This window comes from Papio anubis, chromosome 19 (genome assembly GCF_008728515.1).
Source record: "Papio anubis isolate 15944 chromosome 19, Panubis1.0, whole genome shotgun sequence".
Taxonomy (NCBI): Eukaryota; Metazoa; Chordata; class Mammalia; order Primates; family Cercopithecidae; genus Papio; species Papio anubis.
The window spans coordinates 58,049,223-58,121,311 of record NC_044994.1 but is presented as its reverse complement, the minus strand read 5'-3'; the positions used below and the strand labels follow the sequence as shown (position 1 = coordinate 58,121,311).

At 33.3% G+C, this 72,089-nt stretch overlaps 1 long non-coding RNA gene across 1 annotated transcript; it reads left to right on the top strand.

Annotated features, from left to right (window-relative positions):
- Positions 1–15,995: 15,995 nt before the first annotated feature.
- LOC103879799 lies at positions 15,996–63,332 on the top strand. Its single transcript, XR_004180101.1, has 3 exons — positions 15,996–16,500; positions 25,619–25,693; positions 63,126–63,332. It is a non-coding gene; the product is annotated as an uncharacterized LOC103879799 (long non-coding RNA).
- The last annotated feature ends 8,757 nt before the right edge of the window (positions 63,333–72,089 follow it).

Here is a 72,089-nt window from a genome sequence, read left to right as displayed (position 1 = left end):
CACAAATGTAATTAGTTGACTTTACATGTTTTTTTTTTCTAATATTAGTATGCTGTGATTCCAAGAAAAAATGATTTAACCAAACAGAAAAGCAAATAGTTATTCTGTATATATTTTTCTACGCAAGATTTTAAGTGTCCTCTCAAAATTACCTGCAAATTTTGAAAATAAGTAAAAGTTTACAACTAGTGGCTTTATTGTGTACTCTTGCACAATAAGAATGTCATAACATTTCATTACAACATGGCTGTTCTCTGGAAGTTGTGATTAAAAGAATGTCCAACATTATTTTTAAAATATAGCAAAATTCTACTTTCAACCATGTATAAAAACAAATTGTATCATCTTAATAAAAAATTAATACACAGTTTCCCAAACAGGAAATTATGTCCCATAATTATAATTTTTTTAAAGAGCCAAAAATGACAGAAAATTAGACTTAGGAAGCAAGGATACATAAGCACCTATTATAAATATGTTCAATTTTCTTAATATGTTACAATAAATCATGAACAAAATTAGAAATATAAAGTAAGCAAAAAGTTTTTCAGTAGATTAAAGAAAGGAAATATTTGTGGATTGGATTTAATGCAATTTTAAAATGGCATTATTTGGAAAACAATCAAATGACTTGGTGTTTGTTTTGTTTTTTAATTTACAGTTTCAATTTTCAATATTGCAGGACATGCTAATGATTGGTTTTCAAAAATGTTTTGATTTGGTTTATTAAATCGTAACATCTTATCTGTGTATTTTCCTCTAGTTATTTTCCTACACGTTTTGAGAAAACTTCATAAACTTGACCTGCACATTTTGATTTGATTTATTTTATTCCCAAACCTGTTTTCTCTATTAAGTACTTCAATGTTTTTTTTTTCTTTATTATCATATATTCATCTCATTTGTGTCATTATACATTTTATCTGGCTACATTTTAGCTCAGTTGTTAATGCTTTAACTTTTTGTAAACTCTATTGAATTTGTACTTTCTTACTTTGAACTACTGAAGAGTTTTCAAATAATGTATTCTGACCCATAATTTAAAAATTAAATAATGTTATGAGGCGTCTTCTTACTCTCAGCCTTCAGAAAGATGTCTCTCTTTTTATTTTTTTGGTGGGTTTATATTTTCAATTTTCTGTTTAGTTTGATTTGTCTTTATATTGGTTGCTGTCTCACTTTTTTATAAGAAATCTTGCTTACATATGAATTTCATGTTTTCATCTTATTTATATAAATTTCTGAGATACGAATGTAACTTTGTTACATCAATATATTTTGTAGTGGTGAAGTCAGGGCTTTTAGGGTATCTATCATCAGAATGAAGTACAATTGTAACGATTACATAATTTCTCATCCTCCACTTAACTCCCACTCCTGACCTTTCTGAGTCTCCACTGTCTATCATTTCACACTTCATGTTCTTGTGTACGCATTATTTAGCTTCCACTTATAAGTGAAAACATGTGGTATTTGTTTTCTGTTTCTGAATTGTTTCATTTAAGATAATGGTCCCCAGTTTCATCCATCCTGACTCAAAAAGACATGATTTCATTCTCTTAGAAATGAATTATCAAACAAGAATTGTATTTCCTTTGGCTCTATTCTCTTTTTAATTGGGTTCTATGATGCACTTCAATAAAATAAAAACACAAGCTAACAGAAGGGCAAGTCTAAAACCTAATTGCAAGTGCTTTTCTCAAATTTGACTTTGTAGGACTAAATGGGATCTCTTCTTATCCATTAAACCTCACCCAGCCCCCGAATGTCTACTTGACAGTCTTCTCTGCTTATACAATGTTTAGATTCCAAAAGTATTTATCAATCTAAAATTATACACTATCAGTAATTGCAAGTCTTCCTTTAGGTGGTCTGTAGAATTCATGCATTTAAGTCACTTACATAAATTTGCTCTATATTTAATCTATACCATTATATAAACTGAAAGTTCTTAAGTGTAAGATATTTCATACCTTGAAAAGTAGGGTAAAAGTAGATTTTTAATATCCAAAATGCAAAGCTTCCAAATAATGCCTTGTTTTTGCCGTGCCTACGGGAATTAATTTGGAAGAGTTTCCTACCAGATTAACATATTCACCATCTTTCTTGCTATACACAAGAGTTAAATTTTCTAAAAAATAAAAGATGATGGTGATCATTCTGGCATCAGAATTTTTGACTGATTGTAAAGTCCATGGCCAAGAAACGGACAAAGAGTTGTCCAAAGTCCCAGTTGCTTCAACTGGTGTTACTGTGAATACCTGAGAAAAGTGAAGCAGGAAATTTGCAAGTGCAAAGTACTTCAGACTTAATTTTAGAAAATTCTGCCATTTATGTAGTCTTCAATTCTGTAAAAAATACTTTTTGTTTCTGGTGATATGAAAACTCTAAATCCTAGCTTTTGATACTTTCATAAGTTTTTTTTTCCTCTCTCTCTTTTTGTGTTAGGTGAGTGGGAAGAATGTGGAAAAGATGAGAGGAGCTTCGATTTTCTAGCCAGACATCATTTTAGGTTACATGTTGTATCATTTTTCTGTTAAAAACAAGATACTTACTGCAAATATTTGTGGGGCTTTGAATTTAGCATACCCTTATTATTGATTCCTTTAATTTATTTTTCAAATAAACCTTTGTTCTATTTGTTTAAAATGCATTATGTACTAATCTGGCCCATGGCCTTTCAACTCAAGAGGATAAAATATCAGAAGGACTCCTTATACAAAAAAGGAATGATCATATGGATCAACAATAATGAAGTTCCATTATGAAAAGTTTTATATATTTGTATTTCTTCTGTTAGATTACCTGTTTTTAAAATTGCTTAAAAAATTCAAATATGTTATCTTAAAGCAACCTCTTTTATTACAGTTTTGAGCTAAGTACATATAAATTTTCCTTGTGATGTATTTGCAAAATAACTCTACTTGGCATAGAATTTAGGATATTGGTCTTCATCACAAATTAGTGAATAATTATTATTGTGCTGAAATATTGGTAATAGTATTTAGCACTAATATGTCATGAAAAAACGACAGAAGATAAGAATGTGTAGTTTAGTTGGCACTAGTTTGTACTGATTTTCTACAAAAAGCTCACCATTGCTGTCTTTCCTTTTAATTGTTTTCATGATTTCACCCAAACTTATTACAATAAAAGCAACTGTATTAATAAAAAACAGAATAGTTTGTGCTTATACAAACTTTGTATCTTTGGGGACATAAAGGACATTAACAATTCTTACTGTATTTGTTTCACAAGACTGATTGTGTTTTGTATCATTGCTAACAAAGGTGAATTTTATTCAAAATAGACAGAGTCAATATTGTTGTCGTGATCTTTTCAGAATCATGAGATTGAAAAAAAATGACTATAAAACTTTGCAGTCTTTCATTTCCACAAAATTTTCCAAATTTAAAACTGCTTCTTCATTTTACAACGAATCTTGCAGGTTCACAAAATGATTGAGAGCAATGAAGAAATCATTGCCAATGAGGTTCATATTCATAGTTTCTCTTTTAAAAAATAAGGATCTTAGCTGAGATAGCCTATTGCTGCTTGCAAAACTGCATCTCTGTTGTTTTTAGAGAATAAATAGTTTTCATATAGGGAAAATTTTAGATCTTTGACTTTTATTAGGCTTGGATTCTGGCTGTTGCTTTCCACTTCCAGTTTGATTATTTCTAGCTATTTCAACACATAACATAATATATTATCATAAATACATGTTATATATTTATTATATAATGTTATGTATTACATAAATATATACTTATATTTATATATTATTATAATATGTAAACCATACATATTTATATGCATGTAATCTGAGAATAACTAGAATGCATATGATTCGCTAATAAAATTTGCTTAGGAAATGTTTCTGAAAACTTCCAGGTCTCACACATGCAGAGCAGACTGCAAATGACACTTCAGTTTACAAACCCTTGGTATTGAGTTTGATTCTTCATTTATACGACCACTACTCTGCCAGATGGTACAGTGGCTTTAATCCAGGGAACTGGCTGTGGTGAAAGTATACAGAGCAGTGTAGGTCTGACTCATGCAAAAACTGCATATAAAACACTCAGAAGCCAAATAGCACAGCAATAGTACAGTGTCAGGCCCTATTATTGTTATTCAGGTGTTTTCTTGCTCATTGCTTAATTTATTCTGCACAACAATTTATTCAGGAGTCATCATAGCTATCTGATTATCTTTATGTGACTAGATACCTTATGAACATCTTATCCTTCAGAAATGTTTCAGTATCTTTCAGTTAAAATTATTTGGTTAATATTTTATATTTTAGTCTTTTCAGTCAAGTAAGAAGAGAGACATAGCTCATCCCTCGGTTGCCGAAGACACACCCTAGTTCTGATGAGCAGCTGTATCTAAAATAGCGCTCCAAAGTCTTGGATGAGGTGACATCATTTATACAGACAGTTGCACTTTCCCTTCATGCTTCAGGTGCATATTTTCATAAAACTACCTCCTATTCATAACTTAAAACTGTAATCAAAATTTCCTACTGTCCTAAAGCTACCCAGGGCTGTTAAAATGGATGAGTGAAACAAAGTTTATTTGCAATTAATTTTTCTTACATTTTGACCTGACCTTCAGTCATCAGTTACAGCGATAGAATTTGCATTACATAATGATAAATCAAAGTATTTTAAGAAGTCTACTTATTCAGAACATTTTACATGTGAAATGTTTGCAAAAGGGAAGATAGTTAAATGTCTTCAACTCACTTATCCTGTGATATCGTGGAACGAAGTCACCACATCCCTCACAAATGAGTAGGCATTAGGCAGTTTGGCCTAGATCTATATCTGACGCAAAAACTGGACAATGTGTATATCCGTGTTTATGTAGAATAGAAAAATTATCACCTGAATGTCCAAGAAAATTTTAATAATTTAACTGAGAAAATTTAATAGTAATTACACTACCACACTTATTCTAAAATACTACATTTTCAATTTTCACTTTTAGAACTATTAATTATTAATAATTTATTGAATAAAATATTCTTAATATTTTGCTCGGAAAATTTACATAGTATTCATAATTAATTAGCATATTAGAGAGGAGAATGCATCTAATTTCAAAGCATACAATTAAAGTCTGCAGTACTTTAATTAACATCTTTTAATTAACATTCTTATTTTAGAAATGAGAGGAAAATACAGTAATGTTCTTCTTGTTAGCCTGATCTTTCTGTTTATGAAAGTTTAACACACTTATATTTCAATAAAACATTTTTCTCTGAAAACGTTTGCATACATTTATATCTCCTCCTTAAATAAACGATAGGTGAAAATGTCAGTTAAATGTCTTTATTACTGTAATTATAATTAATTTTCAGCAATGAAACAGATTGTAAGCACACTAGTGTAACTCTATATTTATTTTAACTATTAGCTATGTTCCTCCTAGTGTGAAAATTATTTTAAGAACTTGGGTGAATATACTTACTTGGGTGAATAATATATATTTATTTTGGGAGATAGTATTATTTTTTATCTCCCAAAATACTATCTCCCAAAATAAATATCAGCAGATAATAAAGCAAAGGTAACTATTTTAGATTGTGTTTATGTAATGTTTCTTCACATTATTTTTATATTAAATTTTATTCATGGGCATACATTCAAAATTTCTACCATAAACCCTTAAATATCAAATTAGCTTTAATATTAAAAGGCAGAGATTAAAGGAAAGAAATTGCCTAAAACAAATTATGGGACAGGAATAAAGTGCTATTTTTTATTTATCTATTTATTTTTGCCTTAAACCAGTCTTTCAACTAGTGCTGAAAAAAAAATCCTAAAGATAGTTTTCAGCTTGCAAGATACACATTTCCATTTCTAGTCACTCAGTCTGCTATCCTTGGAACTCAGTTATCCAATCATGCTGGCATCTGCCAATACTCTCCTACCGTATACTAAACTTTTGGTTCTATGTTTATACTAACATTTGGCATTGTTAAAAATCCCTTGTACCTTTATTACATGTGTGTCTCTTTTATTCCTCAATTATATTTTATGTTATGTGTAGACAACCCTTATATACTGGTTTTGTGGTCAAATTTCACACAAATTTAATTTTCTAAACACAAATATATAAGTCAATTAGATAATAATCCTACTTAGTATCTGAAATAATAATTAAAAGGATGATGGTACAGGTAATCTTAGTATGTCCATTACATCAACAAACATTATTCTAATTTTAAAATGTCCCATTGACTGATACATCTTTTTATTCTAATAGTTTTTTCTGGGAGGAGAGTCAATATTGTTTTGGGTAGATTTGTCTTTTTTTTTTTTTTTTTTTTTTTTTCAGTGTAAGCATTGCTTTTTACAGCAAGAGGCTGAGTTTGTAAGTGCTAGTTTTGTGGTATAAGATATTTTTCTTCTCCAAAATGGACTTGAGATTGGTACCAAGTCTACACAAGTGGCAATTTTATATTAAGAAACAACCATTATTTCATTGTGTAATTCTGCTAGCGTTTCTCGTTTCTCAAACTCTTAATTATATTCAATGGACTATCACATACTCATAAAGAATAAAATAACATAATGAATATAATGGACTTTTGCTTTAATCAGCAGAATGCTAGCGTAATAAAGTGATCATCTAATTCTATAAACAGATGCTTATAAGCAGACTCAAGCCACCAATATCTAATAATGTGTGTTGTTAAGCACAAATAAATATTTGGTGTTTTAGACTGGATGAAGTTAAACATATCTGATTGAAGATGCCATTTTGCATTTATGCTATATAGCATCAAAAATATATTTTTAGCTTAATATAATTAAGCTAAAAATTAAGTAAAATATGTTTAACTTAATTTTTACTATTTTACTGAGAAGTATATTTTACTTCTCATATTTTACTGAGAAGTATATTATTCTGTACTTTTTGAAAAATGTTATTTATAAGCAGAAGTTACAGATGAGTATGTCTCAATTATTTTGGTGAGATACAATAGTTGTGAGGCTGTTGGTTTTCAAGATTCCTACAGGGCCAAGGGAAAGCGCTGGGATGAAGGCAGGTCAGAACACCACCGAAGCTCATTGTTTGTGCAGAAATTCAGCCATTTTTCTAGAATATACATTTCTTATACTGTTAGTTTTCAGAATTTTGAATAAGTTGATTTTGACATTTTTTGCAGTTTGCATTGCTTTTTGGGGGGGCACATATTTTTGAAAGTTCTCACTCTACCATTCTTGCAGTGCTCCCTAATTCTCAGTAACTTTGAAATGTGTAAGGTGATCCTGAAACCAAAAAGTTTGAGAACAGAGGTCATAGGTAAATACAGAGAAGGTAAGCTTCACTGTACGCATTTATTTTCATGCTGTTAATAAAGACATACCTGAGACTGGGTAATTTATAAATAAAAGAGGTTTCATTGGCTCACAGTTTCACATACCTGGGGAGGCCTCAGGAAACTATGTTCGTGGCAGAAGGGGAAGCAAACATATCCTTCTTAACATGGTGGCAGGAGAGAGAAGAGAGTGTCCAGCGAAGGGGAAAGCCCCTTTTAAAACCATCAGATCTCATGAGACCTAAGTCACTATCACAAGAACAGGAATGGGGAACCCCCCATGATTCCAGTGTCTTTACCTGGTCCTTCCCATGACATATGGGGATTATGGGAACTACAATTCAAGATGAGATTTGTGTGGGAACACAGGCAAACTGTATCACAAATTTTGCCCTGGAATACTCTTGAAGGTTGTATATATTTAGCAAAAACTTGGTGGCAGCTGCATTCCCCTCCCAGGAAATTCTTAACAGTGTATTTAATAACCAATCCATCTAATGATTCAGTAATATTACTCATTTTAGGTTGTAAATAATTGATTTATTAATTGATCAAAATTGTATTACTTTCATAAAGCAAATTGAAAATATGAGTGTGTTTAAATTCAAAAATAATCTTCTGGACACATTTTTATTATATACATATGAATAAATATAAATCAAGGTGTAGATATAGAAGTCTGTATTTTTTCCACAAGCTACTATTAGTGAAGCACGGCAAAAGTAGTCAATCTTCTTAAAGTTCTGAAGGATATTTCCTAGTTTTCATACAGTTTTACAACTAATGGTGCCACTCACCTGGTCCACTGGAATTGTTTCATTAATAAATACACAAAATTATACAGGTATAATTTTTTGAAATTGTTATTGGTAGTAGAGTATTGTTTGTGGGATCAATTGAAATCACTTGCTTCTTTATATTCCCAATAAATAATAATTATACATTCTCAATATTATCTGCATTATGCTGAAGAAAATGCTTTTTATTTATTTCTAATTCACAAGGAAACAATTTTAAATGTTCAAATATAGGAAAACTTTTGTTTATTCAGTTCTGTTTAAAATATTTTATCTAAGTAACAGGTAAATGGTGAGTTCTTTGAAAATAATGACTCTGTTTTTCTTTTTTTTATTATTATTATACTTTAATTTCTAGGGTACATGTGCATAACGTGCAGGTTTGTTACATATGTATACTTGTGCCATGTTGGTGTGCTGCACCCATCAACTCGTCAGCACCCATCAACTCGTCATTTACATCAGGTATAACTCCCAATGCAATTCCTCCCCCCTCCCCCTCCCCATGATAGGCCCCGGTGTGTGATGTTCCCCTTCCCGAGTCCAAGTGATCTCATTGTTCAGTTCCCACCTATGAGTGAGAACATGCGGTGTTTGGTTTTCTGTTCTTGTGACTCTGTTTTTCTTTGTGTTCTGATTATATTGCTGAGTTGCCAAGTGTTGAAGTGGTCAATTAGTACAATGAGCCAAAATGAAAATGACAATCTCGCCTTTATTCTGAGACAAAAATAGGTGCCAGCTCTCTGGTCTTCTGTTTTTCCCCATAGAACAGCACTTGGAGAGGGTCAGGTGAAGCCGAGCGGATATGGGGAACTGTCTCACTCCTTGGGGAGTCCTGGGAAAAAGGCTCTTGCCATTTTATGGACTCAGGGGACTGTGGGGAGGGAGAGCTGGGAAGAGCTAGGAGCAGAAAAGTACTGAACTGCCGGATGTAGAGGCCTCCAGAAGGAACACATTTGCCTTGACATATAAATATGCCTAGAAGTGTGGCAGGCCTGAGAGGACGTGAATCCTGGACTGTCACTGCCCCTGATGACCGCTATGCACTGTCTATGAGCCAAGTCTGGCACACAGTGGGCAGCTCTATCCACCGGGCGCACCAAGTAGAGCTTTGTAATTGTGATCAGGCCTGAATGATCAAACTCAGGATTCCGGGGTAGAGTTGGACTCCTCATATGTAACAGAGTATTCATAACAGAGAATTCATAGATGTGTGATTAACTGAATAATCATAAATTGAAAAAAATAGTAACTATTACCCTCATGATATATGCATATAAAACAGTGTGGGGGAATGTGGCTAATCTTTAAAGCATTATGACTCTGAAATGCTAGAGATTCACAAGCATGTTTATTACACAATAAAGAATTATCCCATTAGAAACAATATTTTTAACTTAAGGATATACAAAGAATTCATGACCTTCCAACAAAAGAGAATCAATAATGAAGCTCATAAAATCAATGAAATATGAAAACACATCAAGATACAACTGTCTCAAAATATGTATATAAAATGGCCATTGCAACTTGGTCTATTTCTTTGAATAATTTCAAAGAGTACAGTATATTAATATTCATTCTGAATATCAAAAAGCTCTTAAGAATCAATATATTAATATGTTAAAATACACCCTATTTCTAATCTTGCTATAAATTACTATTTAAACAATGTTTATTTTCAAAAACAATTGGATGTATTTACTTCAAAGCAGACTCAGGTGAAACACTGAGGGCTTGGCACAGATACCAAATTTCAATTTGCTAGAATCTTGTTTGTGTAATCATTTAGCTCAGCATCAGTAGATGCTGATAACAGTATTTGTTAGGTAATTCAAAGTAACATTCTGTACTAAGTATTTCCTTTCAGACGCATGAATATTGTACATACATTTTTAAGCCAAAATGAAAATGATGATTAATAACAAATGATATGCACATTTAAATTATGTCAAATTGTGATACAAATTGTGCCTACTAGTTTTTTAATTAAACTTCTTTGGTATAATATGTCATATTAATATATAATATCTTATCAAGAAAAATAAGGCTCTGAAATGACTTGGCTATTATTTGTATCTTTACTCTTACAGCATATGCATCTGAATATTTTATGTGATTTACTCTGATGGCATTGAAACAAATTTTAAAACTATGATAGAATATGTTAATATTAGAAAAGAAACAGGTGTAGACTGATCACTGGAATAGAAACCAACAACTACTAAACACTTAGTTGAGGTGGGTAGTGTTGAGTCACAAGTTTCTGAAAACAAGGAGGCTTAACAAAATATGAATTGCAAGATTACATGACAGCACAGTCCCCATTGAGGGAATGCCTGGCACTAGAATAATCACATCTGTGTACTCTTTGTGTGCACCAAAGCCATGACACATTAACTGTCATTTGTTCCAAACGACAAATCCTGCTCAAACATAGTGGTATTTACAAAGAACTTCATTATATTCAAGGAATTATGTCCATTTTATGCCCCAATTTGCCTATCTTTCCTCAGCGGTTTCATTGGAAGGAACTCCAGAAACTGGAAATGTTGTGGAATAATATGGAGAACTTGTATTTACCCGTGCCCCACTCCACCCAGTGGCCCAGTTGCACTATTTTCCCACACTTTTTAAAAGAAATATTGTTTATCATATATAATCAGGTAAAATAAATGGCATAAAGAGAGGCCACAGTAAAATCATTAGCACAACAGCCAGAATATTGCATTATATTACACACTGGCTGAAAATCTTTAACAGTATAGAGGCCTATTGGCTTAGAGTGTTCAATAGAATTCCCCAAGCTACTTCACAGGAGCTAAGATACATGACAGTACTCAGAATATAGAGAAAATGTCAAGTTTATTAAAGTTGGCACTATATATACAATTTTAAGATAATATTATAGAGCCTATTAGATTTATAATGCATTATAACTATTTGTTGTTCAATAGGGTATGTATGTATATAAGGTAATATCAAGGTTTTATAAATGATTTTATAACTATAATGAAATTTCAAAATTCTATTTCTCTATCATCTATATATCTATGTATATATGTATCTATCCATCTAATTTATCATCAAAGTCCGACTTGACACTTTTCAGAACTTACATCAATGTATCTTGCTAAAAGATTTAAGTGCAAATAAATGAAAAGAAAAGATGGAAAAAGTCTTTGAAGGCCCAATCTCATACTTACATTTTTGTTTGAATAACCAAAGAGCAAAATCAACAAGTGACCAAATCATGAATATTCTCAAAAATAATAGTAACAACCACCAACATGAATGATCCTAAAGAAGTTACCAGGGAAATAGTATCTAGAACAATATATATGTAATTTATTAAGGAAGATTAAGTTATTTAATATAACTCAATAAAAATTGACAAAAGTATAATAAATGTTAATGGAGAAGAATGGTCTATTAAACTACAATTGTTCAATACCTCAAAAATGCATGGTAAAACAATAGCAAAACCATATAGTTTATTTACTTGATTCTTTAAAAATGTTAATAATTAGTGCTGTTTATGCTATCAGGAAAGAGAAACTCTTCTATATTAATTTGTAAGAGTGTAAATATGTTTCTTAAGAGAAAGTTGACAATATATATCAGAGGCCTCTAAAATAGTGTTACAACCTGACCTAGCTGTTCTATTTTTAGAAAGGTTCTTAGTGAAATGAACAGAAAATCTGCAAAGAGAAATGCTCAGAAATGTCTTTCTTCACAGTTTTGTTTAAAATAAAAAACAATTTAGAATAATATAATCAGAAATGTGGAATTTATTTAAGATAGCTTGATATAATTCAGGAAAAAATTTCCAGGATACTGACTTAGCTGTGTTATTTAACATGGAAATACATTATATTATATTAAATAATAGTATACCTAATATAGCTTATTGGGCAAAACAGATTAGAGTGAATGTGAATAGCATTTCTCTAATTTTATAAATATGTGTGTGTCAAAATGTGTGGTTCTTTGAGGAAAGAAGTAGAAAATAGAGTTGTAGGTAAGCATGTCATTGTTAACTTTCTAGGTGAAAATTAAAGTAATTATGAATTTTTATTTTATCAAAAATTGTGCCTGAATGTTTTTGAAAGGAAAATGAATTGTTTTATTACATAAACATCTTTTAAGAATAAGTGATAGCAGTTCAGAAATCAATTTGTTATAATACACTACTATGATCCTATTAACAAATAGTTTTTGGCATCAGTAAAAGATAAGTATAAAATACTAATAATAATCATCTCCAAATGTTATTATAATTTGGTTAGATTTTTTAACCTAAGTTATTTTATAGTTTAATTTGGAGAGAACTACTATAGAAAATGAATTTTCAATAGTAGTTATCAGACCCAGTCAAAGATAACCAGGTACAGAAATATTTAATACTGAAATCTAGTAGAACAAAACCACGTAAACAGTGAAACTATTGGACACAGATTCAAAAGCAAATATATTTACTGTATTTAAAGAAATAAGACAAACTTGAAAATAACTGAAGGGTATAGAATATATTTTAACAATTCGGAGAGGATTAAGTTTGTTAGATAATAGTCAGTCCAGATTTTCAAATATCTCTCATACCAGAAAGGCAGAGTAAGATGGCAGAATAGAAGGCTCCAGCCATTGACTGTTCCCCTCAAGGACACCAATTTAACAGTTGTCTGTACAGAAAAACACCTTTATAGGAACCAAAAATCAGGTGAGTCCTCATGGTATCTAGTTTTAATTTATATGGCTGAAAGAAGCACTGCAGAGATAGAAAGAATAAAACAATCTGGTGACTGACACCATTACACTCTCAACTCCTAGCAGCAGCGAGTGGTGCAGAGAGCACCTCTGGGTGCTGGATGAGGGAGAGCACAACAATTGTGAGGCATTGATGTCAGTGCTGTCCTGTTAGAGCAGAAAGGAAAACTGAACCAAACTCAGCTGATGCCCTCCCACGGAGGAAGCATTTAAACCAGCCCACAAACAACTGAGAAATTTTCTAGAATCTTAAGAAAAGGAAGAACAAACTATATATATTTTTTTATGCCCAACCAAGCTGTCTTGTATTCATTTGGTAGGGCTGGCATTAAAAAAATACCACAGGCTGTGTGGTTTAAACAGCAGTGATTTATTTTCTTGAAATTCTGGACGCTAGAAGTCTCAGATCAAGGTGTTGGCGAGATTGGGTTCCTGGGGCTTCTTTTCTTGGCTTGCAGATGGCCACCTTCTCCCTCTGTCTTCACATGCTCTTCTCTTTCTGCATGTGTCTTAATCTCCTCTACTGAAAAGAGCACCAATCAAAATGGATTAGGGTCTATACCTATGAACTCTTTTAATGTTAATTACATCTTTAAAGGCCCCAGCTTCAAATACAGACAAATTCTTAGGAACTGAGGGTTAAAACTTTTAACATATAAATTGTGGGTTGACACAATACAGCCCATAACCATGTCTTTGAAACATCAAGTCTTTAGAAAAATAACGTTGAAAAGGCAATAACTAAGAAAATCTGAACCATGGTGCATAGTGTAAACTTAGGCAAAAATAGTAGAAGAACCCTGCAAAACACGAATATATATCCTTTTTCTCACTGTGTCTTTCATATTAGTGCTTCATTGAACTCAGTGGGCTTTAGAACAGGCTATAAAAGGAAGTGATGTGCTTTCTTCATGTATCAAATTGTGAGATTGTTGGTTTGTTAACATTGTCAGAAATAGAAGAACATAATTGTTTGAATTTTTAGCACAATACAGATGAAATACTATCATGTGGCAATAATTTTCATAAGCAGCCTGAAATGGTCTTTTTCTCTATGTTGCATAGAAGTACCGTGCACAGTTTCATGGTTCTATTAAATATGTTTTTCATACCAACAAACAAATAATGTATCCACTTTGCAATAAAGTCTTTATTGAAGTGTAATTAAGCACCAATTTCAAATATAATTTATAATGTATTCATTCTGGAACATTCTTATTTTTGTCAAATATCAACTCTTATCTGAGAATGCTCTCTGTTAGTTTTCTTAAATTCAATAACATAAAAGTTTTGGCATCAATATCTTATTTTATAGTACATATGTAGGTTTATAGATATTTATTTTAAGAATATGTAAACATCGATGCTATGTTCCAAATGAAGTATCTACCTACCTAGCCATTTATAAAAAATTACATGTACTAATCATCAGAGAAATACAAGTTAAAGCCACAATGAAATACCATCTTATATCCAACAGAATGGCTATTATTAAAAAGTCAAAAAACAACAGATGTTGGGGAGGATGCTGAGAAAAGGGAATCTTTATATGCTGTTGGTGGGAATGGACATTTATTCGACCTCTATGGAAAACAGTATGGAGATTTCTGAAAGAACTAAAAATACAGTTACCTACAGATCCAGCACTCTCACTACTGGGTATATACTCAAAGCCAAAAAGATACCTGCATTCATATGTTTATTGCAGCACATTCACAATAGCAAAGTCATTGAATCAACCTAAGTGTTCATTAGCAGAGGATTTGGATAAAAAAAAATGTGGTGTACATACGTATACCATAAAATACAACTCAGCCAAAACAAACAAACAAAACAAAACAAAACAAAAAAACACGAAGTAATGAAATCTTGTATTTTTCAGCAGTATGCATGGAATTCGAGGCCATTATCCTCAGCGAAATAACTCAGAAACAGACAGTCAAGTAAATACTACATATTCCCATTCATAACTAGACACTAAGCATTGGGTATACATGGACATTCAGAGTGGAATAATAGACACTGGAGACTCCAAAAGATGGGAAGGTGGGATGATGGGAGTGGAGTGAGGTTTGAAAAATTACCTGTTGGGTACAACGTTCACTCTTCAGGTGATGGGTGCACTAAAGCCCAGACTTCACCAGTACACAATATGTGCATGTAAAAATCTGCATTTGAACCCCCTAAATATACAAAAATTAAGACAAATTACATGCAAAGTGTTTGGACAATTGCCTATTGATATTTTAAGTGCATATTTAGGTATTTCTTTTTTAATGTTAACATTTATTATTTTCATTTATTTTTGTTTTTTTCCTGTATCCATTTAAAAAAAAAAAAAAAAGTTACTTTCTCTAACCAGTTTCTACAATTTAAAGACTCTATTGTTATGTGCAAGGGACTTTTGTAAGCAACTAAAATGGATGTTAGCATTTTTTAATCTTCTGCCCATGGTTATGGCTTTCCTTAATTTCATGTCTCTCAAATAAGTGGTCAAATTCTTCAAAGAATTTATAATTTCAATGTTCACTTTCATGTCTTTAGCACAAAAATAAAAGTAGGTACCCTAATGAAAACAGTAAATTTAACTGATTTAGCTCCCTTCTCTCCCTGATTCAAAATAAAATCCACACAATATTTTAGGTTTTCCATTTTATGTTAATTCTCAGTCCCTTTCTTATTCCTTATTTTTATCCCAAATTATTCTCAATCAGAAATTAACACTTCTTTTACCAAAGCAACCAATAAAATAGTTATAAAAATAAAATAAATCCCACCCATTAATTTTTTTAAAAAGAACTTAGGTAATATATTTTCTTCACAGATTATACTAGGAAAGTCTCAGTGATTTTTTTCCATTCCACCTATAAGACCTTTCTAGCAGGTCATAATATTGTATGATGATCTTCATTATATTTAAAAAATATTGACTATTGTACACATCCTCATATATGGTAATTTGACAGTAGTATACCATAAAAATTCTTTCATATTTCATAATAACCTGTATGCCCACAAATTGTTCGATGAGGACTGCTGATTCTTCACCATAAACAGGTTCTTGTTTTATATATATTAATATTATAAATAAGGTTAGAGTCTACTTTTCCAAGCTTAGAAAATTAGAACATTTTTCACAACTTTGCTCTGATCTCTTATTAGTTGATTTCATAGTGGGTGTCTCAGAATACCAGGAAAAGATGCTTTTCCTATGTTCATTGCTTTACTGGAAGAAAGGAAATCTTGTGTCTCTTATGTACCATGTCTGGATGATTAGTTTTTTTGTTTGTTTTGTTTTGTTTTCCAAGATGATGGTAACAGTACATTTCATTCGACATGCTCTTTTTACAATGTGACATTTACAGCTCCTTTAAATGGAAGCCTTAAACCTGGGAAGAGCTTTGTGATGACTTTGATGAGGAAACTGATAGAACATGGCAGAAGTGATGCTCTGTGACTTCTGATACTGCCTCATAAAGATGCCATGCACATGTCTTGTTCTCTCTCGGAATGCTCCTTCCCAGAGCCCAGCCAGCTACGATGCTTTGATGAAGCCATGAAGTCACAGGGAGAGCTCACGTGTAGATGCCACAGCTTCAGGTGCAAGTCAATAGCCAAAATTGATCACCACATATCTGAGTGAATATGCCATTAAGCAATTTGAGGTTCAATCCTTCAAGCTACCTTTTTAATGCCACATGAAGCGGGGTCAAGGTTTTCTTTATCAGCCACTGTTCAAATTGCAGAGTCATGAACAAGATAAATAACTGATATTGTTTTAAGCTACTAACTTTGTTGTAGCAGCAATGGATAACTAGTAGACCACGTTATAGTAAATATAGAATGCCCTGTTTCTACATTTTTGTTCATGGCCTTTCTTTTCTATTATTTCATCTCCAAATTGTTTTCATGGTGCAAAGACTAGATCAAAAACCATCTGATTAAAAATATCATCTCTGATTTTTTTAGCTATTATTTTTTTTCACTCAACCCTTAGAGTACATGATCTATACATCTCTCATGGCAACTATAACAGTTTATCACCTCATATTCTATGGTTTATGTTCATATCTAATCTTTTTCTATTAGAATTTCAGGTCCTTGAAGATAAGAAATAAGTTGAGGTGCAAACTCTAATAACTAAATAACATTTAAAGTCTAGCAAAATACATGACATGATTCAAAAGTAAGAATAATGATTTTTGTGAACAATACTGAACTTGTTCTCAATATGCTACAGTAAGTACACATTCATATTAGTTTAACTTGTCTATATAGCATCAAGTTATCAAAATGTCTGTGTATTAAAATACTTCATTTGTTTTATACGTAAAACATTACTAAAGCTATTTCTCTCTAATTTCACAAAGGTTAGACGTTTTACATATGAACAAGGATCTTCTCTTGTCACTTGTCTATGATATTTAGTAGAAAAACACTTTTAAACGTTCTGTCTTTGCTGTAGCGTTTCTTTTCTCAGGAACATTAAAATGGTACTGAGATTTAATTCCAACATTAAAATGGTAGAATTCTGCTTTATAATTTTTACCTAAGATAGTGAATTCTTCTGTAAAGAAATAAAGTTTTTCTTTTTTAAAAAAAAAAATTTAAACCTCAAAGTAAGTAGCTGTCTAATTATAGAAGAAATACAAACTTATATACTCTGGCTTTTTCTTAGGATGAAGTACATCTTAAGTGACAGAAGAGCCATTTTGTCAATAAGTATGCTCTACTGAATACTACCAATTAAATCAGAAAGTATTATACACAAATTAGAAAAATTCAAATTATATGGGAGGATTCTTGTCCATTAATTACATCATGCAAGATTTCTTTAAAAGACCTATTTGGAATCATCAATAATTAAAACGTGTTATTTAGGAAAATTATCTTATGCTGCCAATTAATTTTTAAAGACGAATGTAATGTATCATCACAAAATAAAATTCAAAATTTGGAATGAAAGCGAATGAATTTTCACTGATTGAACTTGATATATGACAGATTTTTCAAAAGTGCAAGATCAGTGGAAACTCCATTTACCACAAGTGGTTGAAAATTCAAGATGTTACTGCTAGATAAATTAGATTTAAAAGGCAGGGTGTCTAACTTTCAAAGCTTAGCATCTATCAGTAAAGTTTAAGATCAAAGGAGGAAGGGAAGGCAGAAATAAGGAAGGAGGAAGACAGAGAGGAGAAGAGGCAGAATGAAAACTGAAACATAACAAGCAAGCATTTAAAAGTCAAAGACAAAAAGCTAAAAAATGTATTCAAATGGATCACAAAATAAAAGTCAAATCAATTGTCATTTTAGGCATATGAATAAATTGAAAAGAGATTATGGGAAAGTAATGATGAACTTAAAAGCCAAATATTAGAATCAGATCACCCCAAACTAAGTAGTCATGCGATAGTACAACTATTTATTCCAGTGATACCGAGGTAAAGAAAATAGTCCAAGTGAACAAGAAAAAGTAGACAAAGAATGTGGGATATTCCTGGAATTTTAAGACAGTGAAGAAATAAGATTTGCTTTTAAAATAATTCAGATCTAATCTTTCTGTTCTTCAAAACAATACTCCTCAAACACTTTGTCTCTTCTAAAATAAAATGCAACCTTCTAGATATAAAATAGTGGATTCGTCCCATGTGCTACCTACCATTAATGCTTCCTTTCTTTACACATGTTAACATATTTTTTGTTTCCAAAATATCATTTTGCTTTGGATTATTTTTCTCTTTGTGTCTAAGTATTTTTCCCTGCCTGTTTAACAGATGAATACCTAATCATCTTTCACCACTTGATCTCATATATATAACTACTATATTTCTGCTTCATTTATTAATTTATGCATCTTTTATTTTTTTTTACCAAACTATAAACCACTTTAAGGCTAGAGTTAGGTTTTATTCATCTCTACATATTCTATTTAGAAATTAGCACAAGCACCTGGCAATAAAATATTCACTCAACAAACTTTTGTTGGTGATCCATACGTGAAAAACACACAGATAAAAATAAGGAAGGGAGAAAGAATGAAGAAAAAAGAAAGATGTAGTTTAAAAGTATGGTCAATTCTATTGCCTAATTAATTACTTCTTAAAGAAGAATTTGCCTACACATTTAAAAGAAAAATAAAAATTAGTAACAACATAATAACTTTCGAATAATTATATTAAAAGCAACCACAAAAGATCTCAGAAATTAGAGACTCCTGAAATATTTTGAACACTATTCTATAAAATTCTAATAACAATCTTGCTGACAATTTAAAGCATGCCAGAAGGGAAGTCACAAAGTAACCATCAAATATTATTAGAAGAGAACAAAGAGCAGCTTGACAGAACAGAAGATGAATGGAGGTGCTTCTGTGGACACTGAGTAATTGGTAGAGCTGAGAGCTCAATTAGATATACCCACCACTGAAGCCCTCAATCATTTTCAAATTCCATCTGCCTCTCAAAACTTTTATATGTGAGATTGGCATATACCAATTATTTTTAACAATGTGTCATTCAATAAATGATTCAAGACAAATTAAAATGACCAGGCAAGTCTGCACTGTACTTATATGGTTCCTTAAGGTAGGAATTAGTACATAAATCCTTTTAAGAAAATACATATTAAAATTGATAAACATGTTGTCTGCCAGTTTAAGTTGAACATAACATCGTGGATCTGCTGATACTCTCAGTCCGTGGCATATTCAGAAATTATCATCTTTGTGATAATAAAGAATTAATAAAAAGCCATTTTAAAATTACGCTACACAGATAGCTAGATCTTAAAATTAACAGGCAGGTCAATAAAAGGAAGAAATAATGTTACTGAAGAGGTTAATGGGGAGATTGGCAAAGTGAAATTCTTGGCACACTCTGATGGGGAAAGAATGGCAAAATATAAACTTGAAGTACAAGTGATGAGTGTTAGGCATTGTTCATTAGAATAACATAGGATAAGGCTGAACAAGCAGTTTCTTTGGCGGGTTTTCTTTCCCATTATTTATGTATGGTTTTTACCACCAGCATACTGTTCCACTGATGGAAAGCATTTATGCTGTTAGTGAACAATATGTGAAGTGCTCGGGTGATGAATTACCCATCTGACAAGAAAAAGAGACACAAGTGATCAACGGTCAGTCATTGGGGGACAGTGTTAGAATTTCCACTTATAAACTATTGAAAAAGGCAAGGCACAGTGGCTCATGCCTGTGGTCCCAGCACTTTTTGGGAGGCAGAGTGGGGTGGATCACCCGAGGTCAGGAGTTCAAGACCAGCCTGGCCAATATGATGAAACCCCATCTCTTTTAAAAATCCAAAAATTAGCCAGGTGTGGTGGCACACCTGTAATCCCAGCTACTCAGGAGGCTGAGCCAGGAGAATCGCTTGAACCCAAGAGGCAGAGGTTGCATTGAGCCAAGATCGCGCCACTGCACTCCAGCCTGGGCAACAGCGGGAAACTCTGTCAAAAACAACAGCAACAAAAACAAAAAAGCATATTGGAAATAAAACCATAATTTCTAAAAAGTCATCTTTAGAAATAAAAATGAGAACTTTATGAAACTCTTGTATCAAATAAAACAGCATGATTTCATATAAAAGCTGTGGTCTCAAACAAGAATTTTACAGAGACACATGGAAACAGCATCTTTACTAATGAAACAGTAAATAATAAATAACCAATTACCTTGAAGAAGCTTTTTAAGACACTAAGACTTGAAGGAATCTGAGCATTCATAGGAAATACCTTACATAAGAAGCACAGTCTATTTTCTCCCAGACTTTCCTTCTTTATGGTACACAATCTGCATATTCATTCCCATTTTCCCCTCCTATCTAATGCAGTGTTATTTTCTGGGCCTTGGGCTGTATACTATTTAATGGAAGACTTATCTGAGCCTCCGGACTTGGTTAAATTGCCACCTTCTACTCATTAATTTCAAGCTATAGTTTTTCTGCCTACTACTTAATTACAATTTATAGAATTATATGTATTATTTACTTAGTGGAGGTCTCCACATTGACCTATAATAACCATGATACTAGAAATGGTGTCTGTGCCTGACCCTCAAGTGTATTATGCCAGATACACAATTAAATACTTAACAAGTAATCATTGAATAGGTGAGTGGATATACTATACTTTAAAAAAGTGTAATTATAGAATAAAATTATGAACTCTAAGCACATGAAATATCTTAAAATGGAATAAAGTGTGGGAAGACTAAAATAAATTGTTTTATAGAAAATTTTTAATTTTTATGGCTTTTTGTACAACTTTAATTAATAGTCAGATCTTTAATTAGCAAGACAGTAGGAATGGTAATGAAAATTAATTTAATGTGAGAAAACAATATGAAATAATCTAGAGCAGAAGGTCAGTAATTGCAAGGAGTTATTTAAACTTAGATTCAGAGCTTTCTTAAAAACACATTCAATTTTGTTTAAGCATGAAGCCTCTTTGATATCTATTCCTATAGTTTTTTTGTTACATATATAGGAAATAAAACATTGCTTCAAGATGCATATATTAAACTCTGCATTAATTGCCTTATAGTATATATTTTCTCTTTTTCAGATCCTAGGGATTTAACAGTACATTAATTGAATCATCTAGTATTTCCTAAATTGAAAATTACAGTACAAGGCACTAATCATTTAATGCCATTTTTAGGGAGAAAGAAGCTATAGAAGCTATTGCATCATATCTGCAATGTTGATTTATTCTTTGTATACCTGTTTATTTAATTTGATTTTATTAGTTCCTTGATCAATAAATATATTCATCCATTATTTATTGAGTACCTACTATGTGCCACACTCAGTGTTGACACTAGAGTGCATGACAGACACTGTTTGGTTGTAGGTGGATTGATGGTTTTAATGACCTTCTTAGAAAAATATTTATGTTGAATGAAAGTTGAAAAGGATAAATCATGCACGATCTTTTAAATCGTGGTTAGGCACTTTGACAGTTGTCTAAATTGAATATTGCAAGCATATATACTATATAATTTTCTTCTTGGTCTGTAAAGAATTTTCTTGTATGTCTTTAAGAAAAATAAATTTTAAGGGAATATTTGAGATAATTTTTTTAAAAAAAACAAACTGTTGGGAAGCCCTGGAAGTGGACAGTCAAGCTATAAATGGTTATTTGAAGGAAGACAACGTGAAAGCAAGGACATCAATTAAAAGGTTACTAAAATGATCTGTACGTAATGTCATAGGTAATGGCAATGCAAGTTTATTCATTTTATTTAGTGTTTTGTTGTAAGTCATCTACAAAAATGCGAGATACTCTTCTTGTCTTTACAATAACATGATTAGCAAGAACAAGTGAATGCTTGTCCTTAGGAAGATTACATTCTGTTAGGCACAGACAGATAGCAAACATATATATAAATAAACAACTAGATAGTAGAATTTTACTTATTTTAACTTCTATGAAGAAGATTAAACAGGGAATTGAAATAGAGTATGAGTGAGTGTTAGAGAATAAAGAATGACTGTATATTTTAGGTATTGTAATTAGAGAAGGCCTCTTGGGATGAAAATAATTAGATGAATTTGTGATATATTTGATGGTGAAATGATTAGTGTAGAAGATGGAAATTGGAGACTGGATGATAACCAGTGTTCTGAAATAGATGCATGGAAGTGACATTTACTAGGATTGGAGAAAAATTACAGAGAAACATATGTGGTGGAATGGTTTGTTTGTTTGGTGGATAAGTGAAGAAACAGAAGTTAAATTCTAAATGTACTAATTTGTACATTGTACATAAACATTCAAATATAGAAGTAAAATGGGAAAATATATGTCAGCAGCTTGGAAGAGAGATTACGGGTGAGGATAATATTTGTGAGTTACTATCTTGTAGATGTATTTAAAACTATGAAAAATATACTCTGTGGAGAGGTATAGCTACATGAAAGCTTGAAGCAGTATCAAAAGCTATTGCGGACACATATCTGGAGATACACAAAAATATTCACCAAATACTCTGCCCAAAGCTTGAATGACCTAATGCCTATTGCTCTATCTATCTATTGCTGGATAAGAGACTCTCCCAAAACTCAGTGGCTTAAGACAGTACTCATTTTGCTCTACCTCATTATTTTGTGGTCAGAAATTCCAGCAGAGGTAAGCTTGCTGATTCATTTCTTCTATATGAGCTTGACTGAGGATATTTGACGTTATTCAGATGGTGGAAGGGGCAGTCGGTTGGTTCCAAGATGTCTTCACTTACATATCATAGTCTAAAATAGGGGAGGGGAGGCTGGCCTCAGCTGGTTCTGACTGAGCATCTGGATAAGGTCTTATGGGCATAATAGCCTTGAGATAGTCAAACTTCTTTCAAGTGTGTCAGCATTCTGAAAGAAAGTGTTGAAATCGAGAAGGTAGAAGCTGCATGACTTCCTACGTTTCAGCTTTGAAAGTATTTGTACCATGCTGTGAAGATAGAAGCTATTAGAAGCCCATTCAGATTCTAGGGAAGTGGATACAGAATATATCTCTTGATGAGAGAAGTGTCAAAATTATGTGGACACATTAAAATACACACACCAAAATACACCACTGGCCATAACTTTCATAGATTCCCAAATCCAAAATGAAACTAACCCCTGCAAATCAAACAAACAAACAAACACAAACAAACACTCTAAAAAGTCCTATTGCACTATGATATAAGGCTAAGGCTTGAAGTTTAGAATCTCTTTATCCAAATCATATTCAGATGCAGATGAGAGTCCTTATATTCAGTTTCTCAGACCTGAAGAACTGTGAACTAAAGGGACAAGTTTTGTGACCTTCACAGATCCAACTTACACACAGCAGTCAGTGGTTCACAGCATTCCTTGAAAGGAGTTCAGACCTACTTCCTGGGAACAAATTTCCACGGCTCTTGACTTTGCCCTCTGTGTCTTGATATTATATTCTGAGTCATTCTTCCTGAAAAAAGGAAAGAAAACAGGAAAGAGAGAAAAATAAAGAAAGATCTGTGGGGCAGATCTCAAGATCCTTAAAAAGACCTTCATCTATCTGAAAACTTCATTAAGCATCAGATTAAATCAATTTTGCAAGATGAAAATGTTCTAGACATCTGTTTTACAACATTGTGCTTGTAACAATACTGCACCGTACACTCCAAAATTTCTTAAGAGGGTCAATCTCATGTTGTTGTTTCTGTACTATAATATTCATAAATAAATGAATAACGTCACAAGTTTGGCTTCATCTTTATACTAAGACAACAACCTAATAGCAAATTGGATTTTATCTTTTCCCTGAGAGTTCTACTCTTTTCTGGCTGGAAAAACTGTCCTGGTTCACTAACATTTCATCTAAATTCTATTCCAAAATGAAAGTTAGATTTTCCATTCATCCATTTCTTTCCTTATGATAAGCAAGTAGAAGAAGAAAAGTGACAACTTCAACATTTAATCCACCAATCCTGTCAACTAGATCACTGGCTTAATTTGGAACATGTGTCCTCAACATTATGGCAGAATTCCACTACTATTTAACAAGAGACATCTTTTCTCGACTTTCCAATACATTTTTTTCTCACTTCACTACAGACTCATACCAATAGAACCCCTTTAGATTCTGACTGCTACCTAATCTTATAATGATTGTAATATGTTTTAGGTATTTGTTAAAGCATCATCCCATTTTCAGATGCACCATTCTGTTTCAATTATTTTTTGTCATTACAATAATCTCAAAATACACTGGTTTTAAATAACGATTATATTGTTAATGTTGTCATTTGGGCATGAAGCATTTTAGCATAACCTGGCTAAATGATCTCTGCTCCATGCAGCACTAACAGAGGCCATTTGGTGTCATTCAGCTGCTGAAAGGGCTGGAAGTCACTCACATGTTTAGTCCTTTGAGGGGGTCACTGGAAGTCTGGGGTCACTTGGATCTGTTACCCAGTGTCTACATATTTACATTCCTCAATGGTAGCCTCAGGGTAAGAATTCTTAAATAACATCTAAGAGCACTAAGTGTTCCAGTAAATAAAATGAAAGTTCCATGGTCTTGTATTCCCTAACCTTGGAAGTATTGAAGCATCATTTCTGTCATACTCTTATTTGCCAAGGAAGACATAAACCCACCCTTGATAAAGGGGAGAGATCATGTGTGTTAGCTCTTAAAAGGCAGTATGTCAAAGAATTTGCAGTTTTTAACATTACCTTTTTCATTAACAGGCTAACTGGTACATAACCTGTCTTATGTTTGTATATAGATATATTCAGACAACAGTAAAAGTAAATAAACTACAGCTTAACACATTATCATGGATGAATCTTATAATGTAGCATAATGTGTGATAAATACAAAGCATAAATTAATATACATGGTATGATTTGATTTATATAAATTTCCACAGCTAAGAAAACTAAACAATATGCTATTTTTTTTCATGTAACAATTAAAATAAAGTTTAAGATACTGGCTACCTTTAGGAGCCAGATAATGAGTGCAATAGGAAGGCACATACAAGTGCTTCTAAAGTGAGAGTAACTAACCTTCAGCTAGCTCTTGGGACCACCAGCTTTAATTTCCTATTAACTGATCGTATGTTTTTAGACACTTCAGAATGTATGCTATGTTCAGCTAGCTCTTGGAGCACCAATTCTTGTTTTCTTTTAACTGATCATATATTTTTAGACACTTCAGAATATGCTATGTTTCAAATTTTGAACAGGAATGAAGAAGGGATGAAGAAATGAAGAACTCTGAAAAAAAACTCTCGAGAAATTTTGAAGAGCAGCATAAAAAGGTACAATTACTAGAAGAGACAGAGTAAATGAAAATTTTATGTTTCTTGTTTGGGAAATCGTAGAACAAGAGCATAATCAAGGAGAGAGGGAGAAGGAAATATTTAAGAAAAGATAGATTAACAAAAGAACTGTATTTGTAGTGATAGATAAGGAAAAGGATCAGAGCATAAGAGAAGGTCTGGTGTTTGACAGGAGGAAAGACACAGGCAATGAATGAGGGGAATCTGGGTTCAGATGCATATAGATGTCTAACGACAGGAAAAGCTATATGGATAATTATCCTGTAAAATAGTCATTTGAGGTTAAAAATTCACTTAAAATTTATCAAGATGCCACTTTTTGTTTTGCAAAGAGAAATAGAACTGCTAAGTCACCTGGACATAACATGCCCCCAGGATATCCTGCATTCTTCCTGAAGGAAAACTAAGATAAGAATCTAAGTTTTAATCAAAACAACACTGTTGCTCGTAGTATTAGAATATGAGAATTTGGTCTGATTGTTTAATTGTCAATGACGTTAAACTAAGAGAGCCATCCAGCTGTTTCTATCTTTAGTGATAATTCCGCCAAAGAGGCTAGATGGCTATGTCACCCTGGACATTGCTGTACTGGACATTTGATTGACATTGAATTGTACAGTCTAGTAAAGGCTTTTAAACGTGGTTAGGACTCGAGGTAGATAATATTGTTCTCATACACTTATATTGACAAATTCATAACTCATTCTAAAATATCCTGAGTGAAATATATGAATACAGGAAGATCTCACTAATGCAAACTTCCGCTGTCATCATGCCGCTGCTTTACTTCTCACTTGTTATATTCTATACTCTCCATTTTCATCTAATGGAAATGAACTAGATTCAACAGATTTATCAATCTAAGGGATACCTGGTGGTAGTCAATAGCACTGTTTTCATTTTCTAGCTTACATTTAAAACACAAATGGAGTAAATTACTGGATAAACGTGTAAGAAGTGCTCCATACTTTGTGTGATAGTTTTAAAAGCTTTTGAAAATAAATATGAATATCATGTAAGCATTTCCACACTGTTTTAAGTACAATTTATATTTATAAACTTTAGAGAATCAATTCACAGAGATGAGAGAACAGCATGTAAAGTGGGAAGCTAAATAAATTACACATCACTTGTGGAAAAGCCACAGAAGATGTGAAATAGCATTGCCATTCAGATTTAATGTTTTCTTTATTAGGGTGTGTAAATCCCAACTAATAGATTGACTGTACATAAGAGTCATTTTGGGTCATCCATGCTCTGAAGTTAGAAAAACTGTTTAAGACTTAAGGTGCATAAAGAACACTGTAAGTTCAAGTCAAGGAGATAGCCAATGATCAACTATGTAGTTTTCCCAGACTATTATTCTATCTACTGGCCACTAGATGGTTATAAGTGTAAATCAAAACAAGCTAGATGTTTTGATTACAAACAAACAAGCTAGATGTCCAACGCTGTATGTATGCACACAGCACTGCTATCAAGTCTCATTTCACTCTTCCTTTGAATGAAATGATTGATTGATTGTTCACAGCTTGCAGGACTCTGCACTGCCCAAGATCCATCTCTGCTGTGCACACTCCACACTGAGTTTGCATCATTGACTTTCTGCCAGCCATTTTGCTGCCAGGACACAGAGTGACATTTAATGATCTTTCAACATGACAATGTCACATGTGTCACTCTTTATCATTTGTGACAGACCTAAATTCAAATGCAAACGTGAAATGGAGACTGACTTCAATCCAAACTCTGATACACTTTTGAACTCACAACTATCAGCACAATTTGATGAGATACATAGGAAAGAAAATAACCTGTTGAGTATACCATAAATAAAAATACCAGGTCTAAGACAATCCTGCAAAATCAAGGTATTTTAATTTTATAAAGGAATTATTCTGATAATATTTCAAGTTGGAAACTATAGTGTCTCAACTGTCATATCAACTAACATCAAAAGCTATGTGAACTTGGGAAAGATAATTTACTTTTAATGTACTATTCTGATTTACAAACCAAATACCATAGTACCCGTAGGAGCTCTTTATAAAGCTCTTGAATGAGGAGAAGCCTCAAAAGTTATAACATTCATTTAGAAGAAAATAAAAATCACCATAATTATGCAAAAGTTTTCTAAACTCTTTCTTTTAATCATCTTAGTTTTCTGGAAGCACTATTTTCCACTATTGTGTTTTTTTCCTAAACAAAATAACTTCCTGATACCTGTAAGTCCCCCAATGCCACAAACACTAACCTATATGTGTGTAGCAGAATTTCACTGAAATTTAGGACTATATTAGAAAATTGGTAATGCATTTCAATACGACTTAACAAATCATTATTAAAATGATTAGAAAGATAAATGTATACAAGGAATTCAGGATTTTGGAGATGCCTCAGCCATCCTGGATAGCTTTAACTGCAAGTGATGCTTTACTTCTATTTTAGAAACTAAAATATCCTTTGTTTAAAAGTCTTTAATTAGGAAATGTTTGCTATTAAGCCACTTAGTTTTCACTTTTCAGTTACTGAAATAAGAAAAAAAGAAAGTCTTCAAAATATAATATTTATGTGAACATAAACTTCATGAAGTTAGACACTAACCTGTGCATGTAGGCTAGGCATGGCTATTCAAGCCTATAAGCCCAGCACTTTGGGAGACTGAGGCAGAAAGCTTGCTTGAGCCGAGGAGTTCAAGACCAGCCTGGGCAACATAGTGAGACCCCATCTCTAAAAAAAAAATGTTAAGAAACTAGCCAGGCATGGTGGTGCATGCTTATGGTCCCAAATACTTGGTAGACTGAGGCGGGAGGATTGCTTGTGACTAGGAGGTCAAGGGTGCAGTGAGCCATGATCATGCCCTCCAGCCTAGATGACAGAGCAAGACCCTGTCTCAGAAAATTAAATAAAAAAACGAAAAATAATTATAGAATTAAATATTATATATGTATTTATATATCACAAAACTTTATTAATTTCACAATAAAGAACAAGTTTTCTTATGTCTCACAATAAAAAGAAAACCTCTTTGCTGTTATACTATGAACTCACCAAAGTCTTTTTTTCAAATAAATGTGTCTTTGATCTGATCTCCCTTTACTTCAGATCTAAGGCAATTTTTACATTCTGTCCTACATTTTCATTACTGGAGTGCCTACCTAATCTTTTATTCTATCTGTTGAGTGATTGAGAAGGGAGAACTATGCAGTGTAAGCAAGATAGGGGCAACCATAGAATTTATCATGCATTTGAGTACATACATACATACACGTATAACATTTGAGTAAAACATTTTCATGCCATCAGTGCCATAAAGGCATTAGCCTCAAGAACCCCACAGAATCTGCAGTGTGTTATACTTCCTAGAGTGGATTCTGGCAGTGCCCCACCAAACTTCCCCTTCATATCAGGGCCCCTTTCCTTATTCGATTGACATTGACTGTTAACAATGCCCAGCTGCTTCCTTCTTCTGAGAATTGTCTTCAGCCAAGGGAGCCACATCACTCAAGGGTCAGCCCCACTCCTACCCCATCTGGGGCAGACAGGGTGCAAGGTAGGACTAACTCAGTTCCTTTTGCGATCACACTGAAGCCAACCGAAAGCACACTCTTGCTTATCTTCTCTCTCCTGCCGTAAATTGTGTCCCATGCTTTATTTCTCCTACGAGCACTCTCTCAATAAATCACTTAAACAGAAATCCACATTGTATAATCTGTTTCTAGGGAATCTGATCTAGGGAAGTTGGCACTGTGAGTGGGTCTAGAAAACAGACTTAAAGGATGAGGTCCTGGATTTGGGTCGCTTGCCAGATGAATGCCAGGAGTATCCCATCCCTGAGGGTAGGGAAAGTGATGGAAATCTATGAAACCACAGCAATGTAATTCCTGACTTTTACTTGCATGAATTGGAAAGGGATACAGTGCCTGTCTCAGGAATTTGAGAGGTATTGAACTGGGAGACTATTTCTCAACTTGATGGATTTATATAATAGTGGAAATAACAAGGTCATATCATCAAATTAGCAATTTAAAGTCAAATGTGAGGGTCAGAGGGCCTTCTAAGCTGTATTCAAATAGATTGTCCTCTCTTGCAGCTGGAAAAGAGACATGACTGAGTATAAGGCGCAACACTTAATTCTGAGAGGGGCCGACTTTCAGGAAAGCCTCAAACACTAAAGTTGGAACTCTGAGAGGGAAGGAGTGAGGCCCTAAGATTTTGAGTGAGACTATCTCAGTAATACACTTGAGAATGTTGAATCATCAGTTCCTCCTGCACTATCTGAATCTCCAAGAGTGGCCCACCTTCCCCTGTTAAAAGACTCTCAGAAGATAAGGTAGAGCACTCAAATGAGGCAGTTTTCTTCCCAACAGTGCTTTCTCTCTGCAGGGTTTCTCCGCACCCCTCCTGGCCGTGATATAATTAGGGTCAAATTTCAGCATGAATCTAGTGGGAACTTGCCCAGAGTACAGATGGATAAAAAGAATATATGTAACAGTTGCTGATACCTGACTAACATTACCAGTGAGTATGTGTAAGAATGGATCCTGCAGGTGCTAGAATAAGAAAGTTGGAATATACGGTTGATAAGAGAGTTTGTAAACATCCAGGATCTAACATGCTGGCAAGTGCGCTAAGTGACAGTTCTGTTATGCTTCCCTGATGGCTTTTGGAATCGTGGAAAAAGCAATAAAAAGGGATTGGAAAAAGTAATAAAAAGGGGTGGTCCACAATAAATAGGGCAGAGATTCCAGAACTACCATAATAAAGTGTGGTGGAATGGATCAATAATCTCAAGGGTATAAACCTTCAGCTGTAAGATTAATAAATATTGGAGACCAAATTTATAGCATGCAGACTATAGCTTATAATAATGCATTAAACACTTGAAATTTTCCAAGAGTATATCACAAATGTTTTTATCATATGCACACATACAGCCACACTCACAAATGGTAACTATATGAGATGATGGATATGTTAATTAGCTTGATTGTGTTAATCATTTCATGATGTATATAAACATCAAAGCATCACATTGTACTCCCTAAATATAGGCAATTTTTATCTGTCAATCTTATCTCAATAAAACTGAATAAAATGAAGGAAAATTAGCATCAACAAACAAACACAGTCTCACAGAAGCAGATGTGTTAGAAAAAGCTCTATTAACACAAGATTAAAAAAACTCACAGGACAAGCATGCTCTTTGGGAGTACCCTTAGAAAACTCCAGTTATCAAGAATACAGGGAATGATATGGATAGAGAGGTCCCAGAATCATAAAAAAAAAATCACAGGAGTGGTCATTTCTCTAGGTTGGGGCAGATGGTGAAAGATGTCGCTAGAGCTCTGCTCTCCCCAGTAGGAACAGGGATGCTAGGATAACAAAGGCCATTTGACAGAACTTAACTATCAGAAGCAAAGTATGTATAATGGTGTAAGTTAGTCACAAGGTTAGAATGTCTATAACCAGTGGGAATCTGTGGTGATTACTCATTGTAACTGGCTAAATGGATAGACAGCCAAAATGGTACCTCTTGATATATAACCAAAAGAGATTAAAATGAAGGTGCTGAAGCCAGCATTTTGCCCATTTTCCAGACCTAAACCAATTCCAGATTATGGAGAAATCCAGTCCCCATGAGGAAGGACCTTCTAACACCAGGACAGGAGTAAATAGTAATGATCCTCCCCATTTTATCACGAAGCCTATGGTTGTTTTGGGGAATAACCACAACCCCCAAGGGAAACCTACCAAGTTATTTGAGGGATGGTAGATACAGTGCACACATAAGGCTCAGATCACTGTGCTTTTAGCCCAGATCTGTTCAAAATGTGTCTATTGTGTTAATGGATCCACCTGGCAGTCATTTCTTTAGATTGAATTTATACAATTTAAATGAACATTCTTTGTTGTTTATAAAAATCTTCAGTGGGTTAAGAGCTATTAAAGTAGAAAAATTCGTGTGGAAGCTTCTGAAACTGTCCCTTTCCCCCTGGAAAGACAATAAATATAAAGTAATATAGTATCCCGAGATAATGACATACATTGATATCATATCCAAATATTTAAAGGATGCACTTAATTCATAAGTCTGTGCCGTGAAAAACTGGATAAATCATGCCAGATAATAGGGGACTACTGCAAATTAACAAAGCAGTAGCTACATAATGTGGATTTTGTGACTATGTCGCTAGGCCCATTGAAAATATCTTTCAACTGTGAAAGCAAAAGAAGCGTGTTTAGAAGGAGAATTCATCACCAGCAGACCCACAGTACAGGAAATATAAAAGAAAGTTATTCAAGAAGAGAAAAAAAGGTAATAGATGAAATATGTTATGAAGGGCATCAAAATGGTAACATGGATAAACATACGACAAAATTTTCTTGTTTATAAATATCTTTAAATGATAGTTTACTATTTAAAAAATGCTACACTGATTATCATGAAGAAGTAGAATGGCTGCTATGTATTGAGGGCAGGAAGGAATATGTTTGGCATTTCAGTGATCCCTTAGGTATCTCTTGGCAAACAATATCTACTTCTAACTCGAAATTCTCATGTACAGCAACAATGACCTGTGTCTGTGTTTAGTGTTTCATAGGAGTGATGACTAACTACATCTAAACCAGCTGTAGAGAGGCCTGTTCAAATAGTATTGAAAAATAATCCTCAAGCCAGAATAGTTAAATATCAGTCTAAATATAAGTGCCTACTATCAAAGAAATGATTAGAACTGTTCAAATGCCAAAGTCGTATTTTAACAGAAATACCTAACTGCCTTTTTGTTCTACAATTAAAAAAAACAAAACAAAACAAAACAAAACCCTGAGTTCACTGTTATGAGATACCTTCCAAAGTTTTAACCAATTTGTGAGCTTGTTATTATAATTCTCTACCAATATGTGGTGGCTGTAATGATTTGTGAATAAGGTAACATATCATTGGTGAATATTATGATACTAATAAATAGGCTCAGTAAATCAGCATACATATTTATATAACTCTTCTTAAGAGGCAGATCTTAATGTTTTCTGAAGCAATGCATTATATAACAGCAAGAACATCAAAGTTAACATAGACACCCAATAATATAGATTTGGCCAAGGACTCTTGCTGTGAAAAGTCATTTAAAATATTGTCAATTCTCTCACTTTCACAAGACATGTCATTTCAGACCAACCTCCAGCATTTTCACAGTTGCTGATTCTTTCTTTATCCCATTCATTTAATGTGAGGATTTGGAAAATACAGTGATTTTTTTTTTCTATACGCATTTACATTTTATTTGAACCAGTCACTTCCTTCAATTAGTATACAAGTAAAAGAAAAAGAATCATTTATATAATCATCACATGCCAAAATATCATAGAGAAGATTAGGATCAATATAAAGATATTTTGAATAATTATATTTAAAAATTTCATCAACTGAATTTGAACACAGGATCCCACACATACTCTTGGCAAAAGCACAAATTATTTGAATCAATTTTGTGCTTATAAAGACATGCTTGACTTTTCTGCAACGAGAACTATCATGATTTTATAAAAAGCTTGTAACTAGACCCCAAACAACCTAACAATTTTTATCTTCTCACTTTAAAAGGTGAGAATGGTAGATGTAAAATACCAGCTGATATGGTTTGGCTGTGCTCCCACCCAAATCTCATCTTGAATTGTAGTTCCCATAATGTAGTTTTGCCCAATGATATCTAAGCAAAAATGATTTGTCAATTTTCCAGTAATTTTTCCTAAAACACAGGAGAGTAAATATTCCCTATCTCTTTATAATGCTTATAGTCTAAAAGCAAAAATGTTGCCTATAATTTGAGTTTTAAAATGAATAGGAATTTAGAAAGGTCTCAGGTCTCTGAAACCGATGACCCTCCGTATAAATATGGGCTTTCCATCTCTAGGGATTTTTTTAAAAATTTACAAAGGAAAAACAAAACAAAAAAATTACCTAATTTAAATCACTGTCTTTTTTTTGTTTACTTGCTTTTTTTTTTTTTTTTTTGACACATGCAGTGAAACTAATCCTAAATAATAAAGAGATGAAAGATGATAGCTGGATGTAGTAGTCAAGGAAAAATAATTTATAAGTCTGGTAGTTCTATTGGAGTTATTACCTTGTTTTTATCTTAACAACCATCAGAAGGAATCAACAGAGGGCAGATAATTTCAGCACTTTTAAACATTTAAAGAAAGAAGTTAGTTTGTACATGACTTTTTATCTTCAGTGATTTTATTTTAGAATAGTTTATATTCGAAAAAATGCAAAAAAATTACAAAAAAGAGCCCCTTATTTTTGTCACCTACCTTCTTCTAAAGTTAATATTAATATAACCATTTATATTAAAACTGGAAGATTAGCATTGGTACTGATTGTATCCAAATAACTACTGATTGTATTCAGATTTTTCCAATTGTTCAACTAATGTTTTATATCCATTGCAGAATCCAATCCAGAATACAAAATTGCATTTAGTCATAACGTCTCCTTGATCTCTTCCTGCCATTGACTTTTTCCCTTGGATTTCTTCAGTTGTATGATCTTGACACATACGAAGAATACTAGTCAGGTATTTTGCATGCTCCCCAATTTGTGTTTGAGCTTTTCTTATGCTGAGACTGAAGTTAAGGGTTTGGGGAAATCATACAATAAAGGTGGCCTTGGTTTTTATTAATCTGATAAATTCTTTATTTCTTTTCACTTTTGAAAGATGTGTTTTGCTGGTATAAAATTCTGAATTGACAGTTTTTTCTTTTGCTTGTTAGTTTTCCTTTCTGTATTTTAAACATGTAACTTCACTACCTTCTTTCTTAAATGTTTTCTGGTGAGGGATGTACTAAAATTCTTATCCTTGTTTCTCAGTATGATAATATTTTCTCCCCCCATGGCTGTTATCAATATTTTCTTTGTTTGTTTCGTTGTTTTTCTTCGTTTTGTTTTGTTTTTTTGTCTTTGGTGTTTAGCTGTTTAAATGAATATACTATGCTTTGTGTGCTTGCATTTAATGTTTTTCTTGTTTAATGTTTCTGAACTATTTTTGTCTGATGTTTGGTGTCTGTCAATAATTCAGGAAAATTCTTGTTCATTGTTTCTTCAGATTTATCATTTGCACTGTTTTCTCTTCTGAGATTCCAGTTAGGCACATTTTAAGCCATTTTATATTGTCCATCAGGCTTATATGCTCTCGTACATTTTTTCTACTATTTTTTTTTCCCTTGGATGATTTTATCAACCAATTTGCAAGCTCACCAATTCTTTCTTCAACCATATTGAGTCTACAGGTGAGCCCTTTCATTTATGTTCCTGTGTTTTGATTTATAACAGTATTTGTTCTTTTTTATGGTTTATATAAGAATATTGTGCACCCCATCACCCTTTTTCAAAAGAGGCTTTAATGCGTAAATCACAGTGATTTTAAACTCCTAGTCTAAAAGATTCAGAACCTGTGTCTGATGATTATTTTGTTACTTCAGATTGCTTTTTGTCCTCCCTTTGCATATGCTTTGTAATATTTTGTTAAAAGCTGGGTGTGTTATACACAACAGTTAATGCTGAGGTCAGTATGTTTTAGACACAAATGTATGTATATCTCATTTTATAGTAAGTATTTTTATGAGAATTTGTGTTGATCTAGCCTGGAGCTCATGTGGGACTGAAGTTGCTTGTCAGTTAAGGCCAGTGTGCCAGTGGATTTGAATTTCCTTTATTTCCAGGGACTTCCTCTCAAATATCTATGCTCCAGTAGGCCTTGAGTCTTCCCGTTCTGCTGTTACTTAGATGATTCCTACCACAGCTGTCCCAGATGGCCTCCACTGTGGTTTTTATTTGGTGCTTAGTAGTGCATTGGTGTGGAGCAGGGGAAATGGGGCATTCTCACGTATTCTGATTCAGCCTCAGTCTTCAGCAGACTCTGTTGTACCTGGTCTCAAGTCTGCATCTTTACAAGTCCTCCTGCACCATCTGCAGGGGTAAAGAGTGTATTTTCCTCTTTCTTTCTAGCCACTGGTTTTACCAGTCTTAAGTTGGCAATGTTTTTGGTTCTTTCCTCTGAGGAACAAGCTTTTTCCACAGGGTAGATAGGGAAGCTGGGAATAGGAGGAGCCTCAGAAGTGTCTGCCAATCCTTCCCTCTGGCAGCATGAGGGAAGATTTCTCAGGGCCCTGGTGGATCTTCCCTGTAAAGTCATGGTGCGTTTCAGAGAAGAAAAGATTGTAGAAGAAGCAAGCAACCTTTTTTATGTCAGAGGCCCCCTGAGCTTCATACTTTAATGTTAGCCACACTCGGCCTTTAGCAATTCATTAAAAATACTTAGCTGAATCTTCTCATTGCCTTGGAGAGCCTCCAGGAGAGTCTCTCTTTTAATATATACACACATTTTTTGGACCCTGTGGGGACTTGTCTTTCCCCAGATATCAGATTAAGTGTTTGTCTTTCCCGGGATATCAGAATCTTCAGTTCTCTGGTTTGTTTGTTTGTTTGTTTTTGTTTTTTTTAAAGTCATATATTTGCAATTTGATCAGTTTCTCACTCTTTAATTTTTATTTGTTTTTGTATGGGTAGAAACAATGCTCTTTCCTCCTCTCTATATTTTTAAGATGAAACTTGTAGTCCAAAGTAACACATAGGCTTTTCCCTGAATGGTTATAGCTATCTTATTGTTAATTCTTCAAAAAACAAAGAGTGGCAATATAAGAATATATTATAGTTTAAAATCTGGGTCCAGGAGTGGTGGCTCATGCCTGTAATCACAGCAATTTAGGAGGCTGAGGCAGGCGGATTGCCTGAGCTCAGAAATTCAAGACCAGCCTGGGCAACACAGTGAAATCCCGTCTCTACTAAAATACAAAAAATTAGCCGGGCATGGTGTTGTGCACCTGTAATACCAGCTACTTGGGAGGCTGAGGAAGAAAAATTGCTTGAGCCTGGGAGGTGAAGGTTGTAGTGAGCCGAGATCACGCCACTGCACTCCAGCTTGGGTGACAGAGTGAGACTCCTTTTTTGTGACCCAGAAATAAAAAAAATAAAAATAATAAAAAAGGAAAGAAAAATACCTGAAGCCTTATTTCAGTGGCTTAATTCCTCATTTTCAGATATTATTCAATAAATGTGTTCTGAGCTTTTATTATAGATGCCATGTATAGTCTTCCCAGATGGCAATAAGCCTTCTTGAGAAAGCAGTTTCTAAGGTATACTGATATTTCTTCTACCCACTGAGCAGAATGATTTTGGCAGCAATTGTAATATGTGAGATATATATAAAAACACATACATACATCTCTCTATATATATACAGTTGATATTTGGATGTATTCCAACATATATTTAATAACTAAAAAAGTTATTTAATTCAAGACAGAAAAGGAAAACAGCAAAAAAGAAATAATTAACAGTGCCTAAACCCACCCACTCCAGAAAAACAACAGAATATCATTTTCTAAAAATCGCAAAAAAAAAAAAGTAAGAGAGACATACGGACAGAACATTATAATTAATGTGTGTCACAGCTTCGTGCTAACATCTTTTTCCTCCTCACTAGGGAAGTAGTGAGAAACTTCAGCACATGGCTAGGAGAGATTCCCCGACCAGCTTCTAAAACTCTCCTTTAGATTGCTGGTTATGTGTTCTTTGATTTTCTTCTGCAATTTTCTGCTTTTCTGCTTAGGAACAGCTTCTTTTCTCTACTGGAATTCGATAGTAGAGAACTCTCAGCTATTCGTTCTGCTGTTATGCAGAGTTCACAGTTGACTAACACATCTACAGTATCTGTATTTCGAAAACAGAGGAATTTGTTTCAATGCCAAGTCATTTAACTATTGGCTAGAGTGCAACCCCGGAATGGTTTACCCATTGATTCTGAACAAAGAAGAAACGAGGCCTGTGCTTGTTGGAGAGGAAATTTTTTAAATTTAATTCTGTTGTTTTGTCAGGAGAGAGCTCCTTTCTTTATGAGTCAAATCTGAAAAATATGCCCCCCAGAGCACAGAAATCAGCAAATTTCTAATAACTTTCCTCTCATTTAATGGAATATCTTCTGTTGTAGTACTGTGATTTTACTGGTTATTAACTGATTCATGTCCACTACATGTCAGCCTCATGACAGGGCATTTTAATATTGGATAAAAAATATACTTAAATTTGGTCGGCTGTGATGGCTGCCTTCTGTAATCCCAGCACTTAGGGAGGCTGAGGCGGGCGAATCATGAGGTCAGGAGTTTGAGAACAGCCTGGCCAACATGGTGAAACCCCGTCTCTACTAAAAATGCAAAAAATTAGCTGGGTGTAGTTGTGGGCACCTGTAATCCCAGCTACTCAGGAGGCTGAGCCAGGAGAATTGCTTGAACCCCGGAGGCAAAGGTTGCAGTGAGCCGAGATCGCACCACTGCACTCCAGTCTGGGCTACAGAGCAAGACTCCATCTCTAAATAAATAAATTAACTAATTAATCACATTAAATTTAAAAATACATATACACACAAATATTTACATTTTAAAAAAAATATACTTTAAGTTCTGGGATACATGTGCAGAACGTGCAGGCTTGTTACATAGGTATACATGTGCCATGGTGGTTTGCTGCACCCATCAACCTGTCATCCACATTAAGTATTTCTCCTAATGCTATCCCTCTCCTAGCTCCCCACCCCCGGACAGGCCCCCATGTGTGATGTTCCCCTCCCAGTGTCCATGTATTCTTGTTGTTCATCTTTCACTTATGAGTGAGAACCTGCTGTGTTTGGTGAATCCACTTTGTATTTCTACCAATGGTGTATAATGTATAATGTATAATGATTATCTTTTTTCCACATCCATGCCTTGTTACCTCTTACCTTTTTAATAACAGCCATCTTAACAGTGTGGTTTGTGTATGTGAATATATATATAAAAATATATATTTATGTAAATATATATTTTGTAAGTATTTATGTAAATATATATGTAAATTTATGTGTGTATATATATAAATATATATATATGTAATATATTGGTGTAGTTTTGATTTGGATTTGCATTTCCTGATGATTATTCCTACTGGCCATTTTTATGTCTTCTTTGAAAAAAAAGTCTATTCAGATTCTCCCCCATTTTTTAATTAAATTGTTTTGGTTTTTCATTATTGATTTTCTTAGATATTTTGGATATTAATCCCCTTACCAATTATATGGTTTGCAAATATTTTCTCCCAATTCATAGGCTGCTTTTACATTTTGTTGATTGCTTCTTTTGCTGTGTGGAAGCCGTTATTTGATACAATCCTACTTGTTTGTCCTTGCTTTTGTTGCCTGAGTTTTTGGTTAATATCCAAAAATATACTGCCAAGGCCAACATAAAGGGAACTTTTCCCTGTGTCTTTTTCTGTGAATTTACTGTTTCTAATCTTATGTTTAAGTCTGTAATCCATTTTTAATTTACTTTTGGGTGTGGTGTAGATTAGGATTCAATTTCATTCTTTTGCATGTGGATATCCAGTTTCCCAACACCATCTATTGAAGAGACCGTCATTCCCAATTGTATCTTCTTGGTGGGCTTGTCAAAAATTAGTTGACAATATTTGCTTGGGTTTATTTCTGGGCTTTTCTTTCTGTTCCGTTGGTCTATATAGCTATTGTTATTCCAGCACCATATCATTTTTATTACTGTAGCTTTGGAATGTAATTGAAAATAAGGGAGTGTCATGCCGCCAATTAATTTTTTTATCATTATCTTGGTTAGTTGGGGTCTATTTTGGTTGCATATAAATTTAAAAATTGATTTTTCTATTTCTTTGAAAAATGCTATTGGAATTCTAATAGGGATTATGTTGAATATCTATATTGGTTGGGTAATATGAAATTTTTAGTGTTCTTCCAATCAACAAACACTGAATAACCTTCCATTTATTTGTGTCTCCTTCAATTTCTTTTACCAATGTTTTATAGTTTTGGGCATACAAATCTTTTACCTCCTTAGTTAAATTTGTATTTAACTATTTTACTTATTTTGGTACTATAGTAAATTGGATAGTTAGGTTGATTTCTTATTCATATAGATTGTTTTTGCCATAAAAATGCAAATAATTTTTGTACATTGATTTTGCACCTTGCTGCTTTACCGAATTTATTTATTTTTTTCTAAAAATGTTTACGGTGTTTAGAATTTTTTACATAGAGTATTATGTCATCTGTAAACAAAGATAACTTTGCTTTTTCTTTCTGATTTGAATTACGTTTTTTCTTTTTCTTGTCTCATTGCTCTTGTTAGTACTTCCAGAACTATATTGAGTAGAAGAAATAAGAGTGAACATCCTTATCTTGTGCCAGAAAGTAGAGGAAAAGCTTCCAGTTTTCCCGCCCCACCACTGATTAAGCTCTAGACTTTTCATAAATGACCTTTATTATGTTGAGTAACAACATAACTTATCTTGTTAAGAGTTTTTATCATTAAGAGATGTTGAATTTTGTCACATGCCTCTTCTGCATCAGTTGAGATAATTAGATGGTCTTCATCTTCTTTTAGTTATTGTGGTGTATCACATTAATTTCACTGATTTGAATATGTTAAACCAACCTTACATCCTGGGATAAATCCTGCTTGGTCATGGTGTATAATTTACTTGATGGGTTGTTGAATTTGATTTGCTTGTATTTTATTCAGAATTTTTGCATTTATATCAATCAGAGATATTGATTGGCCAATAGTTTTCTTTTCTTCTAGTGTCCTTACCTGGCTTTGGTATCAGGATGAGGCTGGCCTTATAAGTGAGTTTTAACATAATTCCTATACTTCTACTTTTGGAACAGTTTAAGAAGGGTTACTATCAACTTGTCTTTGAATGTTTGATATAATTCGGTAACAAAGCCATCTGTTCCTAAGCTGTTCTTTTTTTTTTAGAGTTTTTCTATTACTACTTCAATCTCTTTGTTATTTGTCTGTCCAGGCTTTTGATTTATTCTTGATTCAGTAAAAATAAATTTTAGAAGTTGAACCTAAAAAAGGAAACCAAAACCAAGCAAGAAGAAATTGACAGTAATATATTAATAGAAGGAGACTTCAATACCCCACTTTGAATAATAGATAGAACTTCCACACAGAAAATCAGTAAAGAAATAGTAGACTTGAACAATCCTATAAACCAAACAGACTTAATAGAGATATACAAAACTTTTCAAAAACAGCAGAATAGGACACACATTCTTCTCAAAAGCACATGGAAAACTCTCTAGGATAGATCACATGTTAGGTCACAAAACAGATCTTAACAAATTTACGAAGACCAAAGTCATATCAATTGTCTTTTCTGACCACATGGAATGAAACAAGAAAATAATGAAGCAAGAAAAATAGGAAAACCACAAATACATGGAAACTAAATAATACATTCTTGAACAACCACTGGGTCAAAGAGGGAATCAAATGAGAATTTTAAAATTATCTCAAGATGAACAAAATCACAACTTGCCAAAATTCATGTGATGCAGCTAAAGTAGTACTAAGAGGGATGTTTATAGCAGTAAATGCCTACATTAAAAAGGAGATTTCAAGTAAATGACCTATCTTTACACATCAAAAATCTAGAAAAAGGAGAAAAAACTAAACCCAAAGTTAGAAGAATGACAGACATATAAAGATTAGGGCAGAAATAAATCAACGAGATTTAAAAAACTGTAGAAAAAAATCAACCAACATGGATGAGCCTGGGTAGCATTATGTTAAGTTAAATAAACCAGACCTAGAAGGACAAATACTGGATGATTGCACTTACAGGAAAAATTTTAAAACAATCAAATTCATAGAGGCAGAGAGTAGTATGGTGGTTAGCAGGCACTGAGGGTGGGAAAATATTGAAAACCTATGGTTAAAAGGTAAAAAGTTTCATGAGAGATAAATAAGTTCTGTCGATCTGCTATACAGCATAGTGCCACTAACTGACAATAGATCTTGTTTGAATTGTTCTTACCAAAACAAGCAAAGAAAAACAAATACTAATAATACGGAAACTTTGGGAGTTTATGAATGTATTTATGACCTTGATGGTGGTGAGATTTTCTCAGTTGTATGCTGACCCTCAAACTCAAGATGTATACATTAAATATGTACAACTTTGTATATGTCAATCATACCTCAATAAAATAGTTTTTTAAATCATGTCACTGCTTTTTTAGCTATTGCTTTTTCTTTTTATTAATATTATTTTAATTGACACAATTATATACACTCATGAGGTAAAATGTGATGTTTTGATATGTGTATACAATGTCTAATAAGTTGAGCTAATTAACATGTATAATACATTATTGCTTGATAGTAACCCTCCTGTGCAATAGAGCTCAAAATTTGTTCCTCCTGACAGAAACTTTGTACCATTTGACCAAAAACTCAGTCCCTTCCTTCTCCTCCCCCAGCTTCTAGTAACCATCATTCTACTCTTTATTTCTATTAATTCAACTTTTTTTGGTTCCACATATAAGTGAAATCATGAAATATTTGTCTTTCTGTGCCTGGCTTATTTCACTTAGGATAATGTTCCCCGGGGCCATCAACATTGTTGAAAATGATAAAATGTCCTTCTTTTAAAGGCTGAATAGTACTCCATTGGGTATATGTACCACATTTCCGTTATGCATTCATCTTCTAATGGACCCTTAGGTTGTTTCCATATCTTGCCTCTTGTAAATAATGCTACAATGAACACGGGAATACAGATATTCCTTCAACATATTAATTTCAATTAATTGCTGGAGCATATGGTAGTTTGATTTTTAGTTTTTGAAGAACCCTCATACTGTTTTTAACATAACAACTCTACTAATTTCATTCCTACCAACAGTTTACAAGTCACCCCTTTCTCCACATCCTAGCCGACACTTTAAAAAAGATGATAATATTTTTGATAATGGCCATTCCAGTAGGTGTGAGATGAGATCTAATTGTTTTAATTGGTATTTCTGTAATGATTAGTGGTGCTGAGCATTTTTGCATGAATCTCATGGTCAGTTGTGTGTCATACAATTGTATGAGCAATTGTATTTTGAGGAATGTCTTTTCAGGTCCTTTGCCCACTTTTTCATTGGATTATCTTTCTTTATAGTTGGTTGAGTTCCTTACATATTTTTGGATATTAATGCCTTGTCAGATATATAGTTTGCAAATATTTTTTCCTGTTTTATAGGTTATCTCTTCTCTCTGTTGATTGTATTCCTTACTGTTCAGAAGATTTTCAGCTTGTTGCTATCCCGTTTGTCTATTCTTGCTTTTGTTACCTGTGCTTTCAGGGTCATAACCAAAAAATCATTGCCCAGACCACTGCCATGGAACTTTCCCCACTATGTTTTCTTCTAATTATTTAATAGTTTCAGGGGATTATATTTAAGTCTTTAATCCATTTTTCAGTTGATTTTTGTACATGGTGCAAAATAAGAATTCAATTTCATTCTTCTATGTATGGATATACAGTTTTCCCAACATAATTTATTGAAGAAAATGTCCTTTTCCCATTGTGTCTTCTTGATACCTTTGTCATAAATTATTTGACCTTAAATATGTAAGTTTATTTCTGGGCTTTCTGTTCTGTTCATTGATGTCTCTGTTTTTATACTAGTATCATGGTGTTCTGATTACAATAGATCCATAAAAAACTATTATAACTGATAAACTAATTCAGTAAAATTGCAGGATCAACAACATGCAATAATCCATAGCATTTCTATATACTAATAACAAACTACCCAAAAGAGAAATTTTTAAAAATCTATTCTATTTACAATAGCAACAAAAAATAAAAATACTGAGGTGTAAATTTAATTGAGGAAGAAAAAGACTGTGATACTGAAAACTAGTAAACACTGATGAAAGAAATTAAATAAAAAAATATAGCTGGTTGTGGTGGCTCACACCTGTAATCCCAGCACCTTGGGAGGCTGAGGCAGATGGATTGCTTTAGGTCAGGAGTTTGAGACTAGCCTGGACAACATATTAAAACCCCATCTCAACAAAAAGTACAAAAAATTAATCATATATATTATACATATTATAAGTATATTATATATATTGCATATACTTATATATGTAATATATAATATATAAGTGGAAAAACATCTGTGTTCCTGGATTGAAAGAATTAAGATTATTAAAATGTTGCATCACCCAAAGTAATACAGATTCAATACAATTCATATTATAATTTTAATGCCATTTTTCACAAAAATAAAAAGAATCCTTAAATTCATATGGAACCACGAAGGACCCCAAGTGGCCAAATGGTTTTGACCAAAAAGAACAAATCTGGAGATATCACACTCCTTGATTTAAAAATATATTATAAAGCTATTGTAATCAAAACAGCTATTAATTCCTTAAACTCAGCATAACTGGAGACAAACTGTTTCTGTTTTTGTTGTTGTTGTTGTTGTTGTTGTCATCATTTCACCCTCTCAATCGAGTTTTTCCTTACTCCAGGAAGATTGGGGAAGAGAAAATAAGTTTATTGTATTTGTGTTTAAAACATTAAAATAGTTCAAGGGGTTGATCATCAGAGCAACAGACTTTTCATTAGGTTGAAAACTGTCATTTTATTTAGAGAATTACATAAATGGAATTTTTTTGCTATTATGATTTGGGAAAGGAAAGTCTTTGTATTCAGTCTGGGAAAATAAATGTGATATGCAAAGCTACGCAAATTCCTCTGAATAAGACACTAAATATTTAGAATACGTAATATATACTATACTATAATAAATACCTTGGCAGTCCCAAAGAGAGGAAGTTTAAGTGGAAATATACTAAAAGAAAAGACATTTTTTACAGCTATGCAACATGCCTTTAACCACATCCTGGTTAAAGGGTGACCAGTGAGAAATTTCCAGTGGCAGGATTATATGAGGAGCTTTTAAGAATTATATAGAATATCAAATGAGAATACAATGAGAAATCTCCTTGTTTGGTTTCATTTCTCACTTTAAAAAGGTTAAACATTTTTCACCTCAATATATGTCTTTTTTTTTTTTTTCTGATACTTTATTTATTTGCATGTTACCTGGTATTCCAAACCTAGAATGCTTGCTGGATGTCATAGGGTGCTCCAAGTTTTCTATTTTTGGCTCACCATATTTAAGGTGTTACCCTATTATGCATAGAGGGAAAAGCCTCGTCACATCTGCATTCCAGCTTCTGGGAAGTGACAAACAGAAAGAAAAGAATAAGCTCTTATACACTGAAAAATGTGTCCAGAAATGTGGGTGTCAAACTTTTTCTCCTCGTCCCGTAGCTGGAATCAATTCATGTGGCAAAACTTCACACCAAGCGCTTAGCCGAATATTCTATTACTGTGGAAGAGAGGGGTAGATATTATCAGGACCTCTAGAAGTCTCTACCATATATTTTGCACATATAAATTATATATAGACATGTATTTAATATGTGAATATTTATAAGCAAATAGCCCATATGTTGCATATATAAATAATTATGTGTGCAATCAGGTGAGAATATGAGACAACATTTTTTTAATTTCAGTTTTCTGGTTTCAGAATGGAAATTGTCATATTCTCATTTTGTGGTAATTATAATCTGATGAAACTATATGAAACTAGAGTAGTTTGTTAAACACTTATATACTATTTACTTAGATTCCACAGTTATTTAAGTCATGATCAAACTTATTTCATCTCTGTGCCTATTTATTGCTGCCCTCACTGAAATGCTATGAGGCAAGTCTCAGAAATCATGTCATCCATAAAATCTGCAACTATCAGTTTGAAAAGAAAATGGCTGTTATTGTTATTAATAGTACTATAACACAATTATCACAGCATGTTTTAAAAAATAATTATTGTATCCCAGAAAATGAAGATGAGGTCTCTAAACAGCAAAGTGTGTCATTTAAAATTATCAAACATCATGAAAATTTTTGAAAAGAAAGAGCAAAAATATAGTGTCAAGTGGTAGAGATACTAATCTCTGACTACTCAAGTCAAGCACATTTAAGAAGTTTAAAGGATTTATAAGCTTAAGAGAAATGATATTTTCCTGAAAAGTATATTAAATATTTGCTTTGTAGTTTGTCTATACAGCATGAAGTAGTAACTTAAATGAGCAGATATGTTTAAGTATTGAAAGGAAACACTGTTAAAGTAGAATACAAATATGGATTAAAGTACTTATTTTGTTTTTTTTAATTACAGTAACAACTTTTCAATAAAGAGCCCAGAAAACTCTCTGTAGCATAAATGAGTAATATATTAATTATGAAATAAAACCTCAAAAAAGGGACAGATTATACAGAAGGAATGAGATAAGTATACCATATTGTTAATTGTCTTATCTCATTTTTTTAAATATATAAATTCTAATTTTTAGATTCTATATTTGACTCTCCCTAGATTTCTGGGCACTTTATTTTGATATTAATTATTTCCTAGACATTATTTTATTACTATAATAAAACTAAATGAAGATGATCTTGTAATTTAAAATAATAGAGGCAAAGAGAAAATTCACTGCATTATCTAATAATGTCTACTTTCACTTGCACAATGTATTTCGTTGTTACTATATGAAACATGGGTAAAACTTTCAGAAGACGAAAGACCGAAAAGATGTATCTTCTGACCCAAATACCCTTGCAATATTGTATGACCAGGAAATGCTTAAATATATTTAAACATGTGCACTTCATGTAATATCAGTTTTTATTTTTCTAACTACTTGTAATGCATGACGTACTTTACCTCTTGTAATTAGAAAACTAAGGCTGTACAAAACTGAACCAGAAATAATAAATTATAGTGATCATAAGTCTTTCCAAATTTACTTTCAGTTTTTATATTTATTTTTATTTAATTATGCTTTGTGTATAGTTAGATTTTAGTTATGAAGTCAAAGTCTTGAAAATTGAAATATTTTCAAAATGCAAAAAGGCTGAAAACACTTTTTAAAGTCTAAGTCAACAAGTCTCTATGGAGATTAAACATAATCCACTTTAAAACACAGTAAACTCTTCCTGAAATTGAGGTTTAGTTTTAATATCCGTGATATTTAAACATGTATATTCAATCAAATTGTTTGCTAGAGAATGTAGGTTATGATTTTATTAGAATAGGAGAAGGCTATGAAACCAGTTTAAATGCACAAAATGAAAATCTGAGAACAAACTCAAAGATGTGTGACGAAGCAAGAACAATTCTTGTGACTTAAATTTAAATTTTCAAGTTAATATTTATAATTTAAATTTCAAATATCCTTGTCATATTTTATAGCTATTTTATCGCCATCAGGAATCAAAACAAAACTGAAGGATATTTAGGGATTTCTAAAATACTTATGCTCTTTTTTACATTATTATCATAATTATATGTTCTACAAGCACGCTTTTTATAATGTGTAGGAAAGGCATGCCAGTTTATTTATTTGAAGATGGTTATTGCCAACACAACAACATGTATTCTCATGTACAATGCTTATATTGAAAAGCAAATATAGCTCATACTGAGAAAGAAGCAAACCTGAGAGGTATTCATGCATTCTGAAATTAAGAAGTATTGGAAGTATTAGTAGATTCTAGTTTGCACTTTCAAAAGGATTAACCATTGTTCATTCTGGAACTTGATATCCTGGATCTATTTTCCTTTTTCTCGTTTCCTCCAGACCTTGTCATCAATTATCTTAGTAATGTATACATCTATATCATATTTATTCTTTATATATGTTTTTATTTACCATTTTAGTGTCTACATATAGTATGCTGATTATTTTTCTTACATTTGTGTCATTATGTCTGTCTTAAGTTGTAAACAATTCTCTAATAAGAATAAATTTATGTAAATCATCTTTACATTATAGTTTAAATACCACAATGTATGAATGCTGTTTTGGTGATAATGATGCCACATAAGTAAATTATAGACATACATAATAATTGAAATTTGGTGAACATATGTGTAATATGAATGTTGCAATATGTAGGTTAAACAGAAATGTTTGTTGAATCATATTAAAATAATAATTCACAAGGAAACCATTATTGTTTGTTTAAAAGATGTTGATTGATCTTTGTTTTTATTTGATTTGAGCCTAGAAATAAACTAAGAGTCTTTGATCTTGCCTTATTCTAATAAAATAAACCTAAATTTAACTAGAATCACTTTTCAATGAAGCTGCTTTCCTTTTTTTTTGTTTTGTCTTGTTTCTCCTTTTTTTTCTTTAATTATTATTCTTTAACTTCTAGGGTACATGTGCACCACGTGCAGGTTTGTTACATATGTATACATGTGCCATGTTGGTGTGCTGCACCCATTAACTCGTCATTTACATTAGGTGTATCTCCTAATGCTCTCCCTCCCCCCTCCCCCCACCCCAAGACAGGCCCTGGCATGTGATGTTCCCCATCCTGTGTCCAAGTGATCTCATTGTTCAATTCCCACCTATGAGTGAGAACATGCGGTGTTTGGTTTTCTTTCCTTGCGATAGTTTGCTGAGAATGATGGTTTCCAGCTTCATCCATGTCCCTACAAAGGACGTGAACTCATCCTTTTTTATGGCTACCTAGTATTCCATGGCGTATATGTGCCACATTATGTTAATCCAGTCTATCATTGATGGACATTGGGGTTGGTTCCAAATCTTTACTATTGTGAATAGTGCCGCAATAAACGTGTGTGCATGTACCTTTATAGCAACATGATTTATAATCCTTTGGGTATATCCCCAGTAATGGGATGGCTGGGTTGAATGGCATTTCTAGTTCTAGATCCTTGAGGAATCGCCATACTGTCTTCCACAATGGTTGAACTAGTTTACAGCCCCACCAACAGTGTAAAAGTGTTCCTGTTTCTCCATATGCTCTCCAGCACCTGTTGTTTCCTGACTTTTTAATGATCACCATTCTAACAGGTGTGAGATGGTATCTCATTGTGGTATTGATTTGCATTTCTCTGAGCCAAAATTGACAAATGAGATCTAACTAAACTAAACAGCTTCTGCACAGCAAAAGAAACTACCATCAGAGTGAACAGGCAACCTACAGAATGGGAGAAAATGTTTGCAATCTACCCATCTGACAAAGGGCTAATATGCAGAATCTACAAAGAACTTAAGCAAATTTAAAAGAAAAAAATCAAACAACCTCATCAAAAAGTGGGCAAAGTATATGAACAGACACTTCTATGAAGAAGACATTTATGCACCCAACAGACACATGAGAAAATGCTCATCATCACTGGCCATCAGTGAAGCTGCTTTCTTACCATGACATAGTAATCTCTAGCTTATTCCAAGAATAATATTGAATTAAATGATGACTTGATTATCCAGGAATCAGCCAATATAGGTTATTCTACAGTTACAACTGACACCCAACTATCAGTGGCTTTAAAAAAAACAAGGGTCACACAACCCCATGCTCCACAATATCTGCCCTCAAAGGTTTTGTATCACATTTTCTATTATTTACCCACATCCCCCACTGGCAGAGAGAATATATATTTATTCTCTCTGTTAATTATAAACACTGTTATAAGTTTTATAAATGTAAATACAAGCTCATTGTGTATGGAGAGGAAAATATTAAAACACTCCTCTAATTCCTCAAAGTATTCTGGGTTGATTCCAGGTACCTACTATTTTCTTCCATTTATTAGTTTGGTTGCTAAGGCCCAGCAAGAGATGAAGATGGTGCATCAGTAGGGAGCCCCTCTGCTGGTACTTTCCATCATTTTATCTGTCAGTAAGCATGTACAAAGTAACTGCAGAGAGTGGGGTTAATTTGTTACTACAGGTTGCTACTGAAAAATGATAGCAACATAGGTGCCACCTGAGGTCCACATCTTAGAGTATATATTGTATCACTTATCTGATGTGCAAAGACCCAAATCATGAATTATTTTTAGTTTTGTTTTGCCATGACCTTTTGTCACCTAAATCCATTTACTATCTTTGGCCACAAAATAGTCACAATAAACTCAATACTGAGTAAAATATCACAAACTACCACACATACATCAAGAAATACCTCAAAGAAAATTCTTCTAACTTTGAAAAAAATGTTTCAGTACATTTTACTATACAAGCTAATACTCTAATTTAGTAATCTTTATGAAGAAATAAATTTGTAGAATTTAGAAACACTCAACATTGATACTAAGGTCATCTTTCTTTTACTGATGGTACTTATTCCCCCAATTTAATTATTGATGGTTTTATTCTAGGAATCAACTGCTTTCTAAAAAGGTCTAAATTTTACTATTCAGCTGGACAAGCCAAGTGATGGTCTTCCACACCTGGTTGTCAGGGTTCATAGCACAGAGGTTTGACAACAACAAACGACTTGAATCAAGAGAAACAGGCAGGTCAGAGTGTAAACTCACACAGCCAATGAAACTGACAGAGCCAATGCAACTGAAACAATTTTTGGGGACGGCAGGTCTTGAAGAAAGGCTTGACTCTAAGAAAAAAAATAATAATGTAGCTTATCTCTCTGACAATGAAAACTTTTCATGCCTTTGACTTTTCAAATTCATTAATTCAATTTTTGTTTTTTAGTGTGATGTCTGTATTAACTATTGTTGGTTTCAATCATCTTCATAACCTTAGCATATTTTTTTTCTGCATATTTAAAGGTTTACATTTCAAAGACAGTACTCAGGTCCTTTTCTGCATATTTATCTTGAAGAGCTTAGTCTTAAGATTTCTTGCTGTATTTAAACATTATCTTCTTGAGAGATAACTTTGATGCATAGAATCTTCAACTTAGATATAAGTGAGTCATTCAGACACAACTTTCATTATACTGCTCCAAAGGCTATGGAATCATTGAAGATCAATATAGACAGTCCACAGAAAATTTTTACTCTTAAATATTACCTTTATATTCCCTGCCTATTTCTACTTTTAGTAAGCACCTTACTCCAGAAGCTGGTGAAATACATAAATATAATTAAAATCCTTAAATCTTTAACATATTTTCAATATGCAAAGTTAGGAATATAATCAAGGGAAATAAATTAAAATTTAATATATTGCTTTAAGAAATGGACACTTCTAAGACCCATCAGTTATACAGATGATATGTAAAAATTAAATAATCAATTTATCTTGTGGAATGGCTCAATAAGTAAACAGTGCAAATCAGCATTTCCCATGGCTTGTTTTAAGTATCATGATTTCAATGAGAAAACGTATGAAAAAAATGTTTTCTTCCATTATCAAATATTTGGGGAGCCTATGTACTGTACCTTTTTGGAGATTTATTTTTCAAATAGTTGTTTTAAATACTGCTCAGACAGTTTTCAATATAGTGACTTGTTAATTTTATGTTATACAGTATTTACCAAAGTTATTTGTTCATCAGGCTATTTTTTCTTTTAACTTATTGACATTCTATGAGATATGACTATCTATGTTAGCTAAATGACTTTATCCAAAGGAAACTAAAAACTTTTCATATCATTATGACAAGAAGTAGTTTTGCAACTTGGAGCAAGGCATTACTTAAGTTATGTTTATAAACTCCAATAGATGCTGAAAATTAGGGATGCTATACCCCTCGATGTTTACATTTCAAAGATGGTACTCAGGTCCTTAAGAAAGACATTTCTGTGTCACAGAGCTCATAAATGGACTATCTGGTTTTTAAATTAATGTATACACATTTCAAAGGAAGGAGAGAGTATTTATAATTACAAATTTTCTAAAGTAAGGGCTTTCAGAAAAAGGAGGGAAGAAAAATCTTATTCATATTTTCAACAGGGAGAGTTAATACTTAAAAATTTTGTATTTGTCCTTGCACTACTAATAGATTGTAGCTATTTTTTATTTTTATGGTGACTACAAAAGAGATAATAATTGTCTACCTGGACAATCTAAGACACTCAGTTTTTAAAAGATACTATTGAATGAAGAAGTAGAGTACATTCTCAAGTAACATAGTCAATCACCAAAAATACAGTTTTCATGTATATCAGCAATACTAAGTTAAAAATACAAAAGGTTAAAAAAATAACAATATAAAGTTCTCAGGAATAAATGTAATAATTACATTGAATCATTATGAATAAAAACCATTATACACTATTAAACTGTATGAATAAAGAGTTGAATAAGAAAGGAAATTATATAATATATAATCTGTGACTAAAAGAATCAGTATTAAAGGATGGCCAATGCTTTCCACAGCTTTGTCTCTTGGTTGGCTCAGTACTTTAAGGTTTTAGCACTAAAAGGCATGATCCTGGGAACCTCTTCATTGTCCATGAAAACTAAGATCACGGATCACCTTTCATTCTTCTGCCTTTCCTTCCTGCATTCATCTCTCCCTTTTGCTTTCTTATATCCATGTTATAAAATTAAATTAAAACAAACCTGCAACAAGTTAACCAAATAGCATTGGAAGGTGAAGGAGGGAAAAGGGAGGCTTACCTTATCAAATATTAACTGTGTAGCCAGTCGGGTCCTTTCAGAAGCCAACTCTGAGATGATTTTGTTGCCTTTGGGAGCCACATCTGTGAAAGGGAGAGAAAGGAGGCAGGAGTGGGCTCAGGGAGAAGTGGAGTTGCAATATAGCCCCAAAGAAAATCAAAGGACCTTAAAGGAAGTCTGCTGGAACCTGAAGAACCCTTCAGGGTTGTCCCATGTTGGATCTGGTTAATCAAGATTTTTATATTTATGCAGCTGAGATAAAGCAAACTTGGCCAAAGCAGCTCTCAGCATTTGAAGGAGCAGTGCCCAGCAGTGGGGAGCAGAATGTATGTCCCTGAATCAACCCCAGAACTTGACTAGCAGTTTACATTAAATTAAAAAACTTCCAGAAGAAATGAGAGAGAGAGAGGTAACAATGGCACGAAGTAGAGAATCCATAAACTCATCTGTGTCTACAATAATTTTCTTCAAATTAGACATGGCATGTTTAAGAATGGGTAAACAAAAAACGTGGGAAAAACTGAAGAATTCCTGGAAGGAAAAACGAAGCTCTATCCCTGTCTCACAACATGACCTTTCACTAAACTTCAGATAGGCACTGCTTAAATTTGAAAGAGCTCATTAGTGCATACAAGCGAACGACATTTATAAAACAGAGGTGGGGATAAGGTCTTTAAAGGATCACATCTAAGCCTAAAAACACAAGTGGATTTTAGCATGGGGAATTTTAAAATATATATATTTCCAAAATAATAAAATTAACGGCAGAAAATAACAAATAGAAATAATTATATAACCTAAAATAATAATAGTTAACTAGTGGTTTTCTTGAGCCAGACAATGTTTATTTATTAATTTTTTGTTCCATATTTCTTTATTTTTCACTGTAATTCTATGAAGTGGATCCATTCTTCATTCCTTTTCATAAAGACATGTAACTAGTAAATATCAGAGCCTGAATTTCAGCCTGGGGCATCAGGTTCCGATAGAGGTCACTCTAAAATTCATCCTATTGCCTAGAACAAGCAAGTAATAATAGTAATCTTATTAATGTCTTTAATGTGTAAAGAACTTGCTTGAAGGAGATAGGAAAAAGATCCACCGTGATAAAAAATTGAACCAAGATCACAAGCAAGTATGCCCCAAAAATAAAAATGCAAAAAAGCAATTTAGTTATGGGATAAAATTTATGACATTTTAATATCTCAATATTTGAAAAATAAAAGTCATATATCACAAGCATTCAAAAATAGGAATTGCATAAATTATTTTTAAGCAGTAATGCAATTACATAAAATATGGAAATTTAAAAGATTTTTTAGAAGAACAGCAACAATGTCCAGGCACAGTGGCTCACGCCTGTAATCCCAGTACTTTGGGAGGTCAAGGTGAGTAAATTGCTTGAGCTCAGGAGTTCAAGGTCAGCCTAAGGAACATAGGGAAACTCTGAATCTACCAAAAATACAAAACATTAGCCAGGCATTGTGGTGAACACCTGTGGTCCCAGCTACTCAGGAGGCTGAGGTGAGAGGATCACTTGAGCCTGGGAGGCAGAGGTTGCAGGGAGCCAAGATCATGCCACTGCACTCCAGCCAGGGCAACACAATGAGAACCCATATCAAAAAACAAAAATTTTGGAAGAACAGCAATAAGAAATTATATTAATAAATATAAAACATATGCACATTTACATATTAAAATTAATATATAAAATATATTAATATAATTTCAAATTAGTGATGATTTGAGAGGTTTAGGATTATAACAATTATTTTTCCTCTTTGCTTATCTGTTGTTTTTTTCCCAATAAAATTCAAGTATTTCTTACCATACAGGAAAAATATAATTTACATTTTAATACTTATTTTCAGTGTTGATATTAGTACCTTATTTTATATTATATTATATTTTTACATTTTATATTTATTATTTACATATGAATGTATTCATAGTTATATTTTCAAAAAAGGTTGTAAATTTATTTATTATCTTTTAAAATTACACACTACATGTGATCTCTATTATTAATGTTATTTTACGTGTTAGTAATTGGCAGAGATTAACTTCAAATTAACTTAGATTCCTATCATAAGTATGTGAGTTTCTTGATAAATTATGAGAGTCCAAGAGTAATATTTATGCCTTCAAATGGGTGCAATATTATTTTTAATCACAAGATGAACTGTAGTTTATTATTTTTACAACTTTGGATAATAAGTGAGTAATATTTAGGGGGATCATATTTTAAATACAAAAATATCTTGAGTTATCTCAAAAATTAATAGATTTACTAAAACCTGTGAAGGTCTTTATTTATGAAGTAACTGTCTTTCCTCCAGGCTATCCACAGATACAATGAATCGCCAAGTGATACTGTTCAACCTGAGAAATTCTCTAAAGTCTATAATTTAGCAACTGGAATGTGCTCATGATATAGGTATACATTACATTTTATAAAGTTACAGATATTGTCTGTACTGTTCAATAAGATGTCCTCCACAATTAGCAAAACACGTATGGCATTGGTAGGTTCCCACTAAAATATGTTGAATAAATTATTAAAACTAATATATTTGCTTAAGTGCATTTTCTAACCCTTGTCAGTAATTATCATTCTTTAAAGCTATAATTCCAAAACAAAAAAAGCAAAAATCACTACTCAGAGAAATCTGGAATGAATAAAAATCTGGGCATATATATATATATGTGTGTGTGTGTTAAATTATATATTCATATATTGGAAATTATGTATTCATATATTGGAAATTATATATTCATATATTATAAATTATATATTCATATGTCTGTGTGTGTGTGTGTGTATAGATATATATGAAGTGCAGGCAGGAGTATTCCTTATGGAAAACTGGGAAACAACGTACTGCCAGTTCATCCAGGCTGTTTTTTATGTGTATATATATATTTTTTTCTTACACTCTACCAGTATAATCAAGTGTTATTCATAAACAGTGCAGGATTCCTGTTTTAGTCATTATCTTATCAATAAAAAGATAGTAATCAGTTTTACAAAAATGATGTATTTTTCTTAAAACATGATATTTAATAAAATGTTCATGAATTTGTCATGTATTAGTATTAAAGATGCACATTTTTTTCTCTGAAAGGAATTACTGTATTTTAGAATAAATAATTGCCTACATTGTTTTAATAGAGAGAGAACCTATGGCCAAAAGCACTCATAATATTACGAAACAAATATGTATTGGCCAGAATCACTACTGGACTAGTAACTCTCTTTATTGAGTGAATATATTAGTGGTCACTAAGCCAAAAATAGTTACACTTGCTTTATAGAATGGCCCAAAGTGACAGAGGACAGAATAACACTAACAGGTGACATTTTAGAAGGTGATAACAAAAAGATAAAGAAACTACAGTTTTCTCTCTCTTGAAAAACCACGTAATACTGATACTTTAGCAGCAGGTTTTACAGATGAAAACCAATCAACAACATAGCTTATCTCCTGCTAGACTGGTGGAGGGGAGAGAAGGAAGTAGATATAATAACATTTGGAATTAAAAATATGAGCATATAAAATTACAATGAAAATTTTAAAATATAAAAGAGAACTTTAAAGTTTCACCTAATAAAATGATGAAAGTGAAAAATCTGCAACTAAGATTTCAAAGCTGAACATTTCTTAATTACTGTCTGTCAATTAAAAGCCAAAAGAATTATTCGGTATTGTATTCATTTTCTATTGCCATCGTAACAAATTACTACAAACTTAATGGCTGAAAACAACATAATTTCATTATGCCACAGTTTCTGTAGGTCTCATGGTTTCAGCTGGGTCATCTGTCAAGGGTCTCGCAAGGCTGAAATCAAAGTGCGGGCAGCAGTATTCCTTACTAAAAAACTGAGGAACAATGTACTCAGCTCATCCAGGCTGTTTCCTGAGTTCAGGTTTTTTTGCAGTTGCAGAACTGAGATCCCTGTTGCTTTGCTGTCAACCAGGGGCTGGTCTTTCCATCTAGAGGCTGTCCTCATTTCTTTCATGTTTTCCACATGACCCACTCTAGCAAGGGCAGGTCAAATCCCTTTCACACTTCGAAACTTTCTTTCTCTGTTGCCTTCTTCAGACTCAAGTTGGATATTGTTCTTTAGGGTTCATGTGATTATATTGCATCCTCCAGATAATCCAAAACAATCTATTTTAAAGTCCGTAAGTCTAATGACGTCTTCAAAGTTCCTCTCTATAAGTTTCAAGGGTTAGGAAGTAGACATCTTTGAGGAACTATTTTGTCTACCATAGTCTATTTCATTAATAGCACTTTACATAACACAAAATTTGATCCATATATTTAGTGGCTATTCGATAGGGTATTTTCTGGATCTAAATCACTACTAATAATAGGCAACAAGCTCATGTGTCCATGTAAGGTTTTGTTTTTTTTTTCTGTGCCAGGCAATATTCAAAATATTATACATATATCAATAAATTTAATCTCTACAACTAAAATATTGGCAGGTTCTATTTTCTTAAGTTGTCTTTAATATTATTTTTGTAGGGATAGGGTCTTGCTATGTTGTCGAGGCCGGTTTCAAACTCCTGGCTTCAAGTGATCCTCCCGTTTCTGCCTCCCAAAGTGCTGGGATTACAGGCAGGAATCATGTCCAGCCTTAAGTTCTGTTTTTATCTCTATTTTATCCAAGAGAAATAGAGGTAAAATAACTCACCTAGGATCATTGAGCTAGTAAGTAGTGTAAATGGAGTGGTTTGGTTCCAGAATCAACACTCTTAATCACTCTACAATTCTGACTTCAAATATGAGAAATTGGGTTGTTTTAAAGAATAGAAAAATAGGAATGACTATATGTATTCTAGATGGAAAAAAAGTACAGTAGTATAAGACAATGAACTACAATTATTAGAATAGTTATCTATCATACTTCATTGAATCTCCTCACTTTGCCTGCACGTAACTTGATTTATTACATGCATCAGTTCACTCAAAATCTACCTCTTGGGGGAGCTTTCAAGGTACTCAGATTAAAGAACATTCACAAAACCACGCTGCCAAACTGACAGCTCTCTGCTTCTACATTTTGGATTCCCAGCTATAGAATATCATAGTGAAATCTGGTAGCCAATGACAGGTTTAATAAAGGTAAGTTTATTGAGTCAACAAAAACATTCAAGCAAGCCAAAATGGACTAATGTAATTTAATGTTACTCAGAACAGGTGATAGCGTTTGAATTGAAAAGTATTGTAAATAGTCAATGTAAAGAGGTAAAAATAAAATTTCACTATTCAGATATCTTTAAATGCCAAGGAAGAGTTAAAGATAAATACAAAATATTATTTTACACTGTGAGGCAAAACAGTATAGAGGTCTGAGGTTTTGGAGTCAGAGAGGCCCTACTCCATAACCTCTATTTATTACCTATGCAATCTTACATATTTTCATTCACATGTAAAAATTTTGTTTCTATATATAAAAATGGACTTCATAATATGCTAACAAACATTGAATAATATTGCCATGAGACTTAAAATAGCTAAACAATGCAAATTTCTTAGTTCATAGTACATATGAACAAACTATGATAATTGTTTTAAAATATAATATTTACTTACAAAGCACTAAAGGGATATTACTGTGAAATTAGAATCTCAAAATTATGACTTATTTATTGTACATTTTTAATCATATTTTAAAAATACATACAGTAAAACCAACCTGTCTTAATAGCTGACAACAGAGATTAGTACTTTACCTTAACAGTGTTCATCGGTAAAATTTATATTAATATTTAATTATTTATTCATTTATTATTAGATTGAATATTTATTGAGCTATTTGATTACCAGTTGCTTACAATTTAGAATGTGGAGAAAGGGAAATGCAGGGATAACTGTGATACATTGTAAAATGTGTTATATATGTGGTAGCATAGAAAAGTTGGAGATTAAAAAAAAGTTTTACCGAGGATCTGACAGATGTTCTGCAAGTGACAGAAAGTCGTGAGTAATATTTAATGAAAGTCATATCTTATAGCAAAAGAGCGTTCTGTCAGGGAGGGGGAATGGAGGTGGAACAGCTGTTACAACGAGAGTGTAATAGGTTTTAAGGATATAAGAAACACTTTTTGGAGGTAAGTGAGTGGCTATGTTAATGAATAGAAGAGGAGATATTAGAGAAATGTTTTGAGGCAGGGTTTAAATAATTTACTAAGTGGATTGAGGATATGATAGAAAGTAGGAGTTGACATTGACACCAAAGTTTATTTCATCAATAAGGTAGATGGTGAGTTTCTTGAGATAAGAAACAGAAGATGGCAAATTTATATAGGAGAATGAAATCTGCTTAATTTGATATATCCTTTGAAATGGAGATATTAATATACATAAAATACCTTATATTTACTAGATGAAAGAGAATCATATCTTCACATAAGAAACAATGTTTCTGTGTACAGTAAGCTTATCATGGGCAAAGTTGCAATCAAGTTTGAAATTGGAAGAAATCTTCTGAAATTTGTCCTAAATTTTAAATGACTTTGAGGAGCATAAACTCTTACCAAGACAAAGATATTTACTTAAATTATCAAGCCCCATATCGGAATAAAATTAATCCCCAAGTTTTCACACACACACACACACACACACACACACACACACATCTACATCACAAAAACAATCTAGATCCTTCCACAAATATGAATTTATATTTAAACAAACATACCACATTGAATATTGCCTGCATTTTCTAATATGTAAAAAGTAATCACTTTATGGTTATATATCATAATATCTACAATTAAGGAAGAATCACGAGTCATTTTTGGTTAAGTAATTAATTTCAATTAAAATTAATTTTTCCTTAGGACTTACATGGTCTACCATCTAAATGGCAAAGGGGGAATTTTAAAAGGAATAATAGAAATGAAATAGAAATTATGTGTGTGTGTGTGTGTGTGTGTGTGTTTGTGTATGTTTTTCTCGCAAAAGCTGTTTTCTTAAAACTCCTCACTAGAGCCTACTAGACAGCTCTTCTGACCTTGGCTGAGTGTCCTGACTTGGCTGGCTTTCAGCTAACCTAGAGTGGTTTCCCTGTAGTGACAGCAATGACTCAGGTCTATTTTGTAAACCTCTCATTGTCCAACTGCAAAGCTTGGATCTGTTCTCATAACAATGGAACAGTCACAAAAGCAAATTCCCCAATGTGCAAGCCTATTTCACACTTTTGGTGTGGCATATCTACTAGCATTGCATTAGTCAAAGTGACCACCGAGTCCCAAATCAAAGCATAAGACTTACTGCCCTGCCCTTAATGGGAGGGCTTTGCAAACTTACATGCAAAGGTTGCAGGTGAAGAATGGAGTCCATCAATTTTAATCTGACACAACCTGCTGCCTATCAAGAATTGTTTAGGTTCTGAAATATTCCCCGACTTGTGAGTTCACAAGTAAACCTCTAAGCCTGCCTCAGTTTCATCAATGCTTCCAGAAGATATAAGATGTCGGGACAGAAACAAATGACAGTTATTACTCACAGTAATAGCAGAGACCAGAATATCAGTATATTTGTGTCCATTTTCTGCATCCTCATTGCCACAAGGAGATGAAAAGAAGAAGAGCTGGCACCTGCACACATCATGGGTTGCATCAGATGAAAGGAACCCTGACCTTTGGGAACCAGAATCATTTATAATGTGCAATAAGCATGTCTGTCCTTAGCTCCAGAGGGAAATACTGACTCAATAATACAAAACTTTTCACCAGATCTGAATAAACATGAGAGATGCATGGAGAACTGTTTTCTAACAGGATTCAAATGTGAAAGTTGGATATTTTCTCAGTATTCTGCTGAGTGAGTTCCATTGTTTTTGAATATCAGTTTTTCTTTTTGTATCTCCTTTATTTTGATAAAATATTTTCTCCTACCAGTTATTAAATAATAAAAAATAAGACATACATGTTGAAAACTTGAATGTTTTCAAATGCCTTAAAGAAAACAAAAAAAAAGATGAGCCCAATGCCTTTGACAGAACTTTTGTTTTTTGCTTCTTATCTTTTTTAAGAGCAGTGTTTTATCAACTAAAAAATAAAACAAAAGTAATACCATACCAGCAACTATAAATGCTGATGGAAAATATAAACTATCAAAAGATGCTGAGTGCTTTAAAATCTTATTAGTACATTATTCTAAAAGAAGTAATTAAATATTAAGATTGGCATCATCCATTTCACTAATCAAATCTTAAATAACAAACTATTGTTTTATTTATCTCTATCATCTTATATACTCTGTTCCAAATATTTCATTGCAAGAGAAGAACACATCTGGGACTCCTTAAGTCATCCCTGGGCTGCCAATGATATCACAAAGTAATGGCAAGCATTCTTTTATTTTTCTCCAGTCTGAATATTTTTTCACACAAATGAAAAGAATTTTTGTGTGAAACTTTTATCATTTTTCTCTATTTTGTCCTACTTTTAACAAAATGACTTTGGAGACATAAAAGCTCTTTTTCTTGAAAATACGGTGTAAGAGAAGATCCAATAGAACATTCATTTTTTTGAAATGATCCTGTAATTGTTTGAAGTTTATCTGCCAACTATTAATTGAAACTTCAGCTGTGTGAGAGTACAATCATGATATTAGTTTTCATGTTTTCCTTTACATGAAGAAAAATCATTGCACTCACTTTATATTAACAGCCATGGTATTACAACATAATACTTTAAATAAAAACAGCTATTCATAGAAATATCGTACATTCAAAGTCACAAATATTTTAAGATCACACATAATTATGCTGCGGCAGTTATGTTCAGCATTGTCTTCTTTACCTAAAAACTAAGACGGTCATACAGAATATTCTGATAAAAGCTCAAGCTAGCATAAAAGATAAAGAGAAGACAAACAAGTGAAGCTGACTGATGTTAATCCATGTTTTGTTTCCTCAAAAAAAATTAGAAAATAATAAGTTAACTTAAAGGATTGAGTGTTTAAAAGTCATGATGATAGTGCATTTAATTTTTATTTAAATTTATTTTTCATATTTAAATAGGTTTTGTTTTGTTTTGTTTTGTTTGTTATGTTTTTCTTGGAGACAGGGTCTTGCTCTGTATACCAGGCTGGAGTGCAGTAGAACTATCACGACTCAATGCAGCCTTGAACTCCTGGGCTCAAACAATCTTCCCATCTCAGCCTCCCAAAAATGAAGCGGACAGATGTTTTTCAAATGTAGGATACATGCAAAAACTCATCTTCAGTTGATGCTGTGGTCCTGTTTATATACTGTGGACCTATTAGCTGTGGTCTGTTTATAGTCTCTTGCTGTCAAACTGACTCATAGACAAAATGATTGTCTTATATAACAATTACTATTTCAGAAGTGGTATATGCCATGTTTTCTTATGTATTGATATTTTCCAATTTTATATTGGCTTCCTTAGTTGCTTCCGTGTGGTTTATCTATATTTTTCCAGATAATAGGGGGAAAAAAGTACACATTCAGAACTGATTTTAATATTTTTGAAAGTTATTTAGTTTCCTAAGGATTTAACCAGCAACCAGTTAAAGTTTACTAACTGAGAAACTTGATTTGGATTAATATTATAAGGTTTTGTTTTATGTTTTGTTTGCCTTTCTCCACATTCAAATTAATTTTGGTGGTTCAGTTCAACAAAACATTTTGCAAATGACAGTAAACATTTTGCAAACTATTACCCACACATCATGTGTTCTTTAACGAGAACAAAATAAACATGCTTATTCAGTCACAATTATATTCACTCAATCAGAAACATCACCTGTCATCTTTTTAGGAAGAGCCACACTAGGGAGTCTGAGGAACAGCCTTCACACAGGCAGGTTTCTCAGTAATGGTTAGAATAACAATGCCTTTCTCTTCCCCAGCTGTAACGTTTGTCTATATTACTTCAAGAATCTTATCTTATGTTTTCCAAAAAACTTTTAAGTGAAACTTAGAAAAATTCCTGAAAAGAAGCAAAGTAGCTTCTTGGATTCAATATCTATGAAAATCAGTTTCGATTTCATAACATTTGACATACTCAGACCATGTAAAGAGATCTTCACAATTATTTGTTTCTCCCAAAGTCTCAACTCTTAAAGAACAGCTTTATGCATAAAAGATATAGTATTTTATTAATGTTCATTAACTAAATTAAGAATCATTTACAAACAGGCGGAAATAATTTTGTTGTTGTTGTTCTCCAGATTCAGAGGGTAAAGCTTTAAAGCACATGCAACAATTAGATAATTAGATAATTCGATTTTTCCCCCTAGAAACAAACATAGACTAATTAAGAGTACAGTGGAATTCTATACTATTACCTTTTCTCTGATTGTGAGAGAGGGTATTTCAGAGAGGCATATATTGTTGGATTTAACATGTTCACATTTCTTTGTCTATATGAATGATAATTTAATGTTCTGCCAAGACCGGGAAGAAATCACTAGTGTTCTCAAGTCAAATGACTGTTAGATGAAATTTTTGTGAGGAATTTTTACAAGAAATCTCTTTTTCTAATCGTTTCTTAGAGCTAAGTGTGAATGATTGGCACAGAGTTTAGAATCTAACATATATTTATATATGTATATTTGTACATATGCATACTAATATAACTGATGGACAAATAAAATATTTTCTAAAATGTATTATTATAGTTCCTGTACAATTAAGTGATTCAGTTTGTTAGATGCTCTTCTTAAGGCACTATATGTAGCATTCTTTTCTATTTCTGTTGAATGTATGAGAGGTAACCCCTTGATTGTCTGAGAGAGAGGAAGAAGATCTTCTAAAAGTATTCAGTTCCCAGAATATTGCTTTGGTACCAGCTCCTTGGTAGAGAGTTGTGGTGGGTTGAATCGCGTCCTTCCAAAATCTATGTCTGCACAGAACCTCCCAATGTGGCCTAATTTTGCAATAGAGTGTTTGAAGGTGTATTTAATTAAGATGAGGTTATACTGGGTTGGACTGGGGACCTATATTCATTGACTAGTGTCCTTACAGGAAGAGAAGACACACAGACACGTGAGGGAAGAAGCCCAGGTGATGATGGAAACACAGACTGGAGTGATGCAACTACAAATCAAGGAGCACTGATGTTTCAGGCAGCAGCAGAAGCAAGGAGAGAGGCATGGGACTCACTCTCCCTCAGAGCCCTCAGAAGCCTCCACGTCTGCAGACACCTTGATTAAACGATTCTAGCCTCCTCAATTGTGATAGAATGCATTTGTGTTGTTTAAGCCACTGAGATTGTGGTACTTGCTATAAGCAGTCCTAGAAAACTAACATAGGAGAGAATATTAATTAAGTAGGAAAGCAACAGATATATTTTACTACGATATTTTTTCATATTGAGATAATTGTTACACTTCTTACGTAAAAACATATGCGCTTGGCTAGGCTCAGTGGCTCATGCCTGTCATTCCGGCACTTTGGGAGGCTGAGACAGACCAATCGCTTGAGCTCAGGAGTTCAAGACAGGCCTGGGCAACATGCAGAAACCCCATCTCTACAAAAAATACAAAAATTAGCCAGGTGTGGTGGCTCGTGCCTGTAGTCTCAGCTACTTGGGGGTGCTGAGGCGGGAGCATCACTTGAGCCCAGGAGGTTGAGGCTGCAGCAAGTCACATTCATGCCACTGCACTTCCCAAGCAAACAAACAAAATATGCTCTGAAATATCACAAATAGTTATGTCTATATTCTCTTACTATGAAGAGTGGCATATGTCTATGCACACATGCATATATATAAACACATATACATATACAAGCAGCATCTTTTCCTAAATAAACATTTATTTATAATTTACTTGAGCACAGTAGCCAATAAAAGTCAAATGTTCATTGGATCTCTTACATTAACTCATTTGGAAAAGATGATTATTGGTGCCAGAATTAATTATTAGTGATGTCTTGACAGCTAGGACTTTAGTTATTTTGTCTATGTTTCTAAATTGATGAAACAGAAGTCTTGGACAAAGTGAGCTTCAACATACTGCATATCCACTAGCTCCATGATATCGCTACTAAAGAAATAGCAAAAGTTTTGTGTCTTTAACAGCTCAACATGTTGTTTTTTTATGTGATGATGTTTTTAAAATTACAAGAATATATTTCATTCCAATTTTCCAGGGAGGAATACCATTGTATTGCCTTATTGAATATGTATTTTAGCTAATTAGACAAATGTTTACTAATTATTGTATGTACATTAGGCTCACTGTCTCTGCTTGCACAATTTTAAATATAATAATGACCTGGTACAGTTACTTGGTGTGGATGGTGGATATTGAAGTCTAATTCTGTATTAAAAACTACAGAATGCCTACATAAACCAATATCATAAAACAATGTATTTTAAGTTATATGTAATGCAATAACATGATATTGTGATGATGTAACATGTGATTATTGACAATGCTAAGTAGTTTCTTCAGTTCTGTACTTCAGACACATTTCTGTTCTTCATATTTCAGTGGCAAAAATCTCTGCAGGTTTTGCTGGTATGCAGACATTTTACTAAGGGAATTTATTAAAATGTAGCTGTTGAAGGCAATGCTAAATACTTTCTAACACATAGCTTGGCTTGCTGCCCAGGGCATTTACTTCAAGGAAGGACAAGAAAAGAAAATATCGTTCTTTTATTGAGTCCACGTAATGTGCAAGAAAACTTTACCTGGTGAATCGCAAGTGTCTTTTCAAAGCCTGTGAAGTGGCGATTACCTGAGTTCTTCTGTTCAGATGAGGGGCTAAAGCTAGTTTAGATTCAAAAACCTTTGCTCATAAGCAAACACCCTGGTTTTACGTATAGCAGTTTATCTGGTACCGGAAGCCTCCCACAAGCCCACCTTGGGATTTTGCATTTTCTTTAAAAGAAAGAAGCTTTGTGAATGAGCCCAGAGATTTAAAATAATAAACTAACATTCGGGGGCTTAATAAGTCAGATTTGAGACCTCTTAGGAAGCAATGCAATGTCTCATTTTATAAACCTGGGTGAATGACATAGTTTATGCCAGAAATTATGTTCCAGTTTCACTGACATCTGGCTTCTTACATTTTGCAGTTTAACTCAGGAACTACACACAGATAGAGGCGAAGAGGACTCCGCCGTGGAGATGGGTGAGCTGGGAGAAAAGGAGTTAGGTTGGGAAGGCCATCACACTGCCAAGGTTACACAGTCTTTGCATATTTCCTCTCCAAATGCCAGGCTATCACTTGTGCCCCCTGAGACAGTTACTCCTAACATGAGTTGACAAAGTGCTGAAGAAGGCTTCCTGGAGCCCTCCAGATGACCTCAACTTTTTTTGGTGTTAATAACAATTTTCAGGAAACGCACTTAATCTTTTGTCTTAACTTATTCACAACATGATCTTGCCAGTGTCCCCCAAATCCAGTTCCCACTATTTAGAGGAAATATGCTTACTTGATGAACCAAGGATGTGGTCTTAATGTGGCTCTATTTATTTTTCTTAAAAATATAATAAATCATTATTATAAGTAGTAATAGAAATCCAAGTGGCTGGATCAATAAGCTTATAAATATGAAACAATTCAAGTTTTAGTGCAAAATTTATTAGTAGGAATATAGAGTTACAATAATTATTGAAGGTTGGCAATGACACATTATTTTCATGATTTTAACTTTACATTATTAATTTTAGAGTCACACCTGTTGATAGAAATATTATATTCAAAAATGCTTTAGGGGAAAACATGATTTAATGCCACTGAAGTGGAATAGTAGAAGTTCAAGAAAAAAATAAAGACCTACCTTTTTTGTCTATGTAATAATCTAGGAAATTAAAATATTTAAAATGTGTTAGTATGTGCTTACATATCTAGAGCTTAGGAAAATTTGTTATGTTCAAACAAATGAAGAAAGTCAGCTCTAAAATGTTTAAAAATGTTGAGCATACGTGCATGAACAATTTATGCGATGACATTCTCTTTTTATATGAACTCATTTCATTGTTTAAGAGGGATTCATAAGCAATTTTGTTCTTTTGTTGACATGGGAGTACTAGAGAGAGGAGAAAGGATGATATCGGCATGAGTGAATGAGAAAGTGAGAAAAATTCTGTTGTGTCTTAGATTATTATTAAAGCTGTCCATCCTATTGTCAGTGATGTGCCAGTGAGGTCATCACTAAAAGAGACCCAAGCATTGCGTTGCACATTATGTTGTGCTAAGATAACTACGAGAAAGATAATGAAATCAGTGAAAATCTTAATTGTCTTCAACAGTTATCTTTTTAAAATATTTTGTGATAATGATGTGTCTCATAATAAACAATATATCCTTCTTTTCCTATAGTCTTTAATTAAGAAATATTTTACTTCTTCATTACATAAATACCATATAAGAAATAATTTAAACAAGTAATACTGGTAAAAAAAAAAAAAAAAAAAAAAAAAAAGTCTCAATACATACTGACAGTATCCTACTGAAATCTTCCACTTGTTTATTTGTCCAATAATGAGTATTTACATTTAAATTTGAAATTTTTAAATGAAAATAATATAAATATGAATGATGCTCCACCACTTATTATTCCTTAGGTAACTGTTAATATGTAGGATATTAAAAATGATTGAGAAGCTTTGTGCTGTTTACATTTTTACTATATTAAAAAATATGTTCTTTTTATGACTTGTCTACTTATGCAGGCTTTCTGGATTTTGGTATTTTAAATATCATAAATATGATGTAGGGAAATACATTCAATGCAGAATCTTCAATTATAAAACATAATCATCTTGCCTTGTGTGATTTTATTCTGGGTGTACATATGCAGTTTAAATTTATACATGCATATGCACATCACTTGAAATTGTTCTCCATTTTTAAGGGAAGATAATTTTCCAGCCCTTCAAGAAATAAATATGAATGTTCCTTTACCCAGCCTCCTGTTGCAAGATATCAAATCCTAGGAGAATTAAGGAAAGCAAATTTTGTATTAGTTTGTGTCTGTGGCATTTTAGAGAAGGCAAATTCAACTTGCAAATTGGAGCCCAGCTGCTGGTTTAAATCAGCTGAAAATGAAACGGGAACATCTTATTGAAGTGTTCATTTGATATAGACGAATGTCTTTCCAACAGGAATAATGTGAACTCAATTTATAGGGAGGACTAAGACGATAAGTCAGGAACAGTGTCTAGATCACAAGATCACATGAAAAAGTAAAAATATGTATATATGGATTATAAAACATTGAAGTATCAGAGATGATGTTCTGATAGACTGAGAAGCAATCTAAAAGGAATTTGATATTTGTGTTTGTTCATCAGTCATGAGTTAAGTGAGGGAGGACTGGAGCTGAGATTCATTTATTTACCTAGTGGCAATGAAGCCTGACTTTCATCAAATGATCCTCCCTGCTCTCACCTGGGAGGCGTTCGTATCTTTGTTTCTCATGACAACATAATGGCATGTTCTCTTCCAATGATCTCCTATTTCTCGGAATTATCATGATGCTAAAGTTTCAAAGAATCTTATGTTAACACAAATGCATTCAGGCTCTTGAAGCCACAGTTTGGGTAAGTAGAGCGGCCTCGGTCAGTGGCTACAATAAATCCGAAGGAATTTACAAGGCAACTCTCAGTGGTCATCTGTATTGTTAAATAATGTGAATGTGAAATTATATTATACACTACATTTGTTTACTTCCTCATCCAAGTATTCATGTTATTTATTGAAACCCTTTGTTGTGCAAGGCAAGGTGACTGACAGGTAGACATTGGGCAAGGTCAAAGAGTTAATTGGGTGGGAATAAAACATGGTCATCTGAAACTTGCCACCACTTCACTTCTATGAGATTTTTTATGCCACAAAAAATATATTCGTGAATGCAGGGGTTTTTTAATTTTAATTTTTTGTTTATTTGTATGTATGTATGTATGTATGTATGTATTTATTTATTTTATTTTATTTTATTTTATTTTATTTTTTGAGACGGAGTCTTGCTCTGTCGCCCAGGCTGCAGTGCAGTGGCTGGATCTCAGCTCACTGCAAGCTCCGCCTCCCGGGTTTACGCCATTCTCCTGCCTCAGCCTCCTGAGTAGCTGGGACTACAGGAGCCCACCACCTCGCCCGGCTAGTTTTTTGTATTTTTTAGTAGAGAGGGGGTTTCACTGTGTTAGCCAGGATGGTCTCGATCTCCTGACCTTGTGATCCACCCGTCTCGGCCTCCCAAAGTGCTGGGATTACAGGCTTGAGCCACCGCGCCCAGCCTTATTTTTATTTTTTAGATAGAGTCTCCCTCTGTCACCCAGGCTGGAGTGCAGTGGCGCAATCTCAGCTCACTGCAAGCTCTGCCTCCCGGGTTCACACCATTCTCCTGCCTCAGCCTCCCGAGTAGCTGGGACTACAGGCGCCCACCACCACGCCCAGCTAATTTTTGTATTTTTAGTAGAGACAGGGTTTCACCATGTTAGCCAGGATGGTCTCGATCTCCTGACCTCATGATCCACCCATCTCAGCCTCCCAAAGTGCTGGGATTACAGATGTGAGCCACTATGTCTGGCCTTTAATTCTTTATTTCAGGTTCAGGGGTACAGGTGCAGATTTGTTATATAAATAAACTCACGGCACAAGGTTTTGATGTATAGATTATTTCATCACCTAGGAATTGGCCTAGCACCCAATAGTTATTTTTTTCTGATCCTCTTTGTCTTCCCACCCTCTACCCTCAAGTATGGCACAATGTCTGTTGTTCCCGTTTGTGTATCCATGTGTTCTTATTATTTGACTCCCATTTATAAGTGACAGCATGTGGCATTTGGTTTTCTGTAATTTGTTAAAGATAATAGGCTCTAGCTTTATCCACATTTCTACAAAGGACATTATCTCATTCTTTTTATACCTGCATAGTATTCCATGGCATATGTACCATATTTTCTTTATATCCAGTCTTCCATTAGTAGACCTTTAGGTTTATCTCATGTTTTTGCTATTATGAATAGTGTTGCAATAAGCATTGTGTGTATGTGTCATTTTGCAACGATTTATAGAATGATTTATATTCATTTGGGTATATACCTAGTAATAGGATTGCTGAGTTGAATGGTAATTTTGGTGTAAACTTATTGAGGAGTTGCTAACTGCTTTTAATAATGGTTGAACTGGTATCAGTCTTTCTTTAATGCAGGAATGAATTGAACTTCACTCCTGAAATTCTGACAGCCATTCTACACAGTTGCCTGGAGTGTCTCCAAGGGGAATAAGCCCCACTTGCCTGCAGTAGTAAACAACTCATTAATGTACTCGATTGACCTTTGCTCCTGCCTCAGGTCACTGTTCCTGATCCCTCAATCCAGCTTTCTGGGTCATAAGAAATTACTAATTCTATGTTCAGGATATGCTTCCTGGGATACCCAAACTAAGACAAACACAGCATTCTATTATGATTAAACTCAGACAAATACAGCCTTCTATTATGATTAAACTCAATGTGTTAATCCTGTATTAGTCAGGGTTTTCTAGAGGGACAGAACTAATAGGATAGCTGTAAATATGAAGGGGAGTTTATTAAGGAGTATTGACTCACAGTCACAAAACGAAGTCCCGTTATAGGCCATCTGCAAGCTGAAGAACAAGGAAGCCAGTTCAAGTCCCAAAACCTCAAAAGTAGGGAAGCCAACAGTGCAGCCTTCACCCCTGGTAAACCACTGGTGTAAGTCCAAGAGTACAAAAGCTTAAGAACTTGGAGTCCAATGTTTGAGGGGAGGAAGCATCCACCACTGGAGAAAGATGAGGGCCAGAAGACTCAGCAAATCAGGTCCTTCCAAATTCTTCTGCCTGCTTTATTTCAGCCGTGCTGGCAACTGATTAGATGGTGCCCACCTAGATTGAGGGTGAGTCTGCCTTTCCCAGCCCACTGACTCCAATGTTAATCTCCTTCGGCAACACCATCACAGACACACCCAGGATTAAGACTTTGCATCCTTCAATCCAGTCAAGTTGACACTCAATATGAACCATCGCAAATCCCTTCCCTTCAAATGGCATTTATGTAGTTTCTACTGTTATATTGCAATAAAACTTCTTCTACACCTCTCTGGATGTACAGCCTATGCATATGAAGTCTTGATTATACACTTAACTATTAATGGTGACTATTTCTCCTAGATAAGATTAGAGGCCATTGACTTTCTATGAAATTGATTTCTTATTTTCATAGAAATATATTACATGTCATTTTTTTACTGTGCTTTCTGCTTTCATGACTTTCATCATGCTATTCTTCAGGGGTTCATCCCAGCACAGTCTGTTGATGAGACAAAGCTGAGTTTATTGCCTTCCAAAACAAAGGAGTGTCTCAGGATAGTAACAATTTACAATGTACTTGTATTTGTAATTAGGACTTCATATACAAATATAGATAGGTAGATAGATACATACATAAATATGTATAGAAAATAATAAGAATACATATAAACAAAGAAGAAAATTACAGAATTAAAAGCCATGTAAATTCCTGGATGTATTTTTGGTTGTTGATGTCATAGTCAGTAAAACATAGTGTTCACTCTGAGAAAAGATTGCCTGTTTCAAATTCTGCATTGGCCCCTACTGACCACATGACCAGAGCCAACTCACTTAGCTTCTCACCACCTCAGTTCCTCCAGATATAAAAAGAGTTAGTAATAACTCCTGATTTTGTTACAGGAAATAAATTATATACACATTGATATATAAACTATGTATATTTTTGGAAATACATTCTCTCTATATTATAAATATCACTGTAAGTTTTGCCTTGCATTTAGTTAGCATTACATGAGTTTGCCATTGGTTTGTGATTCAATTCAACTCAACTATATTGAAAACTTAATCAATAGGTACAGAGATCCTTTCAAGATACTATTGAATGGGAAAGATAAGACACATATCCAATTCCTTTAACATACGCAAGGACATATGTGATTAACTCAATGATAGCGATATAAAAGAAAATGCTATGAGATGTGGTAGGAAGAGTACTTCTGACAGGAAGATTAACAAACACTTTATTGATGATGTAGAATCTAATTTGTCTTTGTTTGTGGAAGAAATATCAATTAGTGTCTAATGAAGGATTTTTTTTTTTTTTTTTTTTTTTACATGGAGTCTCGCTCTGTCACCCTGGCTGAAGTGCAATGGCTGAATCTCGGCTCACTGCAACTTCCACCTCTTGGGTTCAAGCAGCGATTCTCGGGTCTCAGACTCCCAAGTAGCTGGGATTACAGGTGCCTGCCACCATGCCCAGCTAATTATTTTTATTTTTAGTAGAGACGGGGTTTCACCATGTTGGACAGGCTGGTCTTGAACTCCTGACCTCAGGTGATCCACCCACCTCGGCCTCCCAAAGTGCTGGGATTACAGGCATGAGCCACTGCACCCAGTCTCAAGGGGAATATTTTGAAGATAGAGACATCTCTAAATAAAACTGCTGCTAACTCCTTTATAAATTATTTTAAGTATTGACCTTGTCTAAATATTAATTATCATACTTAAAGATTATATCCTTCTTAATCCTAGAGTACAATCTCCAAAAAGAGTCTTACTTTTTAATCTTTTATTTAAATGAAGTTATGTTTCCTAGGTGATGCGATCATATATATTTTTAATTTTTTGCATATATGCTTTGTTGTAGTATGCCTATATTATATTATGTGTATGTATATTTTTAGTTTATGACACACAGTGTTTTACATATAAAAGACCTGAATGGAAAGAACATGTGAGATTTGCCAGTTTCTCACATGTATATAATAGTCCATACTTACATTACATTATGGAAGTATAGATTGAAAATTTGCAGAAATAATTGCAACCCCCAAAGTCTCTTCTTCCAGCATCATTCTTTCTGATACATAAGATTAAATTATACCATTGGCTAACAAACATTTTTTAATCAAACCAATATCCCAAGTAGGGGATAGTGTCATGGTCAGCCATTGACTCGTTAGTGTTAAAACATGTTAGTTT